Source organism: Dipteris shenzhenensis, chromosome 30, assembly GCF_047967505.1.
Source record: "Dipteris shenzhenensis isolate YYH24624 ecotype China chromosome 30, Dip_SZ_1.0, whole genome shotgun sequence".
NCBI lineage: Eukaryota > Viridiplantae > Streptophyta > Polypodiopsida > Gleicheniales > Dipteridaceae > Dipteris > Dipteris shenzhenensis.
This window is the reverse complement of record NC_141625.1, coordinates 26,298,869-26,370,957: the sequence shown is the minus strand read 5'-3', so window position 1 is coordinate 26,370,957 and position 72,089 is coordinate 26,298,869. Positions and strand designations below refer to the sequence as shown.

Here is a 72,089-nt window from a genome sequence, read left to right as displayed (position 1 = left end):
GAATTAAGCTAAATATATTTAAACATGCCTTGAGGAAGCATTCAGCATCCTTTTGCACCATGACAACCTCATTTGGCTTATCCTATAGCAATTTGAAATTGGGAGGATGCTATTGGGGTAGCTTGTCCTCCTATAAATCATGTATCTTTTTAGAAACTCCATTCATCTCCAAAACCAATAGTTTTGTTTTTATCCCTACCCTCAGGGACATGTATTGTTTGTGGCATAACCCTGATTGGTTCTTCATGATGGAGTACACACGATTCAGGACTCCACAGTAACAACCTATTATGCCTTGCCCTACCTTGTGCATCATATTCATTCTCAACATCAGCTACGTGAATCATTCTGTACATCAACAGGGTATGATTCTCCATCATCCTGTGCATCTTTCTCAACATTATCTGGTAAATCTCTTTGTGCATCAGTAGGGTATGGTTTTGCATGAACCTGTGCATCTTTCTCAACTTCAGCTTTGTGTGCCTTTGCATCATCCTACGCATCCTTCTAAACATCAGCATTGGATGCTTCTGTGTCAACATGTGCATCCTTTTGAACATCATCCTTAGCTTCTGCATCAACCTCTGCATCCTCTTCAACATGAGCATTGTGTGGCAATGCATCAACCTATGCATGCATATCAACAATAGAATTGTATGCTTTTGCATCAGCCTATGCATCCTTCTGAACATCAACAGTGAATTTATATCACTTAATATCTTTGCTAATGCATCCAAATCTGCACCAAACATTGAAGCCTTCTCATTTTATTCTTCTTCAAGCTCATTAACCTACCCTAAAGTTTCCATATAATCAGCAGACCCTTCTTGTGCCTTGTCAACCTTGAAGGACCTTCTCTCATCAGGATACCCTTCATCATTGTTTGCCTACCCAGCCTGTTTGATAGTATGCTTCCTTCCTTACTTTTCTCTTGTTGCAGCAGGATCTTTTCCTACGTGTGAATCATCATTCAAATCATTTGCATTGCGCACAGTAATTGCATGCACATTGCATTTTTGGGCAACACATAGCTTGCCTTAAATATTATTGAAACAGGTCAAACAAGACAAACATGGAGAGGATGGAACACATGGTGTATCATGATTCACCAAGCATGGCATCTTTATTATATTGCAAAAAACTCTTACAAGCTACATTGTTGGGATGCTCATCTAACTAACTTGCAAATAACTACTCGCATACAATGTATTACAATGTCATGGAAGTTCATTACGCTTTATTGACATACCATTGCCCTGAGCTCTACAGTTCAAGGGTCTTTTTTATGTGAAGTGAATAATGTAATGTCATCATCAGTGATATCCAATGGTCCAACGGGAGCCTCCTCAACATCCAGGGCCTGCCCTCTTAAGCCTGCCAACTCCTCATCACCTCCATCCTCCTGTAATAATTCCTTCTCCTTCATTCTTCTGATCACTACCCTTCCAACCTCCCCTCTGGCTATAGGGTATTGCAATGCTTTCTTTCTTCTTTTTGATTTGTCCAAGCCTACAAGTTTTTTCAGAGATCAAACAACCGATACCACGATCCTCAAAGTAGGATGAACATTGTATGAAATTATGAATGTTAAGGATTCATACCTTCTACCACACACAATGGAATGTCATCATCAACTACCTCCATTGGTCCGACAGGAGTCTCCCCATGCTCCTCCACATCTTGTGCCTGCCCTCCTGAGCCATCCAACTCATCACCTCCATCAACTTATAACAATTCCTTCTCCTTCATTCTCCTAGTCACTCTGGCTTCAGGGTATTGCAATGCTTGCTTTCTTCTTTTGAATTTCTCTAAGCCTGAAAGTCCATTTGGAGATCATATTCAACGAATACCAGATCCTCTTGTAGGATGAACATGTATGAAATTATGAATGTTAAAGATTCACACCTTCAACCATACACAATGTGATGTCTCTTGTACTATGGCTAGACTCCACAAACGAAGAGTTGTCATGACTAATACATACAAAAGTGGAGTCTAGATCACTAGTCCTCCCTCTCTTAAGTGTTCTTATATCTCCACCCACAGATCCTCCTTCACCTACATTAAAAAATTAATATTGAAAGTACTATCATAGAAAAATGGACACTAAGAAGAGTTGAGGATATTATCGCAATACACACTTGTAATAGGCTTCACGTGATCGCCACCATCGAGAGAAGTAAACTCAGGATCAAGTCAACCATCTACACATGAACATAACAAAACTTCAATAATTTAATAACCAACTTGCTACAATGAAAAAACCACATATTATTTAAAACATACCAGATCTACAGGAAGTTGGAATGCCAAGAATTGATTTGGATCTCTCAAAAATGGGCTCCCTACATGCACTATGTACACATGTACCAATAGCTGTTGCTACATGAGCAAAGCAGATAAAGTGGTATGTGTGACTGTATTGTAATCCAAACACCGCAAATGACTAAGTACCAAAAGGGAAGCCACAGGCTGAGCAGTGGTTGTAGTCACTAGCCTTCAAAAGCAAATCACCCACACCATCAATAACCAGTGGATGTGGAAAAATAACAATGGGGGTCTCGGACTCATCCCTAGACTTCATTTGTAAGCAAAACTCCATGTGGTCATGTGCCTCCTCAATCATCCTCTCTATTTCTAAAACTAGAACCTACAAATATATACAAAATATCAGAACTTTCCAAAACCTTCAAACATATGTCTTCTAACCAACCTTGTGCAATGATACTTAGGTGCATCATAGCAAAAATAATGAGTCGTGTAGCATACAAAAAAGCACATGATATGTGTTATGATATATAGCTCATTCAGCATGCTTATTTAATATTAGATTAAGTACTATATAGCAGAGATAATGTACATCACACAAGCTATATAACTCATTTATAGGCTTGAAAGAATAGAATGAGTGCTGTATAGTATAGATAATGTACATAGCACACAGTATGAGCTATATAGCTCTTACATTATATTTGGAAGAATAGATTGAGTGCTATATATCATGGGATAACATACATAGCACATAGCATGAGCTATATAGCTCATTCAGCATGCTTGCAATATTAGATTAAAAGTACTATATAGCAGAGATAATGTACAACACATGTGCTATATAGCTCATTCAGCATGCTTGCAATATTAGATTAAAAGTACTATATAGCAGAGATAATGTACAACACATGTGCTATATAGCTCATTCAATAGGCTTGAAAGAATATATTGAGTGCTATATAGCATAGATAATGTACATAGCACACAGTATGAGCTATATAGCTACATTATGCTCATAAGAATAGATTGTGTGCTATATAGCATAGGATAATGTACATAGCACATAGCATGAGCTATATAGCTCATTTAGTATGCTTGGAAGAATAGATTTCTTGTTGCTATATAGTAGAGATAATATACATAGTACATAATATAGCTCATACAATAAACCTAGAAGAAGAGATTGAATGCTATAGAGCAGGGATATTGTACATAGCACATAGCATGACCTATGTAGCTTATTCAATAGGCTGAGAGAATAAGTTGAGTGCTATATAGCATAGATAATGTACATAGCACATAGTATGGGCAGCTGCTGTAGTCACCAGCCTTCAAAAGCAAACCACGCGCACCATCAACAACCAGTAGATGTGGACAAATAACAATGGGGGGCCTAAACTCACAGCCTAGACTTCAATTGTAAGCAGAAATCTCGATGGGCCTGTGCCTCCTCAATCATCCTCTCTATTTCTAAAACTGAAACCTGCAAATATATACAAAATATCAAAACTTTCCAAAACGTCCAAACATATGTATTTTAACCAATCTTGTGCAATCATACTTAGGTGCATGATAGCAAAAATAATGAGCTGTGTAGCATGCAAAAAGCACATGATGACAAAACTGGAGTGCCTCAGGATATATGGAACCTATGTGGAAACATAACGAAGAGAGTGCTTATGACATGTACCTCAAGTTAATTAGGTTCCAAGATAGATTAGCTTGGACTCATAAACAGAATCTTGAGTGTATGCATTTTTCTCTCAATAATACATGATAGGCCTCTTATATAGATAGTGCCCTTAGTATAGTCAACACTTGTGGGGTCCTCTGATCCACATCTCTCCTTGTGGATTTCCTTGATTCAAATCCTCACATCATGTATTCCACATCCTAGGGTGGCTACTTTAATTCTTTCCTATACCATACCTTAGCCTCTAATATGTGCTCATGGCACCATATCTCAACACCTCCCCTTGGTGCCATGATCCATTGGCTACCGCAATGTGGTTAAATGTGAGTTTACATTCCATCACCTCCCCTTAGTGTGGTTGTTACATGCCAATACCTCCCCTGAGTGCTTGCATGGCTACTTACAGGTGGTCAGGTTTCATTACAAGAATATAGGCTAAAGGTGGAAAGGCTTTTGCTTCTCAATACATGTTGTCGATGGCATTCTCTTCTTTGCTTGATGTAGCTTGATGAATGATGCTTTGTTCTTCCATGTGCCTTAATTCTTTATGTGTGGATGCCATGTTTTGTGATATGGTGATCTCATGCACTTGTGCTTCTAGCATGCTTTTTGCATTCATGCATTGCTTTAGCATTTGTTGCAAAGGTCTTACCATGAGCTTCGTTTTGCTTTAATGGCAGTGTCTAATTGCTAACAATTATTCTACCTTAAAAGGCAGCAGATCTCAAAAAGGCGATCACTTTTCCTTTTTGCAGTATGGCCAAATTCTTCTTAGATTGCAAGTTATGGCTTGTCAAATTTTTTGTGAAGAAGAGGCCTTTTGATGATGTGGCATATGGAGTCACATGCTTCTTACGGGCCTGTGCTTACAAAGGGATTATGGTTAGGTGGCACTATGCCATGTGTCCAATGGTGACCAATCTTATCCAGTATTGACCCAGAGTTGACAGTACATGGGCTAGGTTAACCCTTATCTGCCACGTGTCCTTTCCTGAAGTGTTGAACCTTGGAAAGGCAGGGATGAAGTTGAAGCTTGAGTCATTGGAGCCGTTGGAGGCATTAGCTATGGCGCTTGCAGTTGGAGAGTCAGAGGTGGGGCATACTTGGAACTCTAAGTTTCTACATAGATGGAGAGGCGGCTACGTTGGATTGTAGGTATTGTAGAGTGAAGTGTTGTATTGTAGCAGCTACTCCACACTCCGTCGTTGAAGAGGCTATCGGGTTATTGATCATAGGTAAAAGATCTGTTGTGGCGACCTTCATTGTGCAAGCTACACACATGCGTGCAGGTCTATGGAGCCCAAAGCATCCAGCCAAGGTTGCAGTAGAAGTATTGGGTAGGAGGTTGATGGAGCCTTGCTACAAGGATGATGTTATTGGAGTGTTGCTTATCAAACGGATGCAGAAGACCTTTCGAGTTGTGGCGGCAGTGGCTGAGTCATTGAAGTAGATTGTCGATGCTACTAGTGCCTTAGTTGTTGTTGATGGTAATTTTGGAAGCCATTCATTGCAGTCGAGACGTGCTCCAATATTAGGAGTCAAAAAGCATTTCGGGTGGCTTGTCAATGGAGGGCCGTGGGCATTGAAGGGAAGTCGAGGCTCGTAGGTAGCTACTAGAGAGTTCATTGCATGCAATTCACCATGAGAGTTGTTGGTCATCACTTTTGTGTAGCTAAATCATTGGAAGGCATCAAAGAAGTTGGGAGCCATCGCAGAGGAAGCACTGAGGTGCTCGTTGATGTGGAGTTGGGCTTAGGAGCTGTAGTAGAAGCTGAGCTGTAGTTGAGCATAGGAGCTATAATAGAAGCTGAGCATTGCGCTTTGAGTCACTGCTATAGAGCGGCTACTAGGAGAGCTTGCTAGTCCTTATTGTGCTGTCGACCAGAAGATTGATATAGTGTTGTGAGTCATCCTCTTTTGCTATGTAGATGTGGAGACTGTTGAAGGAGGCTCTCTCTCAATAAGCCTTACAACTCAAAGTAACCTTGAAATCCCAAAAATCTCTCATTGAATATCACAGTGATGCAACCTTAGTGGGGAGAGAGCTTTCTCTCCCACTGATCGGAGAATAGATTTTCTCCCTCTCAAACAATGGAGATCATCATAAAGAATCTCTCTCTATCTCATAAAGCAGATCTCACAAAGGAGATGGAATGTCACGCACAATCTCTCAACCAAATATCTCTTTTCTCTCACTCGAACAAGGAATAATTCTCTCACCAAAAGGGATAGAATGAATAGAATTTGCTGTCACTCAATGAACATAAATATTTATAAAGGAATAAACGAAAATCTTTCATCAATGAAATGAAAGATGTAAACCTCTCAATCTCTGGATCACTCTCTCACACTCTCATAAGCAGATCACAATGCCTCATCGGAAGGCAAGGGAGCTTTAACACCATGACAAAACTGGGGTGCCTTAGGATCTATGGAGCGCTCTAAGGTGGATGGAACCTATGTGACTTGAGTGTATGTGCATTTTTCTCTCAACAATATATGATAGGCCTCTTATATAGAGAGTGCCCTTAGAATAGTCAACACTTATGGGATCCTCTGATCCACACATCTCTCCTTATGGATGTCCTTGATCCACATCCTCACATCATGTATTCCACATCCTAGGGTGGCTACTCTAATTCTTTCCTATACCATACCTTAGCCTCTAATATGTGCTGATGGCACCATATCTCAACACATGATATGTGTTATGGTATATAGCTCATTCAACATGCTTGAAATATCAGATTAAGTGCTATATAGCAGAGATAATGTACATCACATGAGCTATATAGCTCATTTAGTAGGCTTGAAGAATAGAATGAGTGCTATATAGCATAGATAATGTACATAGCACATAGTATGAGCTATATAGCTCTTACATTATGGTTGGAAGAATAGATTGAGTGCTATATAGCATGGGATAACGTACATAGCACATAGCTTGAGCTATATAGCTCATTCATCATGCTTGAAATATTAGATTAAGTACTATATAACAGAGATAATGTACAACACATGCACTATGTAGCTCATTTAGTAGGCTTGAAAGAATAGAATGAGTGCTATATAGCATAGATAATGTACATAGCACATAGTATAAGCTATATAGCTATATTATGTACTATATAACAGAGATAATGTACAACATATGTGCTATATAGCTCATTCATCATGCTTGAAATATTACATTAAGTAATATATAACAAAGATAATGTACAACACATGCACTATATAGCTCATTTAGTAGGCTTGAAAGAATAGATTGAGTGCTATATAGCATACATAATGTACATAGCACACAGTATGAGCTATATAGCTACATTATGTTTGTAAGAATATATTGCATGCTATATAGCATGGGATAATGTACATAGCACAAATCATGAGCTATATAGCTCATTCAGTATGCTTGGAAGAATAGACATCTTGCTATATGGTAGAGATAATATACCTAGTACACATTATGAGCTATATAGCTCATACAGTATGCTTGGAAGAAGAGATTGAATTGTATAGAGCAGGGATAATGTACATAGCACATAGCATGACTTATTCAATAGGATAAGAGAATAGATTGAGTGCTATATATCGTACATAGCACACAGTATGAGCTATATAGCTACATTATGTTTGGAAGAATAGATTGCGTGCTATATAGCATGGGATAATGTACATAGCACATAGCATGAGCTATATAGCTCATTGAGTATGCTTGGAAGAATAAACTACTTACTATATAGGAGAGATAATGTAAATAGTACACATGTAGCTCATATAGTTTGCTTGGAAGAACAGATTGAGTGTTATAGATCATGGCTAATGTACATAGCACATATCATGACCTATGGAGCTTATTTAGTAGGCTAAAAGAATAGAGTGAGTGTATATACCAGAGATAAAGTACATAGCACACAGTATGAACTATGTAGCTCATTTAGTATGCTTGAAAGATGAAATAAAGCAATATATATTAGAAAATAATGTATAACACATAGTATGAGCTATATAATATATCTCATTAAGAATTCTCGAAAGAATAGATTACACACTATATATCAAAGATATTATACATGGCAAACTATATGAGATATATAGCTCATGTAGAATGCCTGAGAGATTAGATTAAGTGCTATATAGCACAAATTAAAAATAAAATAAAATCATTTGGGAGACTCACCTTGTCATCATCAACCCTTTTCACATGCAATCTTTGCAACATCTATAACAAATGTTCTCGATCATCATCCTCTCCTAGACTGAATATACAAGTCCCAGCTAGCAAACTCAAGAACATGGCGTTCCTTATCAAGCACCTACTTCAGACATCCCAACCTAATCTCAACTGCACTTGTCATTCTTGCAATGCCATCTTCCTATTTTTTCTAGAATTCTAGACTCATATAAAACAGGATTTTCACTGGTGTTGTGGAAACAACAGGTTTTGCATTGGGTGAAGGAAACACACCATGTAAAGATATCATATTCTCTTCCCACCTCTTGCACTTTGCACCTAGATGCCCTTGGACCTCAGCAAATGGAGCCCATGCAATGGTGAAAGGCTTCATGTCCTTAGCTCTTTGTGCTGACTTGTAGTTCTTCAAGGCAAAGGACTTTGCAAAAAGTAGCCAAATTTTGGAATTGGGCAGCCCCTCTTGATAGTTTTCATAGTGATGCTACACAAGCTTCTCGGCAAACTCATCATGTACATGATATCACTTTATTTTCTTCTGCCCAGAAACTAGTTTGGGACATGCAAACACAGACTCCCAGTCTGCAAGGATGATGTCTTTCGAACCTGTTCGTATCTCCCTTGGATCTATTCCAACCATAGTGAGCCCATACTCCTCAATAAACTCCCATACGTATCAGCAAAATTTCTTATGTATTGGGACCTTCATTTGTGATGTCTTCTTAGATGCCTTGCAAGCTGCATTAGCTGCCATAATCTCTGCAAAGACAGAAAGACTAAAAGTCAATATGATTCATTGCATGATCGATAGCCAATAATATATTTAAAACAAGATCTTCTATGTTCCTGCCATATACAAAACCATATTGTTTGGCATGCACCACCCTACTCAGAATATGCTTGATTCTATTTGCCAAATCCTTGGCCATAACTTTGCACACACAATTGAGAATCAATAAAGGTCTCCAACAACATGGTAACCATCTATTCTGCTCCTTCAAAATGAGCTTTATCATGCCCATATTAAGACTTTGAGGCATGACACCTCTTTGAAAGCACCAGTTAATTACTTCCTTTAAATCCTCCACAAGTTATGTTGATAGAACTCAATAGTCATATTGCCAGGCCCAAGTGACTTACCTCTCACCATAGAGAACTCAACATATTTGATCTCAGCCATATTTGATCTCAATAGGCATACTGCCAGGCCCAAGTGAGTTACCTCTAGCCATAGAGAACACAACATATTTGATCTCAGCCATTGATCTCATCCAAAGAACATATTTGATCTCAGCCAAAGAAGGGCCTTCGCAACACCAGAACCTCATAAGGCATCACCACCTATCATGCAAATTGTTTAGTTATGCATCCAGCTTTACCTTGTAGTTTTTGCTTTCAACTGGCCTAGTACCCGCAATGGTAGATAAATGCTACATGAAAATCTCAGCTATTTTTTGACTCCTCATACACTAGATTGCCCTCAGCATACTTTACCAAAATAATATTTTCTTTGAGCCTTTTCTCTCTAACCGCTCTAAAGAAGAATGTCGATAGTGTGTCACCTTCTTGAAGCCACTTTGAACCTTACCTGCACCCAGCCTAGCATGCTCTATAGCTTTCAAGAAAAGCTCAAGCAAGGAAAGCAACTAAGGAAAATTAGGATCCAATGGATTCTCAGCAATAGTCAAGAATAATTACAAACTCATGCAAATTGTCGTCTTCCCCTATCTCCTCATTCTTCCTGCTCTCTCTCCCAAAATTTTTAGCAATCTTAGTAACCATTTCAATACAAGCACTCCATCTACTGAAAGGTCTCAAATGGCATGCTTCGTCCTCCTTCCAAGCACGATGAACTGCTATATCAATGCTATCAATTCAAGAAAAGATGTATTAAACTTGAATGAAATCAAGCCTCATTTAGTCTATGCCAACAAATGCAAGTTAAACTTCATAAACAATAGAAAGTGATAAGATTGTTAGATATCAATGCTCCACTCTCATGTAACTACATGGGAACCAGCTAACTCTACTTGTAAGCCCCCCATATGAGGAGAAGGCATTTGAGTAGCTCGGTTATCCGGTAGGTCCGAGTTTGGACACCAGATGGGGGCCATGTGTGACCTAATGGCTGGACGGCTTCAGATAGAGTTGGCACACTGCCAACTAGGCTACATGCAAGTGCGAAAAGGCATCCCTTGATTGACCGCACTGAGGGTAGATGAAGCATTTCCTGGGGCAGCCCACTGTCAGGTTACAGGGCCCGTTTGGAGCCTCAGATGATCCCGGATAGCTGTGGGCCAAACGGACACTGTAGGTAAGTTGCTCTGTTTTGCACACCGGCTCTATCGTATGGTCGGTGGCCTATTTTGGGACCGACCCCCAGTCGATCATTTTGGGCAGACTGGGTCGGTCACCCAATTGAGCCTAACTGACTACGACTGGTGGCTATATAAGAGCAAGCCCGTGAAGCCCATTTCATCACTGGCTACAACAACCCTGATTCCTTAGCATCCAGCCTCCGTCTTCTACTGTTTCCAACATGTCATCGAAGCTTCTTTCATAGGAGCGTATGGTTGGGAGGCAGTGCCATCTATTGTATCAGTTCTACAGTAATTAAATTTTTGATTCTCCATACTATCTTGTTTTCTCTCTTGCATACGAGATCCTATTATCTATTGAGCATAGACGTTGTATTATTTTCTTACAAAGATAAAACTACTTCTGTCAAGAATTTACCCTCTAGTTCAGGCATGTTTGAGTCCTCACTATGGGGAAATTGAAGTCATGAGCTAGTGTGGACAATAGCGCAATAGCACAGACGGCGAATATGAAGCTCTTTAGCTTGCAAGAATGGTTGACAACACGATCAAGAGGGAGCATAATTTTGTTGTTGGAATCTAAGAACTACCCAAAACATCTTGTCATTCTTTCCGTTACTTGGTAGTGGTGCATGTAATGATGCAACGAAATCTCTATATTTTATTGAAAAATATAACAACCACTTTTGTTTTTCCTTCATCTAAGTACTATGTATTTTGCTATATTTTCATGCTATATAGTGGGAAAAGCATTCCACATTACCTTGCTTTCACCCCCTAAAATTGGACTATCAAAATGTGTAGGAGGTTCTACTACCATAGGTCTAGCTCTTATTACTCATAGTTGATCATATACTAAGCAAAGTCCACTTCACGGCCAAGCACGAACTTTGCATATAGCAACTTTGTAAAGTAAAGCATAATATCTCCACAAGATTTCTTGACAAACACTATCTTCCAAATGATGGCTGCATTCTCTTTGATGGCTTGGTTACAACATTGCACAATGGGCGATCGCCCATGCTCAATGGAAGCTGAGCCTTCCTCCCATATAGCTATAATAGCATCATTCGAGATGAGGGTCTTTACTTGCACATACTTCAAGCCTTTAGGGTTATGGAAAGGATTTTCAACAACAATTTCCTTTTCTTAGTCTCTCCTTGTAGGTTGCATGGTGAGGTCAGCCACATCCATAATGAACTTCATGGCTTGACTAGCGAGTGTGCGTGCATCTTGTGCTTGGTACTCAGCTTGTGTGGATGGTCAAGAGGGTGTTCTTAATGATGATGCCATTGTTGTGAACTATGATCCTGAAAATGCTAAAACCAATAACAAATACAAGTTCATAACATGATCCATACATACATTCCAACATTTTGCTCTCATACAATTGTAAAAGATTGTCTCATGAGAATTAGGAATATATGAAAAGTACACGACTTATAAAGCAGCAAGGTCACAAAACCAACATCATTCTCTAAATACAAAAGTATCCACATTGTAAATCGAGATGTGATGAGATGCCAAAACTGCACATTTTACATATAGGTTTCATATCGTCAATTGGTCGCATTGCGACATTTTTGTCAGCATTGTGTGTATGTAGTTTGGTTAGCAGCAAGTCCATCATCATCCATTCTTGGGGCTCATTCTGGAACAAGTGTGTTTTGCAATCCCACAACCACTTGATTACATACCCTTAGTGTATTTGATTAGTTAGCAGTGCATACCTACAGCCCATAAGGAAGTTGTCTATTGCCTAGTAACCGACAGCATAGCAATCTGACATGTCAGACCATGCGTCATTTGGTTGAGGGTATGCATCATTTCTCGCATAAGCTCTTGTGCAAACCAAGGAAATTGTGACTTTGGAGCAAGCGACTGAATCTACTCGGGCTTGCTCTCAGTCTTGTGGAGACATATTCCCTAGTCAATAATTCCCACATGCACAAACTTTCCATCTGGTGTGAAATCCAACACGTAGTTTGCCGGCATTCAAGTCAATGTGTCTGAACCCCCACTCATGTACCACTTTCATTACACTAGCAATAGTAGCACAAATTGCCAGAATGATGCTATTATAGCTATATAGGAGAGAGGGTCAGCTTCCATTGAGCATGGACGATCGCCCTCAATCCCAATTCCTACACACCAAGCAGGTCTCTGAATTTGCGCAGCTTCTCTGTGCCCAATGCCTTCGTGAATATGTCAGCTACCTGATCCTCTCCTGCTGACATAAACTAGATCAATAAGACCTAGTAAAACCTTCTCCGCACATAGTGATCATGCACCTCAATGTGCTTTGTTCTAGCATGATAGACTGGGTTATTTGCCAAGTGTATATTGCTCATGTTGTCACAATAAATGACAACTGGCCCATCTGTAGACTGATGCATAACATAAAGTAGCTTATGCAACCAAGCTACCTCACATGCAACCATTGCTGCACCCCTGTACTCAGCCTCTGTGTTCAACAAGGCAACTGTAGGCTATTTCTTGCTGCTCCAAGTGACTGCAGCACTCCCAAAAGAGAACACATATCCACTGGTAGATCGTCTATTAGAAATACTACTAGCCCAATCAGCGTCAGTGTATCCATGCAACTGTATCTGAACCCCAGTCTCATAAAATAGTACATACTGCAATTTGGACTTCACATACCTCAGTATGCATCTAGCCACATCCAAATGCGGTTTCCTTGGAGCCTGCATAAACTGACTTACCAACCCAACAGCATAGCTCAAATCTGGCCTAGTAATAGTCATATAAATCAAACTTCCTACTATGCGTCTGTACATAGTAGGGTCTTCCAGAGCTCACCTACATCTGCTCTCAACTTCACATTCTACTCCAAAGGAACTGAAATAGGCTTATAGCCTGTCATCCCATATCTGGACAACATGTCCAGTCCATACAGCCTCTCCAAGAGCCATATCCCACTTGTGGATCTAATCACCTCAATGCCCAAGAAGTAACGCAGGTCTCCCAAATCCTTCATCTCAAACTTCTGCTTCAATAGCATTTTCACATAAAGGATATCTTCATCACTATTACCTGTGATGATCAAATCATCAACATAAATGACAAGCAGCATAATGCCTTTCTATGTTTTTCTCACATAAAGTGAGAAATCCGCCTTGGAAATCTGAAAGCCAATAGTGACAAAATACTGTCCTATCTTGTCAGACCATGCTCTGGGTGCTTGCTTCAAACCATACAAGGCTTTCTTCAACCTACAAACAAACTCAGGATAAACAGCATGAACATAACCTGGTGGTTGCTCCATATAGACCTCTTCTTGCAAATCACCATGCAAGAAGGCATTCTTTACATCCATCTGATGTAAAGACCATCCCTTGGATGCAGCCATAGCAATGACTACTCTTACGGTTGCCATCCTTGCGACTGTATAGACCCGGTGGCTGCTCCATATAGACCTCTTCTTGCAAATCACCATGCAAGAAGGCATTCTTTACATCCATCTGATGTAAAGGCCATCCCTTGGATGCAGCCATCCATAGCAATGACTACTCTTACGGTTGCCATCCTTGCAACCGGACTAAATGTTTCTTCATAATCAATGCCATATGTCTGTGCATACCCCTTGACAACTAATCTTGCCTTGTGTCTGTTCACAGAACCATCTGCATTGTGCTTCACCTTATAAACCCACTTGCAATATTGGTAGTGTGTAATTGCTAACAAAAATTATGACTTGATGGGCCCGTAGAGCTCGAAAAGGCAATCACTTTTTCTTTTTGGAGCGTTGCAAATTCTTCCTGGATTGGAAGTTACGGCTTGTCAAAGATTCTGTGAAGAAGAGGGGGCCTTGAGTTCATGTGTAGAATACGAATTGTGCTTGGGAGAGGCTGTGTGCTTAGGTGGCACTTAACTACTCTTGAACTTAAATCTAACCATGGCTTAACCATTGACCAAGCTAGAGTTAAATTTAATTATAGCTACATCTTATCTTGCCATTTGTCTTCTCATCTGCTGCCACTTGTCTTTTTGGTAAAGAACCTTGGAGGAGACTTTGTGGATGGTTGAAGGCGTGCTACAGGGTTGCGGGATACAAAATAGATGCCTTGAGCTTCTGATCGAGGCTGATGATGAGCACGGCACGGGCGGTAAGGGGGATGCCACAAGAATCCTTCTTGTCTTGCACTTCCCCTAAGGACTCCGTAGCCCAAAAGGATGAACAATGTTGTAAAAGTCCGTCGACACTTTGACCTCTACCAATACCTTTGTCAACAAGATCTTATCCTCATCTATGAGCTTGATGATCAAGCAAAGGAGCTACATTTATGCATTGAGGATAGGTTGCTAGAGTCTCTGCTGGGCCTTTGTTGCCCATTGCGTAGGAGGCTGCAAAAGCCACGCTGGTTAAAGTCGGGTTGTTCTGTTGGAGAGGGTCATTGGGCACTATGGCGTTGTAGAAGGTCGATGCGAGCAGTCGTTGAAGTGTCACTGAAGGTGATGGTTGGCCGAGTGCCTTAGGCGCCGAAAGACAGAGAGTCTTGCTAGTGTGAGATCTACACCGTGTGCTTGGAGTCTCAGCGTGGAGAAGCTTTGTGCTGAGTGTCGGCCATAGGAGCGATGTTGGAGCTATGAGAGTTGTAGAGCGAGCATGCAAACAGTGGAGCTCGTGGTTGGAACTTGGTGCGTGGTCGTTGAATCGTGAGGCTGTTGGAGTCGGTTGGCCCGTAGCTTGAGCATTGTCGGTGAACCGTCGGGCGACTTGTGGGAGCGCTCGTTGAAGCTTGTCATGGGCTCTTAAAGATGCATGTTGCTATTGGAGCTTGGAGTGCTTGATCACATCCTGTGAGCAGAATTGATAGAAGCTTCATTTGCAGCTTTGTTGGAGCTACGCTCCTCTCATGGGCGCCCGCAAAAGAGTCTCTCAAAGGTCTCTCTTTCTCTCTCTATTGCACACAGGGAGAGTCTCTCCCACTCAAAACTCACTCAAACAGAATGGACATAAATCTCACTCTCTCACAAATCAATCCTTTCTCCCTAAAGATAATACTATTGTGCCAATTTTTTCTTTTTCTCAACTAGCCATACAAAAAATAAGAAACATCAATATACAAACACACTAATCTACAAACTAGACTGAGTGGATGACCCAAAGCTCTAATACCATGTCAAAGAGTAAACACACGATCGCCACTAAGCCTAGTGTGACCAGATGAGCATAAGAACTATGGAAGCTCAAAGCACACTAAATAAGACATGAGAGGGAGATAGAAAATCTATATCTCTTGCAATATGTGTTCTCAACAATACATGATAGGCCTCTTATATAGAGAGTGCCCTTTGAATAGTCAACACTTGTGGGATCCTCTCATCCACATCTCTCCTTGTGGATATCCTCAATCCACATCATGTAGTCCACATCCTAGGGTGGCTACTTTGATTCTTTCCTATGCCATACCTTAGACTCTAATTCACCACAACTCTCAACAAGGCTGAGCAGAAGAAGAGGTGCGCGCGTATGGGCACTTGATCAAGAAATTGCTTAATTGATTTCAATCTTATGCTCACATTGGTTAGATTAAATCCAAGGGCCCTCATGCTTTCAATGGTCCTAACCATTTAGTGTCCTTAATATATTATAGATACCCTTCCGTACACCCCTTTACCCAATTCTTCATACGATCTCAATTTTGGTAAAGGAAAGTGAATAGTGGAAGAACACATTTCGGCAAACTTTCTACAAAGTTCTATTTGTGCCTTGCTTGCAAGCCTACTACCCCTCTCTCCCTTTGGATTTTCTTGTAAATAGAAACACAGGATTCTTTCCATTCCATGGTCCACCTATCTAACTTCTCTCTTCCACCAACTGGCAAGGCGAAAGGTGTGATTTGTTGTACTACTTCCAATTGATCATTTAGAGTACCCAACCTCAAGGAAAAAAGATATTCATGATGTCTTTCACCTTAGACTCCTCCGTTTCTCCACGCCTTAGCTAGGCGCTATAAATTTCTATAAACATTTACTGTGACATTTTGTCTAGAAAATATTTGGTGGCTAGGATGGCTCTAATCTACTCGTCACTCAATCCTAGAACATGTCGAATGCACACCTGGTCCAGACTTGCATCTAAATCTCAAATTTTAGATTCTCTATCTCTCTCTTTGCTGAAGTGGCTACCATGAGGAAAGGGAAGGCAATGATCTAGTCCACACAACAATGATTACGTAAGCACTCAAATTGTTAAGCTATGATGACAACAATAATTAAATTGTCCATACAAAAACACGCACACAATTTTTGTAAAGATTAATATTTAAATTAACTTCTCACAACATCAAATATTAAACTCTTAATAGCTACATATATACAATGCTAAATTAAAGTGTGCAAAACTATATGCGTATGTTGTAACTAGCCAAGAAGACTCTATCGAAGGGGGATAGAAGATCAAACCAAAAACATATAACACCATCATGAAACCAAGATGATCTAGATCAGTGTTTGCAATCACACATCTCGTATGACCTGGGACATCATATGGAGAGCATGCATACATGTTCCAAACCTCTGGGTCTATGATAGGAATGGGTGACTTCCCCTCTAACAAGAGCCCCCAACCAATGGTACGATCCCTTCTATGAAACGATGCGATCACCTATTCAGAAGGTTGTCATCAAGATGAATCTAGTGTTGAGAGTTGTGGTGCCATGAGCACTTGTAGAGCAAAGGTATGAGCAAAGGGAAAGCTGCCACATGGCATGGAGAAGATATCCCACATGTGAGCGAGCAAATGGATGTAAGTACCCTCACCTATAAAAGGGAGGTTCATTTGAAGTAAATCAATCAAGCACTTTGCACTATCTCAAGATTCTCTTTATGAGTCCAAGCTAATCTATCTTGGAACCTAATTGACTTGAGATACATGTCATGAGCACTCTCTTCATCATGTTTCCACACAGGTTTCATCCACCTTAGAGCGCTCCATAGATCCTGAGGCACACATGTTTTGTCATGGTATCAGAGCATAGGTTTAGCTCTCCTAGTTTAGCTCATTAGTAGTTCACTAGTAGGATTGCCTCCATTCCTAGATTAGTTGTAGGCATGTCTTAGGAGCTCATGTTTTTCTCCTAGGTTAGTTTTAGTTTTAGATTGAGAACAAATTTCCGTCCATCCATTTCATGAGTGTTTCTTGTGAGAAAGAGGAAAGTCTCGACTCTCCATTGAGAGAAAGAAGGGTAAATGGTTCTTTGAGATGTTCTTTGAGATTGTAAAATTCCTTAAGATTCAAGAGGCTCTTCTTTCGGTTCTATTCTCCAAAGTGAGATAGCTTAAGAAAGCTGCTGCAGAGAATTTTGAGGTAAAGACCTCCATCTACATCCTTTAGTAAGTGCTCATGCAAAGCTCCTTACTAGGCTTCTTGGCTGAGGTGGCACTCCATCAACAGTCTCTCAAGCTCCAACACCATCCACGAGCTTCTACGCCTACCAATGACTGCAAGGACTCTGAAGTAAGCTCTTCGACCAGCTTCAACGGCCCTCTATGATATTCAAGGCAAGGTGGCCTCTACGAGCCTCCAAGAACAAGAAGCGGACGTGGTTTCTTGCTCCAGCCTTCAAGCAACGTGCTTCGTGCTCCGTCGCAATGCACACGCAGCCCTTCACGAACAAGCTGCTCCCACAAAGCCACGAACAGCGGCTACAGTTTCTACTGGCACTACACAAAGCACCTGTGCCTACGACGATGGCACCCGAAAGAAAGAGCTCCTGTGAAAGGCAGTGTCCGACGACCGATTCGGAGAAGAACGACCCTCTACATCACCTTCCTTCTCCAAAGTCTCACAGAAAAATGACACGTGGCAGATAAGGTAGGATTTGTGTGGGGTTAAGTTGAACCTTGGTTAAGCTAAAGGTTAGGTTCATCTGAACCATGGTAAAAATTAGTGTAACCATGGGTAAACCTATATGGGTTTAAAGATTGCCACATGGCACAGTGCCGCCTAGGCACAGAGTCCCTTGCTAAGCACAGTATGGAATTCAGCATGTGAATCCCTGTGCCACATCATCAAAGGCCCTCTTCTTCATAGAATCTTTGACAAGCCATAACTTGCAATCCAGGAGGAATTTGGACACGCTCCAAAAAGGAAAAGTGATTGTCTTTTTGAGCTCTACGCATCTGTCAAGTCAAAATCATTGTATGCAATTAGACACTGCCAAAATTGAAAGAAATCAATTGGTAAGACCTTTGCAACAAATGACAAAGCAAAGCATGAATGCACACATCACTGTCATAAAAATGCCAAAAGCACAAGTGCATGAGATGACCATAGCACGAAGCATGGCATCCACACATAAAGCATCAAGGCACATGGAAGAACAAAGCATCATGCATCAAGCTACGTCAAGAGAAGAAGCAAACGCCATCGACATGAAGCATTGAAAAGCAAAAACCTTGCCAACCTTGCCTATATTTTGTAATCAAACCTGACCACCTGAGAGTAGCTATGAAAGCACCCAGGGGAGGTATTGACATGTAAAAACCACACTTGACCACCTTAAGTAGCAATGCATGCACTAAGGGAAGGTGATGGATTTGTAACTCACATCTGACCACCTTGCAGTAGCCAAAGGATCATGGCACCAAGGGGAGGTGTTGAGAGTTGTGGTGCCATGAGCACTTGTAGAGCAAAGGTATGAGCAAAGGGAAAGCTGCCACATGGCATGGAGAAGATATCCCACATGTGAGCAAGCAAATGGATGTAAGTACCCTCACCTATAAAAGGGAGGTTCATTTGAAGTAAATCAATCAAGCACTTTGCACTATCTCAAGATTCTCTTTATGAGTCCAAGCTAATCTATCTTGGAATCTAATTGACTTGAGATACATGTCATGAAGAGCACTCTCTTCATCATGTTTCCACACAGGTTTCATCCACCTTAGAGCGCTCCATAGATCCTGAGGCACACATGTTTTGTCATCTAGATGGCCAAAGTAAGCCATCACCCAAATAACAACCAGCTGTACTAACACCTATATACAATTAACAATATATATACATACATAGACCAAAGCAAGATGAGTTTGGTCAACTGAAGCAAGCCATCACCTGGCTATGATCTTATTACTACCTAAAACATGTCACTGGGGGTGAGATGAATCTGACCAGCCGAAGCAAGTCATCACACGGCCCTGAATGGTAAACACACACAAACATACCATAAACACACACATACCCATCCCTAACTAGAAAAACAATACCTAAAATGTTGAAACTCATCCGAAAACAAGCGACGATGACGATAGACAGACGGGGTTTTGTAGCTTTTGAGGGAAATGGTGAGATTGGCCCTTCTTATAGACCCATTCCAATGACACCGCACAATGTATCTATTTACCCCACTATGTCATAACTCAAATCCTCAAATCCTAGCTGAGCATGTGTCCAACCAACACGTGTAAAATAAGAACCGGGCAGTGTAACCTAACACCACATGGTGTAAGGGGCTTAGCACATGGGAAGAAATAGGATGGGAATGGGAAAAGGTGGTCCCAAGTGGTCCCATGCATATTTATATCCTATTCCCATCCCACCATGTGCTAACAAAAAAAGAACTAAGGATGGGTTTAGGAGGAAGAGGACACATGGCATCATTTCATGTGTTTAAGAGGTGGGGACCTTGTGGGGACAAGGACACATGTCATCCTTCCATGTTTTTGAATCTCTAAAAAAGGGGAACCCATTCTGGCTGCCAGAGTCTAGAGGCCATGGTCTCGGATGGGAGAAAAAGTGGCTACTCCCATTCTAAATCCATCCTAGACAACTTGGTGTAGGATGGGAGTAATGATGACAAAAATATTCCCATCCTAAACCCATGCCAGCCCCATCCATGTGCTAAGGCCCTAAGTACAACATGCGGTATATTGAAATACTGCATGGTGTTTTGGTAGGACACCATGCATTATAATCAAATACAGTGCGGTGTCACCTGAATACACCATGCGATAAATTGAACTACCGAGTCGTGTCTCCCAATTACCCAATACAGTTTGACCTGTTCAAAAAATGTGTCTTAAACTTTTGGAATGTTCTCAAATGTTTCAAAAGAGAAAAGTACGTCCTTTTTTTTTTAAAACCATACTATAAAAATCCTATTGTACTACTTATGAGCCTAACATAATCAATCGCCTTTGTAGGGTTTCGCCCACGTTTCTCTAGAGCAATGTTCTTTACTATATACACTTACAAAATATTCATCAATGTGAAAATTTCTGTATTCAGTTTGTTTCTCAATAAGTTTCTTATCTATGTCGTATCATGTACCTTTCGAGTTATGACTCATAAGGCGGGACAACGAGCTTTTAGCACTTATTCTCAGCACAAGAGAAATGAAAATGTTACATGTTTAAATATTGAGGATAATTTGAAAGGCAGTTGCAAGATTTTACCAGGCCATTACACTTTGTCGGTGTTTTTCCTTTGTTCGCTGTCATCTCAAGCAAGATACTGCAGTCTACTGCCATTCTAGTTTCCTTCACTACATCTATTTTCTGTTTGCTCGACTCTCCCCACCCCCCTCTCCCCTCGGATCAGCATGCTAGTTCTGGTACCTCTCCTGGATCCTGTTAATCTTCTGCTTGAAGCCAAGCAAGGATGCAATGCAACTGTGATAGCACCAGCAGCACAAGCTAGCTCAAAAGAAGCAGCAACAAGGGTGGTTGCTTCGTGTAACTAAGACAGGAAAGAAACAGAACTACGAGTAGGTGAGTGGAGAGGAGACTATAGGAGCTGCACAGGAGCTGTGAACTAGCTTCTAGAACTCCGAAGAGTGTAGGACGGCAAGAAAACCTTTGGTCTCCCCCCTGCATAATTTTTACGAGGCTACCCATAGCTCCCCAGTTGTTGCTCAAGCCTCGTTGCTAACGTTATGAATCGTCTTGTTGTCTCCTCGAGTGCCAACAAAGTAGCTCTAATTATTCTTGCCTTCATGTACTAGGTGGTTTGCTTCTACTACCACCACCATTTCCTCTTTCTATTGTGAAATCGACCATAGTTTGACCTACCATTCACGCCATAAGAGGCTGATGAAGGTATAGATGGTTTTGGGAAAGCTTTTTGAGCTTGCATTCACGCAAGATGCATCTGAAGAAGGTATGGAAGATCCTAGGTAGGCCATGGACTTGAACTTTCTTAGAGTAGTGGTTTGGCAGATTGATGGGATTCAGGCTAAGATTATTTCTCCTCAAAATCATGCAAGCTAAGGAGAGGGAGGTACATATGATGCCACAACAATGACGTTTTTCATCTCCCCAGAAAGAAGACTATAAGGGCTTGGGAAGAAAAAAGGAAGAGGGATAAGAGAAAATGAATGAAATGCAAGTTAGATGAAGAAGATGAGTGTAATGAAATAGCTAAGAGTACAATCACAGAAAATATTGTGCTATTTATATAGATAAAATTATCATCCTCTTCAAAGAAGATGGGTTCTGAGCTAAAAATGCTTCATGACCCATGTATCACACAGCAATGCAAAATGTAAGCACATCACTTCTTTCAACTCTAAAAGAATCACTACAAATCCTAAAGAATCCCAAATCTAGCGATGAACTTTTTCTCAAAAGACATTCTCTCACTTGCTTGTTGAATGCATTGTCAAGAGACGATGAAATATCCATTGGCCAGGTCTCTAGACTTTTAGATGTACATCCAAGAAATTTTCATCATGCGCAAGATACCCTATCATGCAATGAAGTTCACACACAACTATGAGAGGAGATCACACACATTTGGCTATACAAAATGCACACTCTATCATACCCAAAAGATGAAATATATTGGACCCTAAGTGGGTCCCCTAGTCCATAAGGACTATTCGCACAAGGACTTAGGATCCCTTCTATAGTCCTCTATCCTCCTATCCATCTACCCATATATATAACATACATGACATATGTAACACCATATGTATATGTATGATGATCAGCCCAATGACCAACACAAGTATTCTTAAAATGATAATAAGATAACAAAAAAGCTCTTATTAAAAGATAACAAAATTTCTTACTACAAGATAACATCTTCTTATTATAATCCAAAATAGACTAACTTGTGAGAGTTGCATCGTGAATCTGTTTGTGCACTTGACCTCAAGATCCATCTACTACTCAGTATGGGTCCAAGTTTCGATGGTGACAGGAGGGAATCCTAGGGCTCAGGGGCTCCCATGGTGGGTGGGTGTGGGGATCCAAGAATTGGTTTGTGGCCGTGAACTTGAATCCATTACTTCATCGACTCGATAGCCTCCTCAAGCATGTCAATGTAACTCTTTCCTTTGTCTCTCGATCCATGTCAGAATCATATCGAGAAGAACAAGGTGTGATCTAAGGAGGAGCACCCAGTTACATCCCCATTCTAATTGAACCATATTGATAGTATAGTGCCTCCAACCACACTATTAGTTGTGCTTTGGGTAGGTGCTTTTGCAACCATATCTAATGACATGGCCGGTACACTACCTCCAATCATATGCCATATTATTGGCATAGTGACTCGAATTAGACTTCCAACTGTGCGTGGTAAGGGTCTTATACACATGTCATATGACTCGAATCAGACTTTCAACTGTGCTTGGTAGGGGTCTTATAGACATGTATGAATGGAGAAGATTAAATTTAAGTCTTTGCTATGACTTAAATTCAAATAGGATCCCCAAGGCTATGTGGGAACCTACAAAAAGGTTTAAAGTACAATGAAGTAATTTGAGGCATGGGCTAGAGAAAGGTGCCTAGAACACTCCAACACAGTAAGAAACTCATGCAAGTAAGGGGCAACTATGGTGACAAATGCAGAGGGGTGCGAGGAGAAGGGTGTAAGAGATGGGAGGCTGAGGGTTTCATCATGGGAGAGAAGGGAGAGAAGGGAGGAGTGAGATGAGTGAGAGGAGAAGGGCGTAAGAGATGGGAGGCTGAGGGTTTCAGCATGGGAGAGAAGGGAGAGAGAGAAGGGACGTGGGAGAGATGGGAACCCAAAGACTCCCCAAAGATGTCTCGCTCATGCAGTAGTTGGCATCCACATCCAATGGCATGGATCTAAAGAAATCCAAGCTTGCCTTGTAGGACATCCAAAATAGAATTGAGGCACATTCAACTAGGTCCATGGGAAACCCACAACTACTCTACCTAGAGGTGAGTAGACCAAAAAAATTGGTTTACGATCAAGTAGGGTATACTTAGTCTTCCACAAGGTTCGACTGACGAACACTACTTGGCTTCCACAAGTTTCACATAATAGTACCCCTGAAGAACATAGCACCATTTTGAGCTTTGATTGTCAACTCCTTCCCCACTTAGCATTTCAGAATAGTTCTTCATTATCATCCTCTACAATGATTGCAATGTTATCTCCAACACACATAGCATCATTCAAGGCATCATAATGACCAGGCCCAATAGCATTCTCATTATTGTTATTTTCATTGGGTGAGTAATCATTTGCTTCTTTACCACCCTTTCTATCTTGCAAATGGGACAAGAGTGTTGTACTCCCAACTCTCCACATGTATTCAGCTGGTGCATCACCTCTAATGTCCTTGCATCCACCAATAACAAAATCATGATAGCCCCATGTGTCAAGTATAGATTGTCCACTAACAGAATGCATGGACCATGATTTTCGAAAACGTTTGCAATCTTGGATTTATTTCTTTGCACATCACCTTCCTTAATTTTCCAAAATACTCTATTTACCTCCCTTTTTTTTGAGTACTCATAATGGCATCCAGCAAACATGTCGGTACTAAAAAAATGCACATTTCAAAGTGGCATTAATTTCCTTCAGTTTTCATGTGTGAGTGTCCTCTCTATCATAGCTCTTGCCCCATCATGATCACCCTTGCTATGGTTGGAGCCAATGAAGTTTTGTGTCATCTATAGTCCTGTGATCGACCCAAATCTCACAACAAAGTAGAAGGGCATTTAATTTAAATTGAGACACCTCTATTAGAAAGGCTAAAGAAGTTTCATGTCATCTATAACCATTTGTCATATGTAGCACTATGATCGACCCAAATCTGGTAGCATAGAAAGGGCATTTGCTTTAAATTGAGACCACTCTATTAGACCATATCCAACGTGCCTTAGGAGTGTATCCTTGATCTTTAAGCCATCTTTTATGTAGTAAGAAACAATGCCGAATACACAAATTGTTGTGTTTCTTATTATCTGACATTAAAAAATGAATGGTCTTCTTCTCATCATTTGACCCCATGCAACAATATGTTATGTGAACAAAAACTGTCACTTGGCTACTTGAATGCCAGTGCATAGACTAACTTCCATTTTTCAATTTAAATGAGCAGCTATCAACAATGTCCGTCATAGAGACCACCACACTATTAGAAAATCCAACAAGGCATTCCTTGACTTGTTCTGCTTCCCATCTATAAATGAAATTGTCCTTGATAAATTTTCCAAGTTGTGTCGTTTGTAAACGAAGAACCCTGCAAACATATTCGTGTGTAACATTGAATTTCCATTTCTTTTCTTCTTATTCCTATTTCTATCAGTGCCAACTTCAATGCCTCTTGAAATACATTTATAGAGACTCGCAATTTCTCTCTTGCAAACTCAATGTGAGCATAATGGCAATTCCTTACACCAGAGTCATTGCATTTTCCCATGACAATACGTATGCATGGAAGGTAGATCCAACTAGTATTGCACACAATAGACTCCAGAAGGCCCGTTACACTTTTGCATGCACGTTCCACGGATCTGCAAGTGAGGAATCTTATCACATGAACAAGAGCATGATGCCACATGGATCCCAAACTTCTATTGGTGCATTTGATTGACAACATCCTTTATATATATAGCATATTTAAGAACGTGTGCAATACAACAACAGGTATTTTTGTTCGTCACTTTATGCGTAAAGTATGGCTACAATCCCCCACATTAGAATTGTGAGATTTGTATAGTTGGATACATGTCACAGAATCTACTGAATAATTGAACCTGCTTTTGTCAATGGAGATAAAACTCAGCCCACTTTCACATAAAACCATGTAACAAACTTTTGTATAATATGCAATAAACATGTTGGCCTTGTGAGCTCTCCACTCTGGCACTACAATGGAGTGGCAAACTTTTTGCAAACCCATTGAAGCAACCCATCGCTATTTCACACGTAGCAGTAGTGTGATGTGTCATCGTTGCTACCATCATCTTCTTCCTTGACCTTTTCCTAAATTCTTTGGGCTTACAATTTGCAGGCTCAGATTACCGATAACAATGGTGGTTCCCATCTGATTGTCGTAAGCAAAGGCAATCCTTATGAGTGATGAGTGGCTATCAGATTCCTTAGCTTCTACAATGCAGTACAAGACTCTAGATGGAATTTAAGTCGGCCGAAGTTTGCACATTTGTAGTCCTGACAATACAAATAGGACAAAGATATTAAGGCAATCCTTTACTACGAGTAATCAAGGGCTATCAAATTCCTTATCTTCTACAACACCACTACAAGACTCTAGATGATATTTAGAGTCAGCCCAAGGTTGGGCATGTGTAGTCCCAAGAATATAAATAGAACAAAGATACTAAAAAAAACACTTGCACTGTGATAAAGAGGCGGAATGCCTTCTTTAGGGGAAGCGTTTGGATACCCTAGGCTAGAAGAATGATATATAGCTTGTCCCAAGATGAAACTATGAAACCCTAAGGTCTTTTAAAAGTACACCCAGATCACCAAAAATGATAATGACAATGTTTTCCTCTTCATTTTACAATCACTACTCTCAAGCATTCAGAGGATACAATAGTTTCACAAACTAAAATGTCTAAAGCTTCATCCATAGCCAATAGGAAGCATCTGTCATGGTGTCGTTGTATCCTTTGTGCCAACAACCGAAGTCAAGTTGACCAATTGTTTGCTTCTTATCTTTCTTGCAAGTAAGCCCCTCGACACATTTTGCTAAGCTTGTGCTTTTGTTGGATAACATGGACTGTATCTTCATCCGTCAGAGTCAATCATAAAATGCTAAAATGATTCCTGCAATCCCTGATCAAGGATTGATTGCTCTCCACATAATGGAGAATTCAAAATTCTAGTCAGTTGTGAAGTGCAAAATCAAGCAGCATCTTTTTTGTGAGGAAGATATCGACCCGTAAGGATGCCATGCCAAAAAACAGATCACAATAAAACCTTGTTGAACAGTTGGGCTCATGAAAGTACTGGATCTCTGCATGCATTTTGCAAACTTTCTCCAAGATCAACTGTGCAGACTGGACTCGCCATGTTACACAGCAAAAGCCCAACAAAAGTGCAGAATTTACCTCACCTGCCACCCTTTCACCTTTCTCAGGGGTATAAAGGGGCGAAGAGCAACAAAGCAATGACGTGCCAAACAAGGGCATGTAGAGAACATAGAATAAAAAGGTCCCTTCCCTAGAACCGCACCTGTAGCTTCATATCTGACAAATAATGAATTGTTTATGTCATAAGGGATGTAAACAAGAAAATTCTGCAAATCACATGAAACCTCTTATTAAATCATGCTTTCATACAACTGGAAATTTCGAGAATATGGGGGGATGCCTCCTTAGCCTTTTCTAGAGAAGGATCTTGCCTGTGCCCAAAATATTTTTTTACTGGTTGGATGTACACATTCGAGACTTCAAACACAGCCTGAAAACGGAATAGCCATGACTTTAAAAGCCGAGCTTTCTTTTACACTTTTGGGGTGGGGGGATGCTGAATGACATGACAGCCTCTCATTTTCATGCAGGCCCACAAATGGGGAGCCTGCAATACCTTATTTGGAAAGAATATTCTAGCTATCCTGTTTGTCAGAATTTGTGTTGATTGGTGCATAAAGCACAGAGTCATCCACCGGTTCAGGGAAGATCTCGCTTGATCCAGGCCTTCTCTGAGAAACTTCACCTTGACCACTTCCATGAGAGCCTCCATTCATTGGCTGCTTCGAATTGTTCTTTTGCAAGTACTCCTCCCTTAAAGATCCAGGAATTATGACCGCTTCTGATGAGTTGTGCCGCCAGCTCCCCAAAAATGCAGCATTCCATGACCCATGAGAAGATGCACGTGACCTACGTGAACCATTTAATGTATCCTCCCTGACAACCTTGAGAGGATTCTCTAAAGCCTTGAGAATATATCTCATCAGTGGCCTCTTGGATGGCTTTGGGTTAAGACATGACTTTGCTATAATGGCCATGGCCCAAACCTCCTCCATCAGATCTTCATCAACAATTAAAGAGGGATCGACAATCTTGCTAATGGACTCTTTCTCGTAAATATTTATAAACGTTAAAGCCCACTGAAGCCATGCCTCTGTAGAAGGATCTGTTGAGCCACTTATTCCAACTTTCCCAGAAACAAGCTCCAACAACACCTTGCCAAAGCAGTACACATCATACGCACAAGTTGGAACCAAAGCACCTGAAATAATCCTAAAATGTCTTAATTTCCACAGCAGGTTGAAAGATGGAAAAAATAAAAAATGCCATTTACAGAAGACGCTAGGACCATCTGAAAATTCAAATAAAAAATGAAGTTTTAAAACTTGAGTTATAAGGGATGTCATAAACCAACAATAAAAAGGAAACCACACTTCCTTGGTAGCTTCTGTGGAGATGAACATGACAAAGTTCTTCTTAAGGCACAGACTAAAAGGCTGTCATAAACCAAGAATAAAAAGGAAATCGCACTTCCTTGGTAATTTGTAGAGATATAACATGACAAAGTTTTGAAGGCACAGACTAAATCACACCTGCTTCAACTTGCTCTGATGGCCTGGTCCAAAACAAAAAGACACAATCACAATTAGATGCTCTGATATCTGGTACACTCGTCAAAGATCAACAGTAGCAATGAATATATCCCTCAATATTGTAAAGCTGTACTGAAGCCATCCTGGTTTCATGTATGCATAACTATTGCAGATATCAAGCTTGCCTATTTAAAGAAGATCAGATTATCAACAACAAAACCTATCCATAGCTGTTGCCCCCCACCCGCGGCGCCCCCACCACCACAACACACCCACACACAGACATATAGACACACACGAAACATCCCATGTTAACAAGGTCAAAATCAATCCATTACCCATGTACAAGATATCCAAACATTGAAATCAGATATTGACCTTTTCATTCGGTATGGTCCAGTCCCACATGCTCAAGCCTAAAATTTCCACACATTGATCCAATCCACATGTTCAAGCCTAAAATTTGTGCACACATGCCCCCCCCCCCCCTCCCCCCTCCCAAAAAAAGAAAACAAAAAAAAAGGGAGAGAGAGCAAGAGAGCGAGAGAGCCTCAAAAAACTCCCATGGTACTCGCATACTTCCTCACAATTTCTACCTCGAAATGGAACTCCTTCAACTGTGAGAGTGGTGCACGTGCAGAATTGTGGAGAGAGAGAGAGAGAGAGATAGGCAATCGCAACTGTATTATCCAGGTGGGGCTGGGAAAAGGAATGAGAGAATGCTCCAAGGAAGCAAAAAAACAGGGACCCAACATGGGAGCAAGCAACATGAGAGAGGAGGATAAATAGCAATGTGTGCTTATATCTTATGCATGGTGGGCTGACTGAAGGGCATGCAAGAATGACACATTTTGACGGCCTATGAATATGGATATAGGAAGGGCATGCATTGCTGCTAAGAAAGGGTTGTTAAGGAGGAGTTGGAAGAGTAGAATCGCTATTGCGAGGAGCTATTGGCATGTGTCGGTTGGAATAGAAAATAAAGGCTGCTAGGTTTGGGAATTGAGAGAAGGCTGGGGCACCTATGTTGCACTAGGCTAGACTCATCCCTCTGCATGAGCGAATGAAGGGATTGTCGTTAATTTTCTAATTGCTTGCACTATTGAGAAGCCTTGAATAGCTAGCAACCTTTGATTTCCAATTCGTCTTTGTTCCTGCTTGTATAAGCCGACAGTAGATAGTGTGAGTTGTAGATGTTTTGAAGAATTTGTAAACGATGAATTTTTGTTGCAAGGTGTGTTGACAAAACATATCTGTTGCCAGTCCCTTTCAAGTTCCCTATATACATTTGTGTTATAAACCTACTGTGCTGACTGAAGGGCATGCAGGAATGACACGTTTTGACAGCCTATGAATATGGATATAGGAAGGGCATTGCATAGCTGCCAAGGAGGGGTTGTTAAGGAGTTGTTTTGGAGGAGTTGGAAGAGTAGAGTCACTATGCGAGGAGCATGTGTGGGTTGGAAGAGCAAAAAAAGGCTGCTAGTTTTGGCTGGGCTCCTACGTTGCACCAGGCCAGACTCATCCCTCTGTGTGTCTTTAATCCTACTTGTGTAATCCGACAGTAGATAGTGTGCATTCATGTGTTAGAAGCCTACATGTAGAGGTCACCCATAGCCCTTGTTCTTCCTTATCAATGGTTGCAAAAGAACCAGGTCATACCACGAACAAAAAAAGTTTGTTGTTCACTGTCAAGAAAACAGCGCACCATCAGCAGCTCTTTTCAAGTGGCCCGTAGAAAACAGCTCCAAGGTCGCACGTTCAAATTCAATCCAGTCTTCAAGTCGTCGTGTCCAACTTCAGCTAGGTTTTCAAGGTGGCTATAAGCAACCTTACGCAGCATTTGACTTCCAACCTCAGTTCACAAGAAGCTTCCAACTCAACCAGTTTTTTAAATTCATAGCCCCAGCAACTACTTCTTCCCTTCTCTAACCCCCGGCCCGGCTGAACCCGCAGCCTACCCTGAGCCTTACATTCAGTCACGGGGTAACCCTAGATATGGCTAAGGTGGAACAGCCTGACTTCTCCTCCCAATCCCCCTCTATCCACTTCCCTGTAACCTCGACTTCAGCAAGCAGAACTCTCTATTCAATAGTGGCAGCCTTGACACCCTCTCCATATGTGAAGAAATACCAACAAGGGGGCCTTAACCGGCCCATCGTTGGCCCACAAGAACAAATTTTTTTCCTACAGCAAGAGGTGCGAGAGCTAAAGTTGCAGTTGGCAGCAATGACAAGTAGACTCCAGGTTCTTGAAGGACCTGGTAAGGAAGCAATGAGAGCTGAGGTAATGCAAAGTTGTACAAAAAGAAAAGTGTGTGTGTGTGTGTGTTTTCTTTTATTGGGTTCATTATTGGGCACTATGGACTCTATGAAAAGACCGTTACTATCAAGTCTTTGGTGATCCATCAGCTCTTCCGGCATCTTTAAGGCAATCATTGTATGATTGTCTACATGCGCAGGATATAGATTATCCTACCTTCTTGATATCTTTTGAGAGCTTGTAATTGGTTGTCCCTCTTCATGGGACAGGGCGCATGGATTTCACCCAAAAATGTGTGTGTGTGTGCCTCTCCTGCAGTCCGTACAGCCTCCGTCCATTCCGTTTTCCATACAGCCCTCGTCCTCTTCTTTTCCCATCCCTCTGCTGTCTGTACACAGCCCGTTGCAGCCCGTCTCCACCTCCAGCCCCTCTGCATCTACCCCGTCTGCATTTGCTCCAGCCCCTCTCTTCTTTTCTTCCCCTATTCCTTCTCTTTCTGAGAGCTCTCCTTCTTCTGCCCTTCACTATGTTCGCAAGAAGAAAAGAGGCTCTCTGTCTTCGTTGATTTCTGAAGGGGTGAAGGCAACCAAGTTTGATTCTTCAGCCTTCCCCTCTTCATAAAGATATGCTTTGTCAATTGTGTGATGATTCAATGCTTTTGCCCTTCACTGTTGGACGTTCTTTACGCCGAGCTCTCCCCCCTGAACCCTTGCTTCAAAGCATTCGCCACGAACAACAGCTTGGTGTTTGTTTATATTTTATGGGGAGAGTTATGACAGTGTCCAATTTACAAGCCTGGTCTTCGGCCGCAGTGGGTGTTGGCAAGATTACATCTTATGTTTTCTTGGGAAAGGGATTTATTTTGCGCATTGTGCTTCAATGGACACTGTTTTCCACTTACTTTGGGTGGAGTACATGGGGCAAGTCATTTTGCAGTTGCTATGCCTTGGGATCCTTTATTTGACCCAGCCTGATCACTCCTTAGCTTTGGTCTTGTTTGAATTACTCTCAAAGATTTGCCACTTCCTCTTATTCAGCATGTGCCGTCTTTGGCAGCTCTGCTAAGCCGTGTTCTTTTCATTTCCAGGCAGGATTTTCTGGTCACAAGCAGAGATATACGGGTGTGTGTTCTTTGGGATATGGAGCAGCTGATTCCTTCATGCTTGGAAGTGGATTTTGGACTGCCTCACCCTCTCCGGATTCCACTTCGTTTTGCCTCCTTTCCTAATGCCTCTTATAAATGTTGACATTTGGGGCCATTTTGCTAGAGTATGGCCTTCTCCTTGCTCTTCAGCTTCAGCTCAAAAGCCTTCTGATCCTCCAGTTCTAGTTCCTCCTGTTCCTATCTCTTCTTCTACCATATAGGACGTCAAGCATTTTGCTAAACCCTCCAAGGTTTGGAGAAGAGTTCAGGTAGACACGGCGGTTAAAGATTCCAATCCTTTTGTTGTTTGGGCAGTGCCGGATCCTATTACTACAACCCTGTTCCTTGTGATGCTGCTTTTGTTTCTATTTCCAAGAGCGAAGTTGCAATGTTGGATGCTTCCTCTCTAACGGAAAGTTTTGTTGTTATGCAAGATGTCATGGAATCCTCTTCTCTTCAGCAACTTCCTGCAGTAGAGGAAACTTTGGAATGTTTTTCAGCTCAGGATAAAAATATTCAGGATGCAGATGTTCCCTTCTCCTTGGAGCTTCAACCTCCTTTGATTGAGAACTCTGCTACAGTACAGCCATCTTTACAGGGCCTTTCATCTCCAGCTGTAGATGTTTCCTTTTCTCTCAAGTAATTTCATCCTTGGTTGAGACAGGTTTTTGATCCTGTGGTTCAAAAGTTCCGGTTGCCAGCTTATATTAAGAAGAACCACAAGGGCAAAAAGCAACTTTGTTTTATTGATGGTGATGCCACTCCGTTACATGGTTTTGTGCAAGCTAACTTTAGAGGATATTTTACTTGATCCTCCTCCAAGTGACTTGTAATCAGTTTTTAATATTTTCTGGCAGACTTCTAAGGTTTCTCTCAGAAGCATACTTGTAATCTTTTAACTTTTGTACTTCATGGTGGATTTTTCTCCTCTTTTTGAGGTTTCCCACACAGAAATATATGATTTCACTATTAAAAAAAAGTGTGTGTGTGTGTTGGGGGGGCAGGGAGGGGGCATGAATTCTAACATTATTTTGTGGATTTATTTGTTGCTCCTTTTCCCTCTCTATCTGCTCAGCTTGCCGCTCAAAATGTTTTTCTTCAACATGTCCATCCGCTCCTATCTTCTGAAGAGGCATATTCACTAGAATTGCCATTTACAGATGCTGAACTTAAAGGGGCATTGGCCAAATTGGAGCATTCCAAACCCCAGGCTAGGATGGCCTCATAGTGGAATTCTTTGCTGAATTTTGGGATCAAATCAGTCCTCCTCTTACACATGATCCATCATGATTCGCTACATGGTGCATTGCCCTCTTCTTGGAAAAAAGGTTTGCTGTGTTTGGTTCCAAAGAAGTCTCTATGTTAGCATCTATCTGGTTGGAGGCCAATTACCTTGATGCCTATCATTTACAAGATCATTTCTAAACTGCTAGTGTTACATATCCTACATAGAGTCTTGCATCCTGCACAATATGGATTTGTGCCTGCAAATACTTATATTGGTATTGAATATGCCAAATACACACATCAGGATGTTCTGATCATGCAGATAGACATTGAAAAATATTTGATACGGTCAGATGGGATCTCTTTGGAAATGTCATGCAGAGATTGGGTTTTGGGCATAAGATGCAAAGGGTGGTTTACTGGCTTTATGATGGTGGCACGGCATCCTACCTTCTGTCTTATGCTCTTTCCTCTTCATGGTCATTAGGGTGCCCTGTCCGTCAAGGATGTCCACTCAGTGCTCTGTTTCTTGCCATCCACTCCTGATGCATATGGATGATTTGGTTTCTCGCCAGTGTTTGCACGGCATTAATATTTTTGGAGCTACTCCTGTTGTCAGCCAGACCTATGCGAGTGATTCTTTCTTTTTTCTCAGAAATTCTGCTTCGGATATTCCCCATATTATGCAAGCTCTTCACTCATTTGGCCTTGCAGCTGGATTAAAAGTGAACTTTGCAAGATCCAAACTCCTTCCTCTCCATGCAAGTTATTGGCACAGCATTTTATGGCCTGAGCTGATTTTTCCTGCTGATCAGATTGTCCATCATTTGGGCTATCCCATTGGTTGGCATATTTCCCTACCACAAGAAAGGCTATGGGTACAAAAGGTCTTTCAAAAAATAGATTATTGGAAGCTCTCCACATGGCCATTGCATGTTCACCTTTGAATAGTCCAGTATATTATAATGGCCTGTGTGCAATTTCATTTGCTGTTGATCCCTTGGTCTTTTACAGATATTCAGAAATTCATATCCATGGCCATTGCATGTTCACCTTTGAATAGTCCAGTATATTATAATGGCCTGTGTGCAATTTCATTTGCTGTTGATCCCTTGGTCTTTTACAGATATTCAGAAATTCATATCCAGGGCAATGGAAAACCTTTGGTGCACTAAAATGGATCGTAAGACGGCTCGTTAACTGAAGTACAACTATGTCTGTTCGCCCAAGATGCATGGGGGTTTAAACATCTTAAATATTCACACTCGTGTTAGCTCGCAAGGCTACACTTTTTCTTACATTCCTAGAGCAACATCAGCCATGGACTCTTATGCTCTCTTGTATGTTTGCTTCTCTTCGTACTGATGCTTTTGGACGGTGGATTCCAGCTCTGTCACTATTATCTTTGGGCATCTGCATGGTACTATTCCTGGCTGTCCATTTTCTACTCGCCTCCTTCGGGATTGGCAGTCTCTACTAGAGCACTTGCATTTGTATGGCCATCCCCGGATCCTAGAAATATCCTCTGCTTGCAGATCTCTGCTTGCAGAGTATTCATTGGAGTAGGGTCTTTGATCCGCCATTGACTCATCTTCAGCCTAGAAAGGCCTACTTTCTACATCAACTGGGTATCCCCACAGTGGCTGACGTTGTGGATGACAATGGTCTTACTCTTTCTTTTCCACATGCCTAGACACATTTCTCTTTGGGTGTGCATCATACGCTTATCTAGCATATTCTCACTTCCATGTTACTTCCTTTCCAGGCACTTCCCCATTTGTTTACAAATCTTTCTCTTCTAGATTGGACATTCGATCGAGGCATTCCAGGTTATCCTTCATTCTCCTTTGCCGATCTAGCAGCCAAGAAAGCTTATCATCTCCTTCTACTGCAGCCATGGATTCATGAGCGGGGTCACTCTATCTGGCATCTTGACAAACACTTGCTTGGTGGAAGGTGTGTCTTGGCCGTATTTGGAACAGTAAGCTCCCACTTAGACAACGACTTTTCTTATGGCAATGTTTGGTTGGTGTTTTGCCAATGGGTTCTTACTTGGCTGCTAGGCACATTACATCTTCGCATTGCCCATCTTGTTCACATCCGAGGGAGACGGCCCTTCATCTACTCTGGACTTGTCCAATTGCCTGTGACTTTCTTCCTTTACGTTCCTCCCTGCTTTGCTCTCTGCAGGATGCACATTGAATGGGAGACCTTTCGGCGATCTAGCAAGAAGTGTTTTTTGAGTGTTTTTAGCTCCTTTGTACTAGTTGTTCTTTACTGGAGCAGATTTTACTGCTTTTGGTTCTTACTTTTTTCATATGAGTAGTAGTTGTTCCACATTGGAACAACTATGAATGTAAATGTTTTTTAATGAAAATTTTCTTTCACCAAAAAAAGTGAGTGGCTTGGATTCTTTCTCATCTTGAGTGGCATGGCCGTGACTTTCTGGATGGGAATTCCCTGCATGCTGAGAGTTTGCATTGGTCAAAGGCGTTTGATCAACCCCTTACTTTGCAGGAACCCAAGCACTCATATTTTATTTCATCAAAAGGGATTACTTTGGTTGATGATGTACTTCGTGATGATGGTACTGTATTTCTTCAGCAGCGCCTCCAAGCCAACTTTCCCACCACTTGCTTTGGCAAGCTTTTTTGGATCTTTGATATTCACCCACGGAGGGCGGAGTTTGATCTTTTTTTCACATGGGTTCAATAATGGGAACTCTGGACTCTATGGAAAGACGAACCAGCCAGTCTTTCAGGAGCCAACTTCTTCCATGTTCTACTATTTCCGGAACACTATCTATTAGGCTTTAGCCCTAGCCAAAAGCATGTCACATACAAAATGGCTAGACACAAACGAGTTTCTCTCCTTTCTCTACTGCATATTAGGGACATTTGCATAAAAAGGAAAACAAAAGAAGCAATACACAAGCCTTGGGGGAGAGCATACTACGTGCCAGATGCAACAGTAAATAACATCTACAAAGGACAGAGCTCCAAGTTAGCAGAGTATCACATGATACAACAGATTTCATAAGAATCTTTAATCAATCATATGAAGCCTTAGCTCCATGTTGCTTCTGATTATTATTAACAAATGGAGCAGGCTAAATGCTTAACTCAGGGCAGGGTCACAAAAGTGATGTTTAAGCAGCTTCACACAAGGATAAAAAGCTATCTTATATTGCCTATTTAAATTGTATAGATTGCCTAATTTTATGCAAATGCACACGTTTTCAGATAATACATTAAAAATAGGGAGGCTCCCTGATCTTGTCGTACTTACTGTGGTCTGCGAAGAATGCGGGAAATGACTCCATGGTGTGCTTCCCCCACGGCTGCACAGGTTTCTGTCAAGCTTCCCAGTCTCACCTCAAACTTATCATCAAGGAGAATGCTACTCGCTTGAATATCCCTGCAGTTATTTAGCATTCCAAATGTCTGGGTAAGAATAGGCTGAAGGATTATACATTCAAGCATGCATACTATATCAAAATCTTTAACACAAATCTTTCATGCAGATGCCACAGGAAGATGAAGTTCGTGCTACATATCCTCCTGAAATTTCTATCAACTTACATAGAATTCAATATAGTACAAGGACTGATGACAATTTTTGGGGATTACAAAAGTGCATTAATGAGCTAAAATCATGTACAAAACCATTTTAAAAAGTGCAAGAACTGATGACAACTTTTTGGGGGTAAGCAAAGTGCATTAATGAGCTATAATTATGTACAAAACCGTAAAGGTACTTATGAGCTACACCTAACTAAAAAATTTCTCATTTTCTTAAGCAACCACGTCTACTCTGTTATCTACCATGTGAATGTAAGTCCTTCATTGAACACACCTTACATTAAAGCAGGTTATGTGTAAGCCAAGAAGCCAAAATACCCAACTTATGGCAAGGAGAGATCCTTCACAAATCCTTTCCTCCATTTTTTCTTGCCGTATAATGCTTGCCCATAACAGCTAATGCATCCACTTCTTGGTTGAAACTAAAGGAGGGTGGCTGGCTGCTATGCAACTTGCTTCTCAGGACTTGAGTTCACTGTCTAAAGTGTCTCAAAACAGGTGCCAACGACCAGGGTGGGTGGCTATACAATCAATGGATTCCATGATCTATGAGCGTGGAAGATGCTTGCAGCTATTCCTTGCAAAAATGTTGGTGCCTATTGATAGTCTTCCTAGATTCCTCTATGCCGCACTCCCAAGTCGCAGATGATATCATGCAACATGTTGGCAAGGGTGGCTGCAGGCCGAACTCCTTGCCTCCCATGACTAAATTGCAGTGCACTACCTATATTACATGAAAACATTTAACACCTAACTTTCTCTTCACAATCACGGGCATAGGCACATACTTTCCTCCCAGCCAACCTCGATGGTAGCAAGCTCACAGAATCAACTCTTACGTGAAAGATCCTGCTTGCCAAATTCCAACGAGCCCCAATTCCCTAGATAGATCTAGTATGCCACATGTCTACATTTTAGGGTACCTCCTAAATGCATCATTTACCCCTCTCTTGGGATATCATTGAAATCATTTGCCCCTTGGCACATTTAATGCATTTAGACCCCTTAGCCTTAGATCCACCTAGTCTTGTGCCATGTCACCCTCACCCAGGACCTTGACCTTGATTCCTTTCTGATCATTTACGTAAAGCCCAAAAAAATATAATACAAACATTGATCCTTTAAAGGAAAATGTCAACCGACCCTTCCGAGGTCATGTTGCCTCAACTTGAGCGCAACATTCCTTCCCTCTTCAGGCATCAGCGTCCTCGATGATAAAGTCTAGGAACACTCTCCGTAACTGGTATACGGATTCCCAGGTAGCTTCTGATCGAGGTAAACCATGCCATGCAACCAACACTGTGGGTATCTTCCGATTGCGTACTTCCATCGTTCCTCGGTCCAGGATTCTTGTTGGTTTGCATCCTGCATTATCCTCTATCTCCTGAAACAAAACAACACCCTCAATTAGTAAGTCACATGTATGCAAAAATTTCTTTAAGCGAGAAACATGAAACACTAGGTGCACCTTACAACCCTGTGGTAATTCTAATTTATAGGCTACTTTGCCTATTCTTTTTAGAATTAACCACATTCCACAATATCGGGGTGATAACTTAGCACACTCTCCTGCAGTCAAAGACTTAAAGTGCGAAGGAGCTCTGAGAAAAACGTTTTCTCCTTCCTTAAGTTCTCTAACGGATCTGTTTTCATCCGCATAAGCCTTAGCTCTATCCATAGCTTGGCGGATGTTAGCTCTCACAAGTGCTAGCATCTTCCGCATCTGAACCACAAAGTTCGCGGCACTAGGCACTTTTTAAGGTACTCCAACTGTAGTTGGATTCGCTGGTCTATAACCGTAGTTCAGCTCAAACGGACTGAATCCTGCAGAGGAATGTTTTCTATCATTGTAGGCAAATTCTAACAATGGCAACCACTTGTCCCATGTATGTTGCCTCAATGACACATATGCTCTAAGCATATCCTCTGAAATTTGGTTGATTCTTTCCATCTGACCATCCGTTTCTGGATGTTCCCCACTACTGATTCCCAACTCAGTCCTTAGTGTCTCAAACACTGCAGTCCAAAAATGACTGGTAAATTTGACATCCCTGTCTGACACTATGGATTCGGGTAATCCATGCAAATGAAATATATGTTTAATAAACAAATCCGCCACTTGCGGGACACTAACAGACTCTCTAGTTGGAATGAAGTGAGCCATCTTGGTAAGACGATCAACTACCACAAGGAGAGAATCATATCCACCTTGTGTCGTAGGCACGCCTGTAATAAAGTCCATGGAAATGCTCTCCCACCTACCTAGTGGTATTTCCAAAGGTTGTAAAAGTCCAGGTAGCTTCACCCGCTCTGCCTTACTTACCTGACACAAAAAACGTGTCACATATTCATGAATATGTTTTTTCATTTTCAGCCAAAAGAAATCTCGCTTCACGAGATCATATGTTTTCTCGACTCCTGAATGTCCTACACATGGGCCAAAGGCTCTGGACGAACTCGTCTACTCTTTCAGTTTCCCTAAATTCGGTCATTAGAGCACTCTCTAATACCGTGAAACTCATATTATGCATAATGCGTGACAACGCATTTCACGAGATCATATGTTTTCTTGACTCCTGGATGTCCCGCACATGGGCCAAAGGCTCTAGACGAACTTGTCTACTCTTTGAGTTTCTTTAAATTCGGTCATTAGAGCACTCTCTAATACCGTGAAACTCATACCATGCATAATGCGTGACAACGCATCAGCAACTTTATTATCCTTCCCTCTTCGGTACTGAATCGTCTTTTGCATGAGTTCTGCCCACCTAGCTTGGTGGCCTCTTAAGTCAGGTTGTTTACAAAAATGTTTCAGAGTATCATGATCAACATCAACATAAAACTCTGATCCATATAAATAATGTCTCCATGTTTTCAGAGCATGGATAACAGCATACAACTCTAATTCATGAGTTGGCTGATTTCGTTGAGAGGGAGAAAGCTTCTTGCTTTCAAAGGCTGCTGGCCTTCCCTCTTGGAGGAGAACTGCTCCTACCGCAATGCCACCTGCATCAGTTTCAAGGAGAAACGGTTTCTGGGGATCAACTATTTTTAACACCAATCCTAAGACCACAGCTTATTTTATGGTGTTAAAACTTTCACGTTGATTCTGTCCCCATATAAAAGGTACTTTATCTGAGGTCAGATCAGTCAATGGCGATACTATTTCGAAATATCCTTTGATATGCTTTCGATAAAATTGGACAAATCCCAAGAACAACTAGCTGGCTGAAAAGCTTTATGCCAGCGCTTGGGACTGTGAGCAGAATTAATGTCGTGAATAGCAGCAGTAGACCTTACGGCACCTGGACACCACAAAATCCTTTTATGACCTGTAGTCCTCCAAGTCACAAGACTTCACAAAAGTATAACAACACAACATATGGGAGGAAAAGTGAGACAAGTTTGCATCCACAAAACATATTGATCCGACTAGTTGCATTCTGTTAAGTGAAAGTTTATAATTAAATTAAGGAACACAAAAAATCCCCCTTCCCCTTTATAAGGGCAAAAGGAATAAACCAAGACCACAGCCATCATGGATACACCCTTGATTTCAATTTTCGTAATGTTTAATGTCCTGCAAATTCGTGAAAGCAACATTTTAACATGGAGGCTTCAAGCAAAGCTTACCGATGCACCAGGGCTGGTGTGCACTCATGATGAAGGTAAGTCAAACCTTCAGCAGCTCCAATGGCGATTTTTAACCGGGTTATCCAATCCAGTGACTGTAATGTTTCTTCTGAATGCATGCCTTCAATTCTCCTCTGTTGTAGAGAAAATCCGAGATCTCGACCCGGCATGTACTTGTAGACCAGAAGTTTTTCATCCTCCCTTTCAAGGGAGTGACCCAAAAGAGGGACCAACCTTGTGTGAGAAGCCTTTCCAAACAGCTCCAGCTCAGCAAGATAGCCATCTTTCTTAAACTTGCCAGGTTCTATCCTTTTCACCACAATATGTAATCCTTCTAGGAGACCTTGGTACAGGTCTCCTGTGTGGCCCGCCTTTATTAAATTGGAAGAACTGAATTCTGCTGTTGCTTGTTGCAATTGAGCATATGAAAAGGTATCTCCAACGCACAGTAAATTGACGGAAATGTTACCGCTAAATGGCTGTCGTCCACCCTTTGTAGAAGTAGCTACACTGCCACCCTGACCTGATTCCATGGTTTTCTCTCGTTTTCGCACAAAGTACATCAACATCATGATGAGAAACACAAAAGCCAGACCTCCAAATACCCCTCCTAATACAGGTCCCACATGATTTCCTTGCCCTTTTGAAGCGCTTATGGGGACTTGCACACTCAATGGGGAAGAAGCTTCGATCGTTCCTTGGAAAGTAAGCCCTCTGTCAGAATAAAATTTCCTGCAGGTGCTTAGGTTGCGTTGTCTTGCTTGACCTGAGAAACAATTCTCATCCAACAGAGCCCCTGGAATAAACGGTGCTGGCAAATTCCCTTCGAAGTAATTGTTGGAGAGGTCCAACTTGCTAATTTTAGACAGCTTTGCAGGCACAAACGGTATCGTGCCATAAAAGAGGTTGCGAGAGAGTAGAAGTTCCTCGACTTGCACAAAACCTGATAAGTCTGCTGGCAACATACCTGTAAAATTATTGGAGAAGAGACTAAGAGAAGTCAAATTCCTCAGCGAGGCAAACGAGGAAGGTAGTGGCCCTGTAAAAGAATTCTGATGCAAGGACAGAATCTGAAGGCTTGTGCAATTTGAAAGCTGTGCAGGTATGGTCTCGTTGAGAGAATTTTTAGATAAGTTGAGAGAGTCCAGAAACGGCAATCTTCCTAGCTCAACAGGGATGGGACCGGAAAGAGCATTGGAACTGAGATCGAGGCTGCGTAGAGCAGAAAGATTACCGAGCTGAGCAGGTATAGTCCCCTCTAGTTGATTATCGGCCAACGTTAAGGACTGCAGCTTGGGCAAGCTTCCGAGGCCGACTGGTATCGCTCCAACGAGCTGGTTGTGGCTGAGATTCATCGTCTCAAGGTTGTGAAGGTGGAGCAGAGCAAGGGGGATGGAGCCGACGAAGGAGTTGGACGAGAGGTCGAGGGTGATGAGATTGGTGAGGTTTGCGAAAGAGGAGGGAATATGACCGGAGAGATTGTTACGAGAGAGGATGAAGATCTGGAGGAGGGAAAGATGGGCGAGGGAGGGAGGGAGGGAGGAGGACAAGGAAGAGGAAGAGAAATCGAGGATTTGAAGACGAGGGAGGGATCCAAACCAATCAGGGATGCTACCGGGGAGGGGAAAGCCGGAAGAATTGAGGAGACGGAGGTGTGTCAAATTCTGGAGAGGGAGGAGAGAAAATGAAGGATCGGAAGCACCGAATGAAGTCCGTCGGAGATTTGTCAAGACGATGGAAACAACATTTCCGTTCTCGCAGCCGATTCCAATCCATGCCGAGCACGGATCTGCTCGCCGAGGCCAGTACCTGCTCCGAATGCTCAACGACGATCGCAGATTCAACAAAACTGCAGCCTCTGAGCTGTTGATTTTTGCCGGAGATTTTGATGACGCTCCGAAGCTTGAGATTTCTGTTGATGATGTTGATGATACTCCCTTGATCGATTTCGGGATTGCTTCCACCGAAGCACTCAGTAGTATCCACCACAGTAAGATTCGCAGCAATACATCCGTCGTTGCACGACGGATTTCCGGCATCTTCGTCCAGATTTTGTACTCCTTCCGTTGATCAACCATCCGCAGCAGCCGTGCAATCTCCTGCTACATAGATTCGATTTGCATCAACGATTCCGGCGTTGGACGATGCGTTTCCGGCATTCTGGTTCCAATTTTGCACTCGTTCCGTTGATCAACAACCATCCGCAGGAACGAGATGTAGCAACAAATCCGTCGTTGGACGATGAATTTCCGTCCGAATATCGTCTGCGAAATCTCGAATTTCCAGCATCGTCGTCCAAATGTTCCACTCCTTGCGTTGATCAACCAACCGCAGCGACCACAATCTCCGGCTACATCTGGATTAGCAGCAACAAATCACACGTCGGACGATGAAATTCCAGCTCTGTCGTGCATATTTCGCACTTCCTGCGATCGATTAGCAGCAACAAATTCAGACATTGGAACAATCTTCTGCTAAATTTCTCCTCTCTGAACTTTCTCACCTCGGAACAATCCGTCCGATACTACTCACCGCGCCTTGCATGCTTGCTCGAATTGCATCCTCACCATCAACGACCTTGAAACTCGTCGCAATTTCTCACAATCCTACCTCAGAATCGTTCCCCCGCCTCTGCCGTACCGGCAATCAAGTCGCAACTCACCGCCGATCGAAACCTGGGATACCAATTCAGCTCCACTTTTTGCATTTCCCAGCTGTTCCGATCGCTGTCGCTGCTCATGACAGAACTTTCCTGATTTTGCTGCTCCTTCTCAACCGGGCAATCGCCGTTGGAGCTCTCAACGACACCTATTGATGAGAGAGAGGTGAAGATTGCGGAGCTGTTGACGAGCGACCATCAGAATCGAGGTTGGTGAGCTCTTAAATTCATCCTTGGCTTCGTTCTCCGGAATTTCTTCCGTCGATGGCGCCTCCTTCCGAATCTGGTTGCTCGATTGATTTTGCTTCCGCGCCCCCTGTCCTCTCATCGGAAGTTTCTTCGCTCTTAAGCTCCAACATCAACTGCTCCTGAGCTCTTTACTCTCATCAAGCTCCATTACCTCGCATTTGCTGCAGCTGCTTCCATCGCCTGTTCAGCAAATCCAACCCCTGCACGACGCCTTTACTTCCCTTTCCTCGCTCCCTTTACGCCCATTACTCTCGCTCAGTCTACCCTCTACTTACAGTTCCTTCGACGCGCAGCGCAAAATTTATCAGCTTGCAGCATCTCACCTTCACCACCGTCCCCTTTTAATCTCTCTTCCGACTTTTCCCTCACCGCGTAGCCTGCAACATTGCAACTTGACCATCCCCTTTTCATCTGTCAATTCTGCATTGGCGTGATTGGCTGGGGAGTTCCGTCTCGCTGCGTAATTCTTCTCTTGGATGCATAGGCACCAGCAAGCCCAATCCTGCGATCGCTCGACGCGAGAAAGTCTACCGTCGATCCATTTTCAGTGACAATCTGGCCTCGACAAAAACATTCAAAATCACCATGTCGCGCTCCGGACGGGATTGGCGTGTCACGCATCGAGCTGTCGAACTCCTAACTGGGATGGTCTGACCCGTTGGCTACGAGTGGAATTTGTGTGACTGCAACGGTGTTGCATCGGAAAAGATCGGGGATCAGATTATTATATGCTCCAAGACATGGATGGCTGGCCACTCTACTCCAATTTTGATCTGCTGACTCGCCGGGTCGTGGCACGACGTGCATCGGGCAACAAAGATCTTTCTGAACGTTTGAATTTCGACTTTGAGCTCTTTCCATCTGCATTGAAACACTTCGAGCTCTTTCAGTCTGCACTTTACTATCTGAACAGAGCTCTTTCTGTCTCCATTTTACTGTTTGAATTTCGACTTTGAGATTTTTCCATCTGCACTTTACTGTTTGAAATTCGACTCTGAGCTCTTTCCATCTGCATTTTAAAAGTTCAGATGGTAAAATTACTATTTGAATTGAGCTCTTTCTGTCTAGAATGTCGACTTTGAGCTCTTTCCATCTGCGTGCAAACGGGAAGAGCTCAGAGTCTTTAGTTCAGATTCGTCGAAAGAGCTCAAAGTCTCAGTTCAGATGCATTTTCCAGATGGTAAAATGCAGTCTCGAAGAGCTTGAGATGGTAAAATGCAATGGAGACGTAGCTCAAAAAGTTCAGATGGTAAAATGCACACAGAAAGAGCATCTGCGTGTAAAAGGTAGACGAATGCCGTGCTTCAATTTTGAGCGAATCATATGCTTGCGTTCGTGGAGGAAAGATCGATTGCGCAGCCCAACAAAGTTCTTCCATCGTCCTGCAACAGAATCCTTCCCGCAGGGCATTTTTTACCGCCTGTAATCCGAAGTTTGATCTCCGAGACCCGATTCCTTGCTCCAAATTCTGAGCGAATCGTTTACTAGCAAAGATCGATTGCGCAGCCCCAGCAAAGTTCTTTTAATCTTCCTGCAGCAAGATTTCCAAGCTGTCACAACTTTCTTTCTGCGTCCCTGGAGCGGTGATTTGTATTATTTTGAGAAACCACAAGCTGCGGCACTAACCCTATGATGCAGAGTGATTTGTCTGACACAAGCAATCAGGCAGGCCGATCTGCTACTGTGTGGCATGGATCTTTGTGTCTGATGAGAGGATCCGATTGGGGGCAACCTCGGAAACGTTCGATTTTTTGGTAATTTTGTGTCGCGGAGTTCGTCAGCATTGATCAGCAACACAGCGTAAGGCAGCGGATTTTCGGAATTCGAACGGTGTGTGAGGCCTGACAGAAAGCGAGGAGCAGGCGCGCTGGGCACGCTCTCATCAGCGCCAAAAGGCCATAACCATCGCCATCATTCAGGGCCGGCTACAGCTTCATCTCCATCAAAAAGTTTAATCTCCATAGACCATTAAATCAGAGCATAAAATTCAGAGTTTCAACGCCATGGCCATCGTTGAGCAGAGGCGACAGCTTCGTCTCCTTAGCCATAACTCAAAGCTTCATCGCCGTAGGCCATAAATCAGATAGCTTGGACCATTCCTATTGGATATCCCCTCTTGCCGGCAGTCCTTTGCATCCGTCAGGCACCCGATAGGCATTTCTGTCGGAATCTTGCCTGAACCTTCCACAAAACCCTCCATGTGCCTAGGGTGAGAGCTTCATCGCCATAGCCAACTTAATCAGAGCTTCATCAGAATCCTGACTTCAAAATATACCTCTTCTGGACGGAAATATTCTTGTCCGCATTAGAATTTAACCTTGAGAGAGATGGTTTTTTTTTTTTAACACTCTCTCACCACACGAGTGTTCACCGAAAAACATTTTCTCGGCAAATTCTCAAGAAAAGCGTTCAAAATTTGAAACCCCAAGGTTTGTGATTTGTTGAGAAAAATGTTCCTTGTGAACACTGCACCAGACTCGGGTCCAGTGCTCACACACACCACCTAACCACGAGCTATGCCATAGCCTCCAAGACTTGACCTTAGGGGTGGCAGCCAAACCACTACGCCAAAGCCTTGGAGGCAACCTTGAGAGAGAAGACTTTAAAACACACACTCAAGATTCGAAAAGCTTTTCAGTGTGTAAAGCCTTGGTGAAAAGATGTGCAACATTGTAGCAAAATTAATATGCACATCATTCTTGGCTCGAGAGTGCCTTTGAGTAGGACTAAGTTAGAGGCTATTGTCATGCAAATCGTTCCTTCTGCACTGCTTTTCTTAAAGTTTATTTACAAATATTTCAACACTCTAGCAAACATAAATCTTGCACCACTTACAATGGCTTCATAGTGTCAAAATCAAGAATGACATCAGTATTTTTTCCCCTTTTCTTTTGGTTTGTCTTTTGTTGGGTGTACTTAGCAATAGGCAACGAGATCTCACCTCCTTAAACCTAATGAGAGATCTTGGTTGAGCCACTATGATGTTTTATTCAATAAGCCACCTCTAAGGCCATTGTCAAAATGTGATGCTACAAAACTTGATCGCTTGTAGCTGCTCAAGGATAGGGCCCAAGTAGTCACTCAAGTCATAAGAGGGGCTATTTGTTGCAAGAGCGCGCCTAATGCTCAACCGACCAATTTTACAGAGGCTTCATTGTTAGCACCAATGTGCATCTAGTGACATGTCGATGCTGATGGTGATCGTGAGTAGCATGTAGCTTGGTTCTAAAAAGTTATTAACCTCCTACCAAGTGCCCTAATATGCGAGTAATGCAAATGCAACAATATGAAAATCCTATACATTGAAGCATGCCAATGCTAGTGCCACACTTCCATCCTATCAAGGGTCACAACATCCAAGGGGGTTGCTAAGATATGTATTGCCAAAGGGGGCCAGCAAGTTACATGAGAGAACCTCCATATGTGGTGCCAATGGGTTGAATGAGCGTCACTCGCAAGGGAGTGCACCCATTCCCACAAATCCTAGGTTTGGCACTACAATTTCATCTTGGTGTTCCATGATGAGCACCTATTAAGCAAGCTAGCTATTCATTGTCGTGCCCAACGATCGTGACTAATTAGAGTGCTTTCTTACCAATAGGAGTATAACATGATAAATACTATAGTTGTCTTTACCAATAGGACATGCTTGTTGTAGCACACAGTTGCCTCTACCAGCTACTAGTGGAGTCGGCACTCCCATAAGGAGGTGCCCTAACTACTCCCACTGAATGCGTCCACCCATTGATGAATGTAGGTTGGGTCTACAGGCCAAGGTGCTTGTCTACATACCATATGAGGAAATACTTGACGTGAATGGAGTTTTCCTTGGGTATATGCACATCCACTAGTTGGCACTCATATTAAAATTGATGGATTGGGTTTTGACACTTAAACTTAGTGTAAAATCTTACCTTCACAATAAAAGACATCGATTCAACTTAATCAGACCTATAATCCAAATCGGCACCTAGTCACTATCTCCCTAGGGTGTTGCGCCCTTACATTAGTGTCAACTCAACCCTATATGGGTACTATTAGCAGCATATCTTATGGGGTTGGGTGCATATGCACTATGTTTTGTTCCTCTTTATTGCTAAGGACCATCGCACATCCCTATCTACCTTAGGGAAGCTACTTTATTGTGATCCTATTAATGATTGAACATCACAACTCTCATCAACATTTATGTGGGTTGAACTCCTTACCTCTCAGGTAAAATCTAAGGAGACAAGCGTGAAACAAATGTTTAAGGTAGCTAATGAATTTGAGAATCCCTAAGAGTTAGTGCACACTAGGTCAGGAATGCGCCGTTGATGTGACTGCCAAGCCAAAATGGAATTATCTTGCGTGAACCAAATCATGAAATCTTTGATAGATCTAACGGAGCTCTGTGTGAGCTTATTGGGACCTGCAGGGAGCTCTGTGTGACCTGCAGAGTGCTGTAGAGTTCATTGAAGGCTGTACTCAAAGCCAAATTGCAAGCAATGATTGGGTGTAGGAGAAATGGAGCACAAATGCTCAAATCACACCCTCCAAAATCGAGGTGCAAATTTGAGCACGAGTGGCGCTCCAAAAATGTATCGAACTTTGGGCCCACCTCGAAAACCAGCCCCACGAGCATCACACTGTGCACCTCGTGTGCACTAAGCCTACATTGCCAAACAATGTGCTTGCATGGTTGTTTGTGTTTTTTATTAATCTCTTGCAGTTTCTCCCTGTAATGATTATAGACATTTTGTACAAAGATTAGGAATAAAGGTGGGGTACATAATATGCAATGAGGAGATAGACATCATACAATCACGTACGTATTGGGTTAAAGAGACGAGCAAGGAAAGGGATATTCTTTCTCTATTCTTTTGGCTTGCTTTCATGAACATGTTGTACAACATCACAATTCAAACATGAGGTGCTTGCAACATAGACAATTCCCATAAGGCTATCATTGTTGTACTCTCTATTGATGAGCAAGGATAAATTATTGATTCTCATAAAGAACGATGACAACAATCAATAGATGAATGCGCCAAGGGTAAACCACACTCAACCATGCTATGCAATCTCATGTGCCATTACATATCTCAATCAAATGTTTTTGGCACTCTTCAATGCAAACTTTATTTTTACAGATCTTGTGTTATTACTCCTTTCTTGTCATAAGAAAAAATACATTGCATTTTTCCCTATAAGTTTCATGAAATGTGCTATCATTTGTTACCAATAGGATGATATTGTCAAAGCACTACAACGTTGTGAAAATCACCACTTACAATCTACTACAATCCACATATTGGTTTATAAACAAATTTACATATTAAAAAAAGGGTTGAATTGCATTGCACATGTTTGTAGTAGTTACTAGCTAATAATTTTCCTTATGCTATGTACGTGCCTTGAAATATTGATGGCTCACTTTTGCACACATACATGAGTACTTGTGCCTCTAAGTCACCTTTATTTGTTTGTGGATACACATGCATGCATGCATAGCAACACAAATGCTATTTATGTGTGCATAGGCATGTGCATAAGCACGATCGAAATGTAAGTAGGTTTTTACATTCGTGCATTCGTAGGAGAGACAATGTTTTTGTTTTATGGTTGTTAAGAAAAAGACTTCACACAATTGGCCTTAATGCACTAACACAGATAGAAACATACAGCATGAGGTACTATAGTAACACCTTAGGAAAGGTTTGCAATAAATGTGTTCATGATGTTTCTTGTTATGTGATTAACAAATGCAAATCTATCATGACATTAGGAGAGAATAGCATAAGCCTTCAACATACCAGAAACAGTTAGAATTAAAGGAACAGTTCCTCAATTCAATGTACCAGGAAAAATTAGAATGCAATAGTTAATTCATGGAATAGTTTCTCAATTCTAGGATTGGGTAGCTACTTGAATAATATTTTAAATCCAAGCTTTAAGACATATTTGAAAACAATGTATTGGGTATAGAGAATTTTTCAAACATAAGACTATAGGTTGGGCTTAATAGTCTAATTAAGTAACACATAGAGGGAAATCTTTAGTGTAGAAAATGACTTAAGGACCAGGACTCAGGATAAGAAAACTTTAGGGAAGAAAATGACTTAAGGACTAGGACTCAAGGTTTATATAAAGGCATATGTAAAATCTACAATATGGGTGTCGTGGAAATATTGTACTTTTCCACTCCTTTTCCAGTTGTTTCTAACTCTACATTATTGAAATCAAAGGTCAATCAATCTAGTCTTTTCTAACATTGGAGTTTGTCAAACTCTTTACAAATTCATGTCTCACCACCATTTTTTAAAGGAACCCTTTACCTAGATTGGTTTCATGTTACATTTAAGCTAGACTTTCATGTGGTCCATATCTTAATGCTTTTCCACCTTAATTTGAAAGTGGCCTACTATTACTCATACCTAAGATTTATGATGGCAAATCCTTTGACATTTAGTCTCTAAGCCTTATTTCCTTGAAAAGATGTAAAGAAATTTAATATTTAATTTAAAAATATCCCGCTTTAAAAATGAGTTGAGTCTTTGCCTATCTTTTATATCACCCCAATTTGGCTTGGGGCAAGGGGTTAGCAGCAGCAACAAGGGGGTGGTTAAGGAATTATCCAAAATATTCCACTATGTCCGGATATTATTTTTAAGGGAATTACTACATGTATCTCAAAATTTCCATTAATAGAATGGTAAAGCAGGGAAGTACTACATTTAAAGGAGTTTCCGTCTAGAAATATATGCGATGGGTGCAAAAGGAATTATTGGTACAGCTTCAATTCTTAAAACTTGCAAAAGAAATTATTGGTACGCCGTTCGTTCTTAAAACTTGTGAGAAAACTTGCATATTGATGTGCAACTTGTGTCATTTCTCTTTCCAAGCCTTCCTCAGAACCCTTTGTCAATTAACATGAGCAATGTGTAATTATACACTATACTCCCCCAACTAGGCATAGCATGTTGTGTGTGTGTGTGTTCACGCGCACGCGTGTACGCGCGTACGTGTGCACCCGTGGGAGGTGTGCATTGTGAAGATAGTGGGAGAGAGGGAAGGAGTCTCACTTGCGGCTTTCTCACATGCACAATGGGGGAATACACACAAAGGTGGAGGCTGAAAACAATTTTCCTCTTCTTAGTTGTGAAAGCCAAAAGAACTCACGTACAAAGAAATAGAAGAACCCTATATGTGGGTCTCAAACCAAACTCAACTAACTAAGGTGGCATACTAACTGAGCCACGAACTAGTGTAGATAAGGATGAGAAAACATGCGTGCCTCAGGATCTCTGGAGCGCTCTAAGGTGGATGAAACCTGTGTGTAAACATGATGAAGAGAATGCTCATGACATGTACCTCAAGTCAATTAGGTTCCAAGATAGATTAGCTTGGACTCATAAACAGAATATTGAGTGAATGTGCATTCCTCTATTGCAATGTGTGTGCTCAACAATACATGATAGGCCTCTTATAAAGAGAGTTCCCTTTGAATAGTCAACCATGTGGGATCCTCTCATCCACATCTGTCCTTGTGGATATCCTCAATCCACATCTCCACATCATGTAGTCCACATCCTAGGGTGGCTACTTTAATTCTTTCCTATACCATACCTTAGCCTCTAATTATGTGCTCATGGCACCACAACTCTCAACACCTCCCCTTGGTGCCATGATCCTTTGGCTACTGCAAGGTGGTCAGATGTGAGTTACAAATCCATCACCTCCCCTTAGTGCATGCATTGCTACTTAAGGTGGTCAAGTGTGGCTTTTACATGTCAATACCTCCCCTGGGTGCTTTCATAGCTACTCTCAGGTGGTTAGGTTTGATTTACAAAATATAGGCAAGGTTGGCAAGGGTTTTGTTTCTCAATACATTCCATTGATGTCACCATTTGGCTCATGGCTTGATGACGATGGCGTTTGCTTCTTTGCTTGGTGTAGCTTCATGCATGATGCTTTGTTCTTCCATGTGCCTTGATGCTTTATGTGTGGATGCCATGTTTCGGGCTATGGTCATCTCATACACTTGTGCTTTTGGCATGCTTATGACAGAAATGTGTGCATTCATGCTTTGCTTTATCATTTGTTGCAAAGGTCTTACCAATTGATTTCTTTCAATATTGGCAGTGTCTAATTATATACAATGATTCTGATTTGACAGGCACGTAGAGCTTGAAAAGATGATCGCTTTTCCTTTTTGGAGTGTGTGCAAATTCTTCCTGGATTGAAAGTTACGGCTTGTCGAATTTTTGTGAAGAAGAGGGCCTTTGATGATGTGGCACAGGGATTCACATGCTGAATTCCATACTGTGCTTAGTAGGGGCTATGTGCTTAGGTGGGACTGTGGTGATGTGGCACTTTTAACCAACCTCATAACCTAACCATGGCTATGTTTGGCCTTACTAGAGTCAGGTCTTATCTGCCATGTGGCAAAACTTTGACCACACTGCCTAACTAACCAAACCTTCCTGCCACGTGGAATTGCGGAAGAGATCAAGGCCACGATGGCGCATCGACGGAGATGGCACTCTGTGTCTCTCGTTGGAGGTCGTTTCACTGTGATCGCTTGCAGATTGCATCAATCCAGCAGCTAAGGCTCTAAGCCGCCAACGCTAATGCTAAAGCTCCCGGTCGGACGAGCTGTGTAGAGGACCTTGGAGGTGAGCTGAGAGACGGGTGTGTCAGTGACTGTGTAGTGCCGAAGGAGACTCATTGTTGGAGGACTCTGAGGCTTTTGCAAGCCTTGCCTTGTAGTTCTACGGTCTGAGATGGGAGATGCAGACGTTGCTGAATACACGTAGAATGTATCTAGATAGAGATTCGCCTTACACAAAAGAGGCAGAGCAGGCAGTTGGGTAGAACCGTTGTGGGCGTTGGCTATGGAGGCGCTGCTAGTCTGTCGGTCATGTACTGTTTGTCTTGAAACACATATAAACTATCATCAATTGCTGCCATTGTCTTTTGCATGGCGGAGTGGGTTCAGAACCCCTTTGTGTTTCCCGAGGAGCTACTCTTGCGTGAAGAGAAGGTCGATGTAAAATAAAGTGATTCCTCAATCTGAGAAGCTGATCGAGTCATGGGGAGAATCCACTGAAGAGTTGCGTTATCTTCATGTTTTCGAAGAGGCGTGCAAGAGCCTAAATTAAAAGGGATACGCTTTCCTCATCGGGATGTAGAGAGTTTGGCATCGATATTTACTCCTCCAAAGTCTCAGTCTTCGCAATCAATAAACAGGGAGGCTGATTTCAGTCTTGAAAACATAGCAAATTGGCAGTCGGCTATTGTAGAGGCTTGGTATACCACAGTGAAGCTCGTTGTGGAGAAGGAGCCGGTGTTGAAGCCGTTTGGATAGGCTACTACAACCTTGGTCGTTGAGTTGCAGGAGCGTTGCTGCTAGTTGTTTTTGGTGGCCGAGTCTCAATAGGCCTTTGCTTGTGATTGACTAGGAGATGGTTGAACCTTTCCTTGCTTGAACAATGGAGACTCCTCTTTCTCACACGAAAGAAAAGAACAAAGACCTCTCACTCTCTTTTTCTCAAGTGAAATTCTCTCATAAGGAATAGCAATGGAATGAACACTCACACAATTCTTGGTAAACACTCACAATAGAAATGAATGAAACAAATATCTCTCTAAATCACTAGATCTCTCAATCACTTGATCTCTCATGAACTCTCTAAAGAGATGAATGGAAATCCAATGGATGGAAATTCTCTTTCATCAACGGAATGAAAGGATGCTCACACAAGACTTTCAATCACCCTAAAACCAATCTAGGTTTAGCTAAACCTGCTTTGATACCATGAGAAAACATGCGTGTCTCAGGATCTATGGAGTGCTCTAAGGTGGATGAAACCTGTGTGTAAACATGATGAAGAGAATGCTCATGACATGTACCTCAAGTCAATTAGGTTCCAAGATAGATTAGCTTGGACTCATAAACAGAATCTTGAGTGAATGTGCATTCCTCTATTGCAATGTGTGTGCTCAACAATACATGATAGGCCTCTTATAAAGAGAGTTCCCTTTGAATAGTCAACCATGTGGGATCCTCTCATCCACATCTGTCCTTGTGGATATCCTCAATCCACATCTCCACATCATGTAGTCAATATCCTAGGGTGGCTACTTTAATTCTTTCCTATACCATACCTTAGCCTCTAATTATGTGCTCATGGCACCATAACTCTCAACAAAGGATAGCTGTCATCCAGCTATTATTCATGGGCAGTGTACCAACTGCAGCTATAGCTAACAAGTCGGTGACATAAATGCACAACGGTCACCCTGGCATATTGCGAGTGAAGCTCGATATCTCAACACTCCCCCTCGAGCTCAATCCCAATTCCTACACACCAAGCAGGTCTCTGAACTTGCGTAGCTTCTCTGTGCCCAATGCTTTCGTGAATATGTCAGCTACCTGATCCTCTGTGGTGACATAAACTAGATCAATAAGACCTAGTAAAACCTTCTCCCACACATAGTGATAATGCACCTCAATGTGCTTTGTTCTAGCATGATAGACTGGGTTATTTGCCAAGTGTATACTGCTCATGTTGTCACAATAAATGACAACTGGCCCATCTGTAGACTGATGCATATCATAGAGTAGCTTATGCAACCAAGCTACCTCGCATGCAGCCATTGCTGCACCCCTGTACTCAGCCTCTGTGCTCGACAAGGCAACTGTAGGCTATTTCTTGCTGCTCCAAGTGACTGCAGCACTCCCAAAAGAGAACACATATCCATCCACTCATAGATCGTCTATCAGAAATACTACTAGCCCAATCAGCATCAGTGTATCCATGCAACTATATCTGAACCCCAGCCTCATAAAATAGTCCATACTGCAATGTGGACTTCACATACCTGAGTATGCGTCTAGTCGCATCCAAATGCGGTTTCCTTGGAGCTTGCATAAACTGACTTACCAATCCAACAGCATAGCTTAAATCTAGCCTGGTAATAGTCATATAAATCAAACTTCCTACTATGCGTCTGTACATAGTAGGATCTTCCAGAAGCTCACCTGCATCTGTGCTCAGCTTCACATTCTGCTCCAAAGGAACTGAAATAGGCTTACAGTCTGTCATCCCATATTTGGACAGCATATCCAATCCATACTGCCTCTGCAAGAGCTGTACCCCACTTGGCGATCTAATCACCTCAATGCCCAAGAAATAACGCAACTCACCCAAATCCTTCATCTCAAACTTCTGCTTCAATAGCATTTTCACATGAAGGATATCTTCATCACTATCACCTATGATGATCAAATCATCAACATAAATGACAAGCAGCATAATCCCTTTCTCTGTTTTTGTCACATAGAGTGAGAAATCTACCTTGGAAATCTGAAAGCCAATAGTGACAAGATACTGTCCTATCTTGTCAGACCATGCTCTAGGTGCTTGCTTCAAGCCATACAAGGCTTTCTTCAACCTGCAAACAAACTCAGGATGAATAGCATGAACATAACCTGCTAGCTGCTCCATAAAGACGTCTTCTTGCAAATCACCATGCAAGAAGGCATTCTTTACATCCATCTAATGCAAAGACCATCCCTTTGATGCAGCCATAGCAATGACTGCTCTTACAGTTGCCATCCTTGCAACCGGGCTGAAAGTTTCTTCATAATCAATGCCATATGTCTGTGCATACCCCTTGACAACTAATCTTGCCTTGTATCTATTCACAGAACCATCTGCATTGTGCTTGATCTTATAAACCCACTTACAACTAATTGCATTCTTGCCTTTAGGCAAAGGCTCCAATTCCCATGTAGCATTAGCATCCAAGGCATCCATTTCTTCATCCATGGCTTTCTCCCATTTTTCATTTCCCATGGCTTGCTCAAAAGAAGTGGGTTCTGGTTCCTGTATCACTTTGACCATATAGGCATAGTGAATGGCTATAAATCCATCATATTTCAGCCTATCCACAGGATACCTAACCCTGGTAGACCTGCGCAAAATAGGCTCACTTCCAGGTGCTCTCAAAACATCCCTGGTCTTCCTTACTCCGGGTGTAACAACAGAAGGAATACCCAACTCATCATCAATGCTCTGTTCTGAGCCACTGGATTCACCATCCACACAAGAGTGACCTGCATTCACATCATACATGGGCTGATCTACCTTCTCTTTTCCTTTTCGTGATACCTGCGTACCAGTCTCTGCATTGCTTTGAGGGGATTCTCCCGATCTCAATCTGCCTGTCCATGGCGAAGTATGTGAACCACTGGTACAAGACACTCCAGGTCCACTGATATTTTGTGATTGCTGCTGTGCATTCTGTGCAGCATTACCATTTTGTGCATCTACATCAATCATCACATTTACTGGTTTATACCAACTGCTCATCTCATCAAAAACAACATCTCTACTCACTGTAAACTTACGAGTAGAAGGGTTATAGCATCTATACCCTTTCTGCTGCAGAGAATAACCAATAAAGATGCACTTCTCAGCTTTTGGATCCAACTTGGACCTCAACTCATCTGGCACATGGACATAGGCAATGCAACCAAAAATTTTCAAATGATAAATGTCTGGTTTTCTACCAGTGTACATCTCCTCTAGCGTCATGCCATGTATTGCTGCAGTGGGAGTCCTGTTCATTATGTAAACTGCTGTAGCAACTGCTTCAGCCCAATAATAATCTGGTAGATCTTTTTCATTTAGCATGGCCCAAGATACCTCTCCAATATGCCTGTTTTTTTTTTCTGCAATTCCATTTTGCTGTGGGGTATGACTGCATGAATATTGCTGCTTTATGCCATGCTCTTGCAAGAACTTTGCAAACTCATTTGAGAGGTACTCTCCCCCTCCATCTGACCTTAGGCATTTTATTTGCAGGCCTGTTTCTTTTTCAACCATAGCTTTAAAAGCTTTGAAGTGCCCAAACACTTCACTTTTCTTTTTCATAAAATACACCCAAAGTTTTCTGCTCAAGTCATCAATAAATGTGACAAAATAGTGACAGCCTCCAATAGATGCAGCTTTAGTAGTCCACACATCAGAGTGGATTAATTCCAATGGCTTTTTACTCTCTTGAACATGCCTAGGAAATGGTTTCCTTGCCTGTTTTCCAAATTCAGAGGCTTCACAAACCTTATGCATTTCTGCATCCTTGAATTTAGGCAATCCTGCAACAATATTTTGGGCTTGCATTGATTTAAGTCGCTGTATATTAACATGACCAATGCGTTTATGCCAGATATCAATATCTGCAACTACACCAGTCCCATGTGCAAACATTGCTACACTCAGTTCAGGCATGTCCGCATCCAACGTAAACATCCTGCCCTTCTTCTTTCCGTTTGCTATCAAGCGACCGTTATTTTTCATATCCTCAACAAAGCATCCATGAGGATTAAATCTGACCTACAAGCCCTGCTCAACCATTTGACCAACAGAAACTAGGTTCTTGGTGATGTTTGGGACATGAAATACATCAGACAAGTATTTCTTTTTCCCATCCTGCATAGACAAAGGAATTTTACCAATCTGCACAATAGGATGTGCAGTATCATCACCAGTCTCCACAAATCCTAGTTTTTCCATTTCCCTTGCATCCTGCATCCATTCTGCATGACCTGTCATGTGGTTTGACGCACCTGAGTCAACATACCACACATCATTTCGTTCTTCTGCACTTGTCACAGAATTGGTCATATGCTGCACCATAAATAGATGCTCATTTCTGTCATCACCCTGTCTACTGGAAGATGCATAATTGCCTTGCTGCAATTTTCCATTCATAATGTCATTCTGCTTTTTGAAGCAGTCCTTAGCCATATGACCCATTTTACCACAGTAGTAGCATTCAACATTGCTGTTTGCATTTTGGCCTCTCTGCCATCCACCACAGCCTCTTTGGCTCCCCCTGCCTCTAGAATTACCACCTCCTCCTGCATAGGACTGGTTTTCTTGAGTTTGCTGCATATTCTGATTTCTACCACGGCCTGCAGATCGGCCTCCTCTACCTCTGCCTCTACCTCTTCCAGCATTTGAGTAGAAGACAGTTTCTTTTGAAGTTCCTCCTAAAGAAGATGCACCCCCATTTCTCTGCTCTTCAGAAATTAGAAGAGCAAACAACTCTTCAAAATCAGGAAATTTTTCACGGACGGCAATGGATGTCCGAAACGGTGCATAATCCTTTCCTAGACCATTCAAGGTCACAGAAACTAGATCATCATCTTCCACTGGCGAGCCAATGGAAGCAAGTGCATTTGCAATTTTCTTCACCTTCATGTGGTAGTCATTTATGCTCAAATTTTCTCTCTAGACATTGTGCAACTCCTGTTTGAGCTGCATTTTCCTGTTGATTCGGAACATTAGGAAGAACAGGTTCTTCTTCATTTCCTGTAATGAACTCCCAATAGGCTTTTCCCATAAGGAAATTCGCCATTCTAAACTTCCATGCCTGGAAGTTGTTCTTGTCAAGCTTTTCAGTGACAATCTGTGAAAGAGAATCAGATGCCATTACAAAACACTGCAAAATATTCTGTCACTACAAAAAACACAGCTTTTGCCTCACACGGGCAGATCTGCAAAACTGATGAAAGTGGTATTTGACCACACAGTCACTTTCCTAGTGACGATTTTGCATCAACAGGCAACAAGCATGATTCTGCAACTCCCAATATCTCTGCACACAGGCATACGATGCAATTTCTGCGGCAACTTTTCATCGACCAGTAGAGTAGTGGTCGCACAACAAAAGTAGGGCCTTTTCCTGAGTGCCTGCGAAGAACTTCCACCTTCAAAACGGGCCCCGAAATGGCCTCGAATCAGAAAACTAAAGTCACTGTGGGCTTTGCCCTCACCTGCAGCATATACTGCACTCTCGCCACACCGCGAAGGGCATCTCAATCTGAGACAGTGCACTCTTGCACTTCTGGCTGTGCTACCTGCAAAGATTTGCTCCCAAACTCGAAATAGGAAAGCAACATTGGTCCTCTTACCAGGACACCGCGAACTTGGTTTGCTTTCTTGAGCTCCTTACCACTAACAAGGCTCTAATACCATGTGAAGATAGTGGGAGAGAGGGAAGGAGTCTCACTTGCGGCTTTCTCACATGCACAATGGGGGAATACACACAAAGGTGGAGGCTGAAAACAGTTTTCCTCTTCTTAGTTGTGAAAGCCAAAAGAACTCAAGTACAAAGAAATAGAAGAACCCTATATGTGGGTCTCAAACCAAACTCAACTAAGGTGGCATACTAACTGAGCCACGAACTAGTGTAGATAAGGATAGCTGTCATCCAGCTATTATTCATGGGCAGTGTACCAACCGCATCTGTAGCTAACAAGTCGGTGACATAAATGCACAACGGTCACCTTGGCATATCGTGACTGGAGCTCGATATCTCAACATGCATGCATGCACCTCTCTCTGTGTGTGTTTGTGTGTGATTAATTGATTGATTGATAAATATATACACACACACTCGTGCTCACACACACACACACACACACACACACACACACAAGGAGCCCTTTAAGAGGACACTCAAATAATAAAGCTACTTGAACATTAGATCATCTATGAATTCCTCCATAACAATCTTGATCTTTAATTTAAAAGTCATCATGTAGAAGTTGAACTTATAGAACCATTTAAAAGTCACTATTTACAAGTTGACCTAGAACCATTTCCACTAATTGATTCAATAATGTGATAGCATTATAGTCTTTAAGCCAATGAACTAGCAGATCTTGTTGGCATGCTTAAAACCTTGAGTAAACTTTGAGTGAACATACTTGATATGTTAGATACGACCATTAGAAAATGCTGAGATGTTTGATTTTCTTGCAACAAGGACCTATATAAGGCAAAATGACCAGCATAATCTTTAAAAATGGCAAATTCATGCACGGAAAAAGCTTTTGAGGATAAGGGTTTCTCATCAAAAGGTGTCTAGACAAAAACAATCCATTGCTCGGGTTAAAGATTGGATGGAACTTGGACAATGCATACTTTTGAGCTTGAAACCGAATGCTCGGCCCATTTCAACCCAAATTGTTTGCAGCACCGCTGCCACTTACTCCATCGCAGATTGCAGCTAGGAATCATTTCTTGGATACTATAAGGCCTATTGTGCCTCCCCAAGATGCTTTCATTATAAATATGGCTTTTTTTGAAAGTGAGCTTGATGGTGCCTTAACTTCTTTGAGTGTATGGAAATCCCCAGGATGGGATGGGCTTACAGTGGAATTTTTCCATGCACATGGGGGTCAACTCCAGGGCTCAATCCTTCAAATGGTTAATCATTATTGGGAGATTCAACTCCTTCCACTCATGGAAAGAGGGACTCGTCAAGTTGGTCCTAAAAAAAAAAAGTGTAGAACACTTTTACTGATTGAAGATGCATCACATTAATGCATGTTATCTACAAACTCATTACAAAAATGCTAGTCAATTGATTGAAAGGGGTTGTACATGTAGATTTGCATCCACCTCAGTATGGTTTTGTGCCACAAAGGCAGATTCATGACAATGTTGCCAATGCGTACATAGGCATTGAATATGCAAAATATACAAAGCAAGATGTGCTAATTATGTAGGTTGATATTGCTAAAGCTTTTGATACCATGGAATGGGATTACATTGGTCAGGTAATGTGTGGAATGGGTTTTGGTGCAAGAACGTGCAATGCTATTTTTTGGTTATATCAAAATAGTATTGCTCGCTACATAATTGGTGGTGATCTCTCCCAACCCATGGACATTGGGTAGATCACTGAGGCAAGGATGCCCTCTTGGTGCTTTGCTTTATGCCGTTACTACCCACCCATTATTGTTATACATGGATAACCTTACAAATGAGGGCAGTTTGCATGGTCTACAATTACCGAATGGGAAATATTTTGTGGCTCGAGCATATGCAGATCTCTCTTTCTTCTTTCCACACAACACTCAATCTGACACACTTTCCATCATGGATGCTTTGAAATTATATTGATTGGATGTTGGATTACATATCAATTTTCAAAAGTTAAAACTTTTGCCTATGACTACAAAAGAAAGGCATGAGTTGTGGCTGGGTCGTATTTTGGAACAAGGACAAATAGTATGGCATTTGGGATATCCAATTGGCTGGTTCATATCTTTAAAAGAAGAAACCGCTTGGGTGATGCAATGTGTACAACAAAAGTTGGATTACTGGAAGCATCTATGCATCATACAAGCAATCATTATGTATTGTCCCACTTTCCGCTCATAGCGTAGGACAAGAAAACTTTGGATGCCTTCATGTCACAAGTAGTGGAATACCTTTGGAAAACAAGAAAAGAAAAAAAAGCTCTCTTTTTCTTGAAAGTTGAGCTGGTTGTTCTTTGAAATGGGGGACTCAACATTTTAAACATACAATATCATTTGATTGCTCAAAAAGCTACCATGCTACTTACTTTTGTGGCTCAAAAGGAACCATGGGCACAAATGTTGGATAGAATGTGCAATATGGTTTGTACGCATGGTTTTGGTAACTAGGAGACACTTTCTGGGATTTTATTACGGGCTCATTTCAAGGAAACATCCTTGACAGTGCTTTCTATAACCAACTCATTGTTGATTGGCAAGTAATTCTACAATACATCTTTTGGCCTAGACATTCACCTGATGTGGGAAATAGCATGGCTTTGAAGAGCACACTTTGAGTAGACTTTTTCTTGCTCCTCTTGTAGTGGTAGAGCCTTAAAAGGCATGTTTTCTTGCATGCAAAGGTGTTAAATATGTGCAAGATGTTATACAAGATAATAATTCTTTCATGCCTTTTCCTATACCAAATAGGCATTATGCCTTAGGCATGCACTCCATGCCAGTTTGGCACAAGCTGTGGGACTTGATTCAGCCATTCCTCTCAATTCCCCATCTTTAGGTACAAGATAGGCTGGAGGATTGGAGACTTGCAAGATGAGAGTGGATTCGATGTCAAAACTCACAACAGCAAGAGCTTACCAGCTATTGATCCCTCTATCATGGATATAACATCATGGCAATGAGCTTTTTGCAGTTGAATAAAACTCTCAAAACTATAGCACTTTGTTTTCATGGGTTAGATTTACTACATTGGACCTTTGGCATGATAGAAACCTTCACATGTCCTCTCATGCTCCTATCGATACTTATGCATACATCAGTTTATGATGCTTATCATATAGGTGATATTTCTCTGCACATTTTAGAAGTGTATTCCCACTGCTTCTAGCTGTCATACTTCATGGTAGCCATTGTAAATTGCATTAATTGAATCACTAGTTTCACACAAAAATTCTGTGTGTGTGTGTGTGTGCGAGAGAGAGAGAGAGAGAGAGAGAGAGAGCTTGCATGTGTGCACATCATTGTGCATACATGTATGTGGGTGTGCATGTGTGCATGTGTGTGTGTGTGTGTGTACACACGTGTGGGTGTGTGTGTTCAAGCATATTTTCTTACCTTTTAATTACAATATTATTATTATCTTGCTCTATCAAGAGTGTGCCTTTTTCTTTTAAAAAGGCTTCTCAAACCTTGCCTCCCACTTCTCCACACTCATGTAACTCCTTTCCGATAAATCTAGTTGATAGGTAGATTTTACAGTCACCCAAAAGTATATGCTTCTCCCATCGCAACACATCATCACATTACAGGATGGGATTACAAATATATGAGCTAATTTGGATGATGCATGAGATCTCTCATTAAAAATTATGTGTTTGCACTTGATGCTAGAACTTTGTGTGAGAATTGTGGGCTTTATTTATTAATATCATCACAAAAGATCCAAGAAATACAATGGCTTCATGGGCCATTGCTTGTATACAGTCTTGCTGTCATCCCTTTTTACAACCTTTGTCCTTGTTGACACATCCATGTGGGCTAAATGTATCTATAATTTGTTTCACAGGGATTTTTGAAAGACTGCTCTTAATGTTACTAGTTTATTTCTTGAATAGGTTGATGTGCCTATTATGTCTTCATCCAAAAAAACACATATTGCATATCAAGCTCCTGGCGCTGCAACTTTTTCCTACATAGCTTGAGCACTTTCTAAGTTTCCCATAATATCTCTATCAAAGCACCAAGCTTAGTTTCAAAATCATCTTCGATCTCAACTCCAACCTACATGTTCTCTGAGTCATCCACCTCTTGCTGTTGTAAGTACCCCAAAATTGTTGAGAAGGGCGGTGTAAGAAGCCTTATGTAAATCTTGCCCAAGAGAGAGGCAAAGAGGGAATGTGCCAGCATCTTTTCATACTTTGTATATCCTTTGGAAAAAAAGCTTTGGACATGTTAAAATCCCAAAGAGGCAAAAAATGTCAAAGTGCAATGATTGTGATGATCTAAAGCCAGCACTTGAGAGTGCAACATCTCCAAAACAAAAAGAAGCATACAAAAAAAAGAGAGAATTTCATCATGGATTTGTTCAACATTCTAGATTAATATGCATTTTGGAGGGAGCAAGCTATTTCTCATCCAAATGAGTACATGTGCGTTATTGTAGATGGTATGGATCAAAATACAACAATATTACCTCGATTCGTTAACACTCCACCTAAGCTACAAGGAAAATACTTTTTAAAGACACATCTATGTGGAGTGTTAGTGCATGGATTTAAGCTTTTTGTAGACATATGGATTGATTCCTTGCATCTACATGATAGCAATTAAGTTGTAACATTCGTTATGAAGGCAATTCACAATGTACATGCTAAAAAAGGTCACCTACCAACAACTTTGAGAGTATAGGTAGACAATTACGGACGAGAAATGTACTCTTCTTTGCATTTTGCTCAATGCTAATCACTCATAGAATCTTCAATGAGATTGCAGTTGGGTTTTTGTTGGTTGGGCACACACATGAGGATATCGATCAGGTATTTAGCATGGTTTCAAGAGAACTAAAACAAAAGGACATGGAGACGATGGATGACTTGATAAGAAAATGTGGGAGGCAAGTTGCTAGCTGCAAGGAAGGAACAGTATGCTCAATGGTTGAAATTATGTATGACTGGAAGAGCTTTGTTCTACCTTTCATACAAAAAGGTATTCTACCTTTCATACAAAAAGGTGGTGATGCCCTGATAGGTCATGGCGCTCCACTATTTTCACTTTTTCTTAAAGGATGAAAAACCAGTGATGCAGTGGCAACTTGATACAAAATGGGAACGTGAAGAATCTTACTCTCTCTTAACTTCAATTTTGAGCAAAGAAATGCATCCAACATGGGCTCCTATAAAAGAATTTAGCGAGAAATCCAAAGGTGAAATAGAAGGCTTAAAAGCTTTTATTACATACAAAGAGGAAATGCTCCAGAGATTTCCTGATTAGAAGCCCTCTTGGAAGGAACACACTACTATTGTAATTAGCAAGACCTACCAATTGATTAAGGACCTTGCAAAAATGTGAAAATATGATATAAAGGCAGAACGACCTTTATTTTGGACAAATATTGGTAATGACTTGCGCCCAGTATGTGGTCTCTTTGAAAATGAGTTTGAACCATTGCTCCCACGTCCATATTATAGACCCAAGAAGAGAGAGTTTATGCCATAAATAGACATGGACATCCATTGTTTTGTAGCAGTTTGACCATCGGATGATAAACATGAGAACGTGAAGTTTTGGGTTGCAAAAGTAGTGGATGTGAGCATGGATGACCAAGGGAGATCTACAACATTTACAACAATATGGTATGAGCTAAGGGGTAGGAAGGAGAACCAGGATAACAATACATTGTATAGTAGTTATCTGAAAAAGAAATGGGTCCCAAACCATGATGCAATTTCAAAGCTTTCCACAGAGACAGTCATAGTATCTTGGAAATCAAGGATGAAGAAACAAAGCTTGTTGAGATATCGAGCTCCACTCGTGATATGCCAGGGTGACTGTTGTACATTTATGTCACCGACTTGTTAGCTGTAGATGTGGTTGGTACACCACTCATGAATAATAGCTAGATGACAGCTATCTTTATATACTCTAGTTAGTGGCTTAGTTAGTATGCCACCTTAGTTTTTTTGTAGTGACTAAATATTTTTGCAATGTTCTGTAATGGCATTTGATGCTCTTTCATAGATAGTCACTTAAGAGCTTGACAAGAACAACTTCCAAGCATGGAAGTTTAGAATGACGAATTTCCTTAAGGGAAAAGGCTATTGGGAGTTCATTACTGGAGCTGAACAAGAACCAGTTATTCCTAATGTTCCCAATCAATAGGAGTTGCAGGCATTTAAAGGCTGGCATGAGAGAGCCAGAAAAGTTATGTACTGGCTGTCTATCAGTATTTCAGATTCTATGATTGTGCATATTCAGGATGCAAGCACGCCGAAGGAGGAGTGGGATACTTTGACAAAAATGTATAGCATAAATACGCAAGCCAGGAAAATGCAACTCAAGTAGGAGTTGCATACTGTGCAGAGAGAAAATATGAGCATCAATGACTACCACATGAAGGTGAAGAAGATTGCAGATGCACTTGCTTCCATTGGGTCACCAGTGGAAGATGATGATTTAGTTTCTGTGATCTTGAATGGTCTAAGAAAGGATTGTGCACAGTTTCGGACATCCATTGCCGTCCGTGAGAATTTTTCTTATTTTGGGGAGTTGATTGCTCTTCTAATTTCTGAAGAGCAGAGAAATGGTGGTGCATCTTCTTCAGGAGGAACTTCAAAAGAAACTATCTTCTACTCAAATGCTGGAAGAGGTAGAAGCAGAGGTAGAGCAGGCTGATATGGAGGCCATGGCAGAAATCAGAATATGCAGCAAATTCAAGAAAACCAGTCCTATGGAGGAGGACATGGTAACTTTAGAGGCAGGGGGAGCCAAAGAGGTCGTGGTGGATGGCAAAGAGGCCAAAATGCAAACAGCAATGTTGAATGCTACTACTGTGGTAAAATGGGTCATATGGTTAAAGACTGCTATAAAAAGCAGAATGACATCATGACTGGAAAATTGCAGTGAGGCAATTATGCATCCTCTAGTAGATAGGGTGATGACAGAAATGAGCATTTGTTTATGGTGCAGCACATGACCAATTCTGTGACAAATGCAGAAGAAAGCAATGATGTGTGGTATGTTGACTCAAGTGCATCAAACCACATGACAAGTCATGCAGAATGGATGCAGGATGCAAGGAAAATGGAAAGACCAGGATTTGTGGAGACTAGTGATGATACTGCACATCCAATTGTGCAGATTGGTAAAATTTCTTTGTCCATGTAGGATGGAAAAAAGAAATACCTGTCTGATGTATTTCATGTCCCGAATATCACCTAGAACTTGGTTTCTGTTGGTCAAATGGTTGAGTAGGGCTTGCAGGTCAGATTTAATCCTCATGGATGTTTTGTTGAGGATATGAAAAATAAAGGTCGCTTGATAGCAAAAGGGAAGAAGAAGGGCAGGATGTTTATGTTGGATGCGGACATGCCTGAATTGAGTGTAGCAATGTTTGCACATGGGACAGGTGTAGTTGCAGTTATTGATATCTGGCATAAATGCATTAGTCATGTTAATGTACAACGACTTAAATTAATGTAGGCCCAAAATGTTGTTGCAGGATTGCCTAAGTTCAAGGTTGCAAAAATGCATAAGGTATGTGAAGCCTGTAATTTTGGAAAACAGGCAAGGAAACCATTTCCTAGACATGTTCAAGAGAGTAAGAGGCCATTGGAATTAATCCACTCTGATGTGTGGACTACTAAAGCTGCATCTATTAGAGGCTGTCATTATTTTGTCACTTTTATTGATGACTACAGCAGAAAAGTTTGGGTGTATTTTATGAAAAAGAAAAGTGAAGTGTTTGGGCATTTCAAAGCTTTTAAAGCTATGGTTGAAAAAGAAACAGGCCTGCAAATCAAATGCCTAAGGTCAGATGGAGGGGGAGAGTACCTCTCAAATGAGTTCGCAAGGTCCCTACAGGAGCATGGCATAAAGCAACAATATTCATGCAGTCATACCCCATAGCAAAATGGACTTGCAAAAAGGAAAAACAGGCATATTGGAGAGGTATCTCGTGCCATGCTCAACGAAAAAGACCAGCCAGATTATTATTGGGCTGAAGCAGTTGCTACAGCAGTCTACATAATGAACAGGACTCCCACTGTAGCAATACATTGCATGATGCCAAAGGAGAGGTATACTAGTAGGAAACCAGATATTTCTCATTTGAAAGTTTTTGGTTGCATTGCCTATGTTCATGTGCCAGATGAGCTGAGATCCAAGTTGGATCCAAAAGCTGAGAAGTGCATCTTTATTGGTTATTCTTTGCAGCAGAAAGGGTATAGATGCTATAACCCTTCTACTCGTAAGTTTACAGTGAGCAGAGATGTTTTTTATGAGATGAGTAGCTGATATAAACCAATAAATGTGATTGATGATGTAGATGCACAAAATGGTAATGCTGCACAGAATTCCTAGTAATAATCACAAAATATTAGTGGACCTATAGTGTCTTCTAGCAGTGGTTCACATACTTCGCCATGGACAGACAGATTGAGATCAGGAGGATCTCCTCAAAGCAATGCAGATAGTGGTATGCAAGTATCACAAAAGGGAAAAGAGAAAGTAGATCAGCCCATGGTTCAAGTGAATGCAGGTCACTCTTATGTGGATGGTGAATCCAGTGGCTCAGAATAGAGCCTTGATGATGAGTTGGGTATTCCTTCTATTGTTACACCTGGAGTAATGAAGACAAGGGATGTTTTGAGAGCACCTGGTAGTGAGCCTATTTTGTGCAGGTCTATTAGAGTTAAGTATCCTATGGATAGGCTGAAATATGATGGATTTATAGCCATTTACTATGCCTATATGGTCAAAGTGATACATGAACCAGAACCCACTTCCTTTGAGCAAGCCATGGGAAAAGAAAAATGGAAGAAAGCCATAAAAGAAAAAATGGATGCCTTGGAAGCAAATGCTACATGGGAATTGGTGCCTTTGCCTAAAGACAAGAATGCAATTGGCTGCAAGTGGGTTTATAAGATGAAGCACAATGTAGATGGTTCTATGAATAGATACAAGGCAAGATTAGTTGTCAAGGGGTATGCACAGACATATGGCATTGATTATGAAGAAACATTCAGTCCAGTTGCAAGGATGGCAACCGTAACGGCAATCATTACTATGGCTGCATCAAAGGGATGGTCTTTACATTTGATGGATGTAAAGAATGCCTTCGTGCATGGTGATTTGCAAGAAGAGGTCTATATGGAGTAGCCACCAGGTTATGTGCATGTTGTTCATCCTGAGTTTGTTTGCAGGTTGAAGAAAGCCTTAAATGGCTTGAAGCAAGCACCCAGAGCATGGTTTGACAAGATAGGACAGTATCTTGTCACTATTGGCTTTCAGATTTCCAAGGCAAATTTCTCACTTTATGTGAGAAAAACAGAGAAAGGCATTATGCTGCTTGTCATTTATGTTGATGATTTGATCATCACAGGTGATAGTGATGAAGATATCCTTCATGTGAAAATGCTATTGAAGCAGAAGTTTGAGATGAAGGATTTGGGAGAGCTACGTTACTTCTTGGGGATTGAGGTGTTTAGATCCACAAGTGGAATATGGCTCTTGCAGAGGCAGTATGGATTGGACATGCTATCCAAATATGGGATGACAAGGTGTAAGCCTATTTCAGTTCCTTCGGAGCAAAATGTGAAGTTGAGCACAGATGTAGGTGAGCTTCTGGAAGACCCTACTATGTACAGACGCATAGTAGGAAGTTTGATTTATATGACTATTACCAGGCCAAATTTGAGCTATGCTGTTGGGTTGGTAAGTCAGTTTATGCAGGCTCAAAGGAAACCACATTTGAATGCAGCTAGACACATACTGAGGTATGTGAAGTCCACATTGCAGTATGGACTATTTTATGAGACTGGGGTTCATATATAGTTGCATGGATACAATGATGTTGATTGGGCTGGTAGTATTTCTGATAGACGATCTACCAGTGGATATGTGTTCTCTTTTGGGAGTGCTGCAGTCATTTGGAGCAGCAAGAAACAGCCTATAGTTGCCTTGTCAAGCACAGAGGCTAAGTACAGGGGTGCAGCAATGGCTGCATGTGAGGTAGCTTGGTTGCGTAAGCTACTTTATGATATGCATCAGTCTACAGATGGGCCAGTTGTCATTTATTATGATAACATGAGCAGTATACACTTGGCAAATAACCCAGTCTATCATGCTAGAACAAAGCACATTGAGGTGCATTATCACTATGTGCAGGAGAAGGTTCTAGTAGGTTTTATAGATCTAGTTTATGTCAGCACAGAGGATTAGGTAGCTGACATATTCATGAAGGCATTGGGTGCAGAGAAGCTGCGCAAGTTCAAAGACGTGCTTGGTGTGAAGGAATTGGGATTGAGCTCGAGGGGGAGTGTTGAGATATCGAGCTCGACTCGTGATATGCCAGGGTGACCGTTGTGCAGTTATGTCACCGACTTGTTAGTTGTAGATGCAGTTGGTACACCGCTCATGAATAATAGCTAGATGACAGCTATCTTTATGTACTCTAGTTAGTGGCTCAGTTAGTATGCCACCTTAGTTAGCTAAGTTTGGTTTGAGACCCACATATAGGGTTCACCTATTCCTTTTGTACAGAGAGAGTTCTTTTGGCTTTCACAACTAAGAAGAGGAAAATTGTTTTCAACCTCCACCTTTGTGTGTATTCCCCCATTGTGTATGTGAGAAAGCCGCAAGTGAGACTCCTTCTCTCCCACTCTCTTCACAAAGGTATGATGTAGAAGAAAAAATAAAATTAGTGCCACCAATTATTTCGCACATTACATAGTTCATAAAGATGCTCGTCAAGGAGGAAGTAGAAGGAGATAGTACAAATGAAGAATGCTCATGATAACACCATTCAAATATCGAGAAAGACTGAAGGTGGTGGTGGTGAGATGAGAGTGAATGAAGATGGCACCCAAGCGACAAGTGGCGATAGAAAGGACAATCAAACAAGCAAATGTTTGGATTACTCATTTCTGTGACAGAAAAGGACATTCGAATAAGAAAATGTTTGGATCACCCATTTCTACTTAACTCACTATAAAGGTAGAATTAAATTATTGAAAACGCCATGGCAAATCCTTTCATGTTTGAATCGCCCATTTGTACTTAACTCGTTGTAAACGCGGAAATAAATTATTGAAAAGGCCACGATAGATCCTTTGTACAAAGAATCATCTAGAGTAATATTTCTTGTAAACTTATGATAATGTAAAATTGCAAGCATAGTTATTGCTATTTTTTAGAGTACAAAATAGGCCTCCATCATGTGGGTCATTGTTTGTTGGGTGTAGCCATTTTTGGTGAGGTTCAGGGATTTTTCTGTATATGGGTATCTTGCATGATTCATAACTTATGCATTGCTCAATGGAACTCAGCAAACTTTGTTTCAAGTTGTAGTACACATTGCAAACTTTGAGAGCAAAAGATTATGGAATAAGGATTTGGAATGAGATCGTCAAAGCATTACAAGTGCTATGTTGCATGTGAAGCATGCATCCTGAAGACTATAGGATATAGCAATTTATTCAAAAATGTCAAAATTTTGTTCTATACATACATGCAACCAAGTAATCATTCTAAAGTACACCACGTGAGCTTCTCCTCAACCCAAGGATACACCTAAATGAGATCATTATGCATGGGTTAATGGGCCTCCAATGTTGTGCTAAAGTGATGCATACCCATTTGAGGGCACGCTATTTTCCATGGCTTGCTCAAAAGAAGTGGGTTCTGGTTCCTGTACCACTTTGACCATATAGGCATAGTGAATGGCTGTAAATCCATCATATTTCAGCCTATCCATAGGATACCTAACCCTGGTAGACCTGCGCAAAATAGGCTCACTTCCAGGTGCTCTCAAAACATCCCTGGTCTTCCTTACTCCAGGTGTAACAATAGAAGGAATACCCAACTCATCATCAATGCTCTGCTCTGAGCCACTGGATTCACCATCCACATAAGAGTGACCTGCATTCACATCAAACATGGGCTGATCTTGCTTCTCTTTTCCTTTTCGTGATACCTGCGTACCACTATCTGCATTGCTTTGAGGAGATTCTCTTGATCTCAATCTACATGTCCATGGCGAAGTATGTGAACCACTGCTAGAGGACACTGCAGGTCCACTAATATTTTGTGATTGCTGCTGTGAATTTTGTGCAGCATTACCATTTTGTGCATCTACATCAATCATCACATTTACTGGTTTATACCAGCTGCTCATCTCATCAAAAACAACATCTCTGCTCACTGTGAACTTACGTGTAGAAGGGTTATAGCATCTATACCCTTTCTGCTGCAGAGAATAACCAATAAAGACGCACTTCTCAGCCTTTGGATCCAACTTGGACCTCAACTCATCTGGCACATGAACATAGGCAATGCAACCAAAAATTTTCAAATGAGAAATGTCTGGTTTCCTACCAGTATACATCTCCTCTGGCGTCATGCCATGTATTGCTGTAGTGGGAGTCCTGTTCATTATATAAACTGCTGTAGCAACTGCTTCAGCCCAATAATAATCTGGTAGATCTTTTTCATTTAGCATGGCTCGAGATACCTCTCCAATATGCCTGTTTTTCCTTTCTGCAATTCCATTTTGCTGTGGGGTATGACTGCATGAATATTGCTGCTTTATGCCATGCTCCTGCAGGAACCTTGCAAACTCATTTGAGAGGTACTCTCCCCCTCCATCTGGCCTTAGGCATTTTATTTGCAGGCCTGTTTCTTTTTCAACCATAGCTTTAAAAGCTTTGAAGTGCCCAAACACTTCACTTTTCTTTTTCATAAAATACACCCAAAGTTTTCTGCTCAAGTCATCAATAAATGTGACAAAATAGTGACAGCCTCCAATAGATGCAGCTTTAGTAGTCCACACATCAGAGTGGATTAATTCCAATGGCTTTTTACTCTCTTGAACATGCTTAGGAAATGGTTTCCTTGCCTGTTTTCCAAATTGACAGGCTTCACACACCTTATGCATTTCTGCAACCTTGAATTTAGGCAATCCTGCAATAATATTTTGGGCCTGCATTGATTTAAGTCGCTGTACATTAACATGACCAATGCGTTTATGCCAGATATCAATATCTGCAACTACACCGGTCCCATGTGCAAACATTGCTGCACTCAATTCAGGCATGTCTGCATCCAGCGTAAACATCCTGCCTTTCTTCTTTCCTTTTGCTATCAAGCGACCATTATTTTTCATATCCTCAACAAAGCATCCATGAGGATTGAATCTGACCTGCAAGCCCTGTCAACCATTTGACCAACAGAAACCAGGTTCTTGGTGATGTTCAGGACATGAAATACATCAGACAAGTATTTCTTTTTCCCATCCTGCATAGACAAAGGAATTTTGCCAATCTGCACAATAGGATGTGCAGTATCATCACCAGTCTCCACAAATCCTGGTTTTTCCATTTTCCTTGCATCCTGCATCCATTTTGCATGACCTGTCATGTGGTTTGACGCACCTAAGTCAACATACCACACATCATTGCTTTCTTCTGCAGATTTTGTCATATGCTGTACCATAAACAAATGCTCATTACTGTCATCACCCTGTCTACTAGAGGATGCATAATTGCCTTGCTGCAATTTTCCATTCATAATGTCATTCTACTTTTTGTAGCAGTCTTTAGCCATATGCCCCATTTTACCACAGTAGTAGCATTCAACATTGTTGTTTGCATTTTGGCCTCTCTGCCATCCACCACGACCTCTTTGGCTCCCCCTACCTCTAGAGTTACCATGTCTTCCTGCATAGGAGTGGTTTTCTTGAGTTTGCTGCATATTCTGATTTCTACCACGGCCTCCAGATCGGCCTCCTCTACCTCTACCTCTACCCCTTCCAACATTTGAGTAGAAGATAGTTTCTTTTGAGGTTCCTCCTGAAGAAGATGCACCACCATATCTCTGCTCTTTAGAAATTAGAAGAGCAATCAACTCCTCAAAGTTAGGAAATTTTTCACGGACGGCAATGGATGTCCGGAACTGTGCATAATCCTTTCCTAGACCATTCAAGGTCACAGAAACTTATCATCATCCACTGGTGACCCAATGGAAGCAAGTGCATCCGCAATTTTCTTCACCTTCATGTGGTAGTCA

The 72,089-nt window shown here is 41.5% G+C and overlaps 1 protein-coding gene across 1 annotated transcript; it reads right to left on the bottom strand.

The window, feature by feature from the left end:
• Nucleotides 1-27,073: 27,073 nt before the first annotated feature.
• Nucleotides 27,074-43,428, bottom strand: LOC147881898 (uncharacterized). Its single transcript, XM_087401910.1, has 5 exons — nt 42,613-43,428; nt 40,081-42,506; nt 36,155-36,283; nt 28,234-28,256; nt 27,074-27,902 (listed from the first exon to the last, which is right to left on the bottom strand). Exons 2-5 carry the CDS (start codon nt 42,156-42,158, stop codon nt 27,277-27,279), a joined length of 2,856 nt encoding a protein of 951 aa, XP_087258036.1. The 5' UTR covers nt 42,159-42,506; nt 42,613-43,428; the 3' UTR covers nt 27,074-27,276.
• Nucleotides 43,429-72,089: the final 28,661 nt, after the last annotated feature.

What these genes read in the sequence shown, in the direction of transcription:
- LOC147881898 (XM_087401910.1), bottom strand. Translation starts at nt 42,158, where the DNA reads ATGGTTGATCAACGGAAGGAGTACAAAATCTGGACGAAGATGCCGGAA. An exon ending in ACACCAGCCCTGGTGCATCG is followed by an intron (nt 36,284 to 40,080) that starts GTAAGCTTTGCT and finishes AAATAACTGCAG; the next exon opens with GGATATTCAAGCGAGTAGCA. An exon ending in ATCAGAGCAAGTTGAAGCAG is followed by an intron (nt 27,903 to 28,233) that starts GTGTGATTTAGT and finishes GGATTATTTCAG; the next exon opens with GTGCTTTGGTTCCAACTTGT.